Raw genomic sequence first — 72089 nt, forward strand, 5'->3', positions numbered from 1 at the left:
AAAGCTGTAACTCTGTGAGATGATTTCACAGAACACAAAGAAGTTTCTCAGAAAGCTTCTTTCTCTTTGTTATCGGAGCATATTTCCTTTGGCACTATAGTCTCCAAAGGGATCCGAAATATCTGTTCTCAGATTCCACAGAAATAAGGCTAGCAAAGAGATCCACGAAATACAGACGTAACTCTGTGAGATGAATTAACAGAACACTAAGCAGTTTCTCAGAAAGCTTCTTTCCAGATTTCATCTGAGGATATTTCCTTTTTCACCATAGCCCTCTATGGGCTTCCAAATATCACTTTGCCAATTCCACAAGAACTGTCTTAGCGAAAGGCTTCTTGAGGGGAAAGCTGTAACTCTGTGAGATGATTTCAGAGAACACAAAGAAGTTTCTCAGAAAGCTTCTTTCTCTTTGTTATCGGAGGATATTTCCTTTGGCACTATAGTCTCCAAAGGGATCCGAAATATCTGTTCTCAGATTCCACAGAAATAAGGCTAGCAAAGAGATCCACGAAATACAGACGTAACTCTGTGAGATGAATTAACAGAACACTAAGCAGTTTCTCAGAAAGCTTCTTTCCAGATTTCATCTGAGGATATTTCCTTGTTCACCATAGCTCTCTATAGGCTTCCAAATATCACTTTGCCAATTCCACTAGAACTGTCTTAGCGAAAGGCTTCTTGAGGGGAAAGCTGTAACTCTGTGAGATGATTTCACAGAACACAAAGAAGTTTCTCAGAAAGCTTCTTTCTCTTTGTTATCGGAGGATATTTCCTTTGGCCCTATAGTCTCCAAAGCGATCCGAAATATCTGTTCTCAGATTCCACAGAAATAAGGCTAGCAAAGAGATCCACGAAATACAGATGTAACTCTGTGAGATGAATTAACAGAACACTAAGCAGTTTCTCAGAAAGCTTCTTTCCAGATTTCATCTGAGGATATTTCCTTTTTCACCATAGCCCTCTATGGGCTTCCAAATATCACTTTGCCAATTCCACAAGAACTGTCTTAGCGAAAGGCTTCTTGAGGGGAAAGCTGTAACTCTGTGAGATGATTTCACAGAACACAAAGAAGTTTCTCAGAAAGCTTCTTTCTCTTTGTTATCGGAGGATATTTCCTTTGGCCCTATAGTCTCCAAAGGGAACCGAAATATCTGTTCTCAGATTCCACAGAAATAAGGCTAGCAAAGAGATCCACGAAATACAGATGTAACTCTATGAGATGAATTAACAGAACACTAAGCAGTTTCTCAGAGAGCTTCTTTCCAGATTTCATCTGAGGATATTTCCTTTTTCACCATAGCCCTCTACGGGCTTCCAAATATCAATTTTCCAATTCCACAAGTACTGTCTTAGCGAAAGGCTTCTTGAGCGGAAATCTGTAACTCTGTGAGATGATTTCACAGAACACAAAGAAGTTTCTCAGAAAGCTTCTTTCTCTTTGTTATCGGAGGATATTTCCTTTGGCCCTATAGTCTCCAAAGGGAAACGAAATATCTGTTCTCACATTCCACTGAAATAAGGCTAGCAAAGAGATCGACGAAATACAGATGTAACTCTGTGAGATGAATTAACAGAACACTAAGCAGTTTCTCAGAAAGCTTCTTTCCAGATTTCATCTGAGGATATTTCCTTTTTCACCATAGCCCTCTAGGGGCTTCCAAATATCACTTTGCCAAATCCACAAGAACTGTCTTAGCGAAAGGCTTCTTGAGGGGAAAGCTGTAACTCTGTGAGATGATTTCACAGAACACAAAGAAGTTTCTCAGAAAGCTTCTTTCTCTTTGTTATCGGAGGATATTTCCTTTGGCCATATAGTCTCCACAGGGATCCGAAATATCTGTTCTCAGATTCCACGGAAATAAGGCTAGCAAAGAGATCCATGAAACACAGATGTAACTCTGTGAGATGAATTAACAGAACACTAAGCAGTTTCTGAGAAAGCTTCTTTCCAGATTTCATGTGAGGATATTTCCTTTTTCACCATAGCCCTCTATGGGCTTCCAAATATCACTTTGTCAATTCCACAAGAACTGTCTTAGGGAAAGGCTTCTTGAGGGGAAAGCTGTAACTCTGTGAGATGATTTCACAGAACACAAAGAAGTTTCTCAGAAAGCTTCTTTATCTTTGTTATCGGAGGATATTTCCTTTGGCCCTATAGTCTCCAAAGGGAACCGAAATATCTGTTCTCAGATTCCATAGAAATAAGGCTAGCAAAGAGATCCACGAAATACAGATGTAACTCTGTGAGATGAATTAACAGAACACTAAGCAGTTTCTCAGAAAGCTTCTTTCCAGATTTCATCTGAGGATATTTCCTTTTTCACCATAGCCCTCTATGGGCTTCCAAATATCACTTTGCAAATTCCACAAGAACTGTCTGAGCGAAAGGCTTCTTGAGGGGAAAGCTGTAACTCTGTGAGATGATTTCACTGAACACAAAGAAGTTTCTCAGAAAGCTTCTTTCTCTTTGTTATCGGAGGATATTTCCTTTGGCCCTATAGTCTCCAAAGGGAACCGAAATATCTGTTCTCACATTCCACAGAAATAAGGCTCGCAAAGAGATCGACGAAATAAAGATGTAACTCTGTGAGATGAATTAACAGAACACTAAGCAGTTTCTCAGAAAGCTTCTTTCCAGATTTCATCTGAGGATATTTCCTTTTTCACCATAGCCCTCTAAGGGCTTCCAAATATCACTTTGCCAAATCTACAAGAACTGTCTTAGCGAAAGACTTCTGGAGTGGAAAGCTGTAACTCTGTGAGATGATTTCACAGAACACAAAGAAGTTTCTCAGAAAGCTTCTTTCTCTTTGTTATCGGAGGATATTTCCTTTGGCCCTATAGTCTCCAAAGGGAACCGAAGTATCCGTTCTCAGATTCCACAGAAATAAGGCTAGCAAAGAGATCCACGAAATACAGATGTAACTCTGTGAGATGAATTAACAGAACACTAAGCAGTTTCTCAGAAAGCTTCTTTCCAGATTTCATCTGAGGATATTTCCTTTTTCACCATAGCCCTCTAGGGGCTTCCAAATATCTCTTTGCCAATTCCACAAGAACTGTCTTAGCGAAAGGCTTCTTGAGGGGAAAGCTGTAACTCTGTGAGATGATTTCACAGAACACAAAGAAGTTTCTCAGAAAGCTTCTTTCTCTTTGTTATCGGAGGATATTTCCTTTGGCCCTATAGTCTCCAAAGGGAACCGAAATATCTGTTCTCAGATTCCACAGAAATAAGGCTAGCAAAGACATCCACGAAATACAGATGTAACTCTGTGAGATGAATTAACAGAACACTAAGCAGTTTCTCAGAAAGCTTCTTTCCAGATTTCATCTGAGGATATTTCCTTTTTCACCATAGCCCTCTAAGGGCTTCCAAATATCACTTTGCCAAATCTACAAGAACTGTCTTAGCGAAAGACTTCTTGAGGGGAAAGCTGTAACTCTGTGAGATGATTTCACAGAACACAAAGAAGTTTCTCAGAAAGCTTCTTTCTCTTTGTTATTGAAGGATATTTCCTTTGGCCGTATAGTCTCCACAGGGATCCGAAATATCTGTTCTCAGATTCCACAGAAATAAGGCTAGCAAAGAGATCCACGAAATACAGATGTAACTCTGTGAGATGAATTAACAGAACACTAAGCAGTTTCTCAGAAAGCTTCTTTCCAGATTTCATCTGAAGATATTTCCTTTTTCACCATTGCCCTCTATGGGCTTCCAAATATCACTTTGCCAATTCCACAAGAACTGTCTTAGCGAAAGGCTTCTTGAGGGGAAATCTGTAACTCTGTTACATGATTTCACAGAACACAAAGAAGTTTCTCAGAAAGCTTCTTTCTCTTTGTTATCGGAGGATATTTCCTTTGGCCCTATAGTCTCCAAACGGATCAGAAATATCTGTTCTCAGATTCCACAGAAATAAGGCTAGCAAAGAGATCCACGAAATACAGATGTAACTCTGTGAGATGAATTAACAGAACACTAAGCAGTTTCTCAGAAAGCTTCTTTCCAGATTTCATCTCAGGATATTTCCTTTTTCACCATAGCCCTCTAGGGACTTCCAAATATCACTATTCCAAATCCACAAGAACTGTCTTAGCGAAAGGCTGCTTGAGGGGGAAGCTGTAACTCTGTGAGATGATTTCACAGAACACAAAGAAGTTTCTCAGAAAGCTTCTTTCTCTTTGTTATCGGAGGATATTTCCTTTGGCCATATAGTCTCCAGAGGGATCCGAAATATCTGTTCTCAGATTCCACAGAAATAAGGCTAGCAAAGAGATCCATGAAACACAGATGAAACTCTGTGAGATGAATTAACAGAACACTAAGCAGTTTCTCAGAAAGCTTCTTTCCAGATTTCATCTGAGGATATATCCTTTTTCACCATAGCCCTCTATGGGCTTCCAAATATCACTTTGCCAATTCCACAAGTACTGTCTTAGCGATAGGATTCCTGAGGGGAAATCTGTAGCTCTGTGAGATGATTTCACAGAACACACAGAAGTTTCTCAGAAAGCTTCTTTCTCTTTGTTATCGGAGGATATTTCCTTTGGCTCTATAGTCTCCAAAGGGATCCGAAATATCTGTTCTCAGATTCCACAGAAATAAGGCTAGCAAAGAGATCCACGAAATACAGATGTAACCCTGTGAGATGAATTAACAGAACACTAAGCAGTTTCTCAGAAAGGTTCTTTCCAGATTTCATCTCAGGATATTTCCTTTTTCACCATAGCCCTCTATGGGCTTCCAAATATCACCTTGCCCATTCCACAAGAACTGTCTTAGCGAAAGGCTTCTTGAGGGGAAAGCTGTAACTCTGTGAGATGATTTCACAGAACACAAAGAAGTTTCTCAGAAAGCTTCTTTCTCTTTGTTATCGGAGGATATTTCCTTTGGCCATATAGTCTCCACAGGGATCCGAAATATCTGTTCTCAGATTCCACAGAAATAAGGCTAGCAAAGAGATCCACGAAATACAGATGTAACTCTGTGAGATGAATTAACAGAACACTAAGCAGTTTCTCAGAAAGCTTCTTTCCAGATTTCATCTCAGGATATTTCCTTTTTCACCATAGCCCTCTATGGGCTTCCAAATATCACTTTGCCTATTCCACAAGAACTGTCTTAGCGAAAGGCTTCTTGAGGGAAAAGCTGTAACTCTGTAAGATGATTTCACAGAACACAAAGAAGTTTCTCAGAAAGCTTCTGTCTCTTTGTTTTCGGATGATATTTCCTTTGGCCCTATAGTCTCCAAAGGGAACGGAAATATCTGTTCTCAGATTCCACAGAAATAAGGCTAGCAAAGAGATCCACGAAATACAGATGTAACTCTGTGAGATGAATTAACAGAACACTAAGCAGTTTCTCAGAAAGCTTCTTTCCAGATTTCATCTGAGGATATTTCCTTTTTCACCATAGCCCTCTATGGGCTTCCAAATATCACTTTGCAAATTCCACAAGAACTGTCTGAGCGAAAGGCTTCTTGAGGGGAAAGCTGTAACTCTGTGAGATGATTTCACTGAACACAAAGAAGTTTCTCAGAAAGCTTCTTTCTCTTTGTTATCGGAGGATATTTCCTTTGGCCCTATAGTCTCCAAAGGGAACCGAAATATCTGTTCTCACATTCCACAGAAATAAAGCTAGCAAAGAGATCGACGAAATACAGATGTAACTCTGTGAGATGAATTAACAGAACACTAAGCAGTTTCTCAGAAAGCTTCTTTCCAGATTTCATCTGAGGATATTTCCTTTTTCACCACAGCCCTCTAGGGGCTTCCAAATATCACTTTGCCAAATCCACAAGAACTGTCTTAGAGAAAGGCTTCTTGAGGGGAAAGCTGTAAATCTGTGAGATGATTTCACAGAACACAAAGAAGTTTCTCAGAAAGCTTCTTTCTCTTTGTTATCGGAGGATATTTCCTTTGGCCATATAGTCTCCACAGGGATCCGAAATATCTGTTCTCAGAGTCCACAGAAATAAGGCTAGCAAAGAGATCCATGAAATACAGATGTAACTCTGTGAGATGAATTAACAGAACACTAAGCAGTTTCTCAGAAAGCTTCTTTCCAGATTTCATCTGAGGATATTTCCTTTTTCACCATAGCCCTCTATGGGCTTCCAAATATCACTTTGTCAATTCCACAAGAACTGTCTTAGCGAAAGACTTCTGGAGTGGAAAGCTGTAACTCTGTGAGATGATTTCACAGAACACAAAGAAGTTTCTCAGAAAGCTTCTTTCTCTTTGTTATCGGAGGATATTTCCTTTGGCCCTATAGTCTCCAAAGGGAACCGAAATATCTGTTCTCAGATTCCACAGAAATAAGGCTAGCAAAGAGATCCACGAAATACAGATGTAACTCTGTGAGATGAATTAACAGAACACTAAGCAGTTTCTCAGAAAGCTTCTTTCCAGATTTCATCTGATGATATTTCCTTTTTCACCATTGCCCTCTATGGGCTTCCAAATATCACTTTGCCAATTCCACAAGAACTGTCTTAGCGAAAGGCTTCTTGAGGGGAAATCTGTAACTCTGTTACATGATTTCACAGAACACAAAGAAGTTTCTCAGAAAGCTTCTTTCTCTTTGTTATCGGAGGATATTTCCTTTGGCCCTATAGTATCCAAAGGGAACCGAAATATCTGTTCTCAGATTCCACAGAAATAAGGCTAGCAAAGAGATCCACGAAATACAGATGTAACTCTGAGATGAATTAACAGAACACTAAGCAGTTTCTCAGAAAGCTTCTTTCCAGATTTCATCTGAGGATATTTCCTTTTTCACCATAGCCCTCTATGGGCTTCCAAATATCACTTTGCCAATTCCACAAGAACTGTCTTAGCGAAAGGCTTCTTGAGGGGAAAGCTGTAACTCTGTGAGATGATTTCACAGAACACAAAGAAGTTTCTCAGAAAGCTTCTTTCTCTTTGTTATCGGAGGATATTTCCTTTCGCCCTATAGGCTCCAAAGGGAACCGAAATATGTGTTCTCAGATTCCACAGAAATAGGGCTAGCAAAGAGATCCACGAAATACAGATGTAACTCTGTGAGATGAATTAACAGAACACTAAGCAGTTTCTCAGAAAGCTTCTTTCCAGATTTCATCTGAGGATATTTCCTTTTTCACCATAGCCCTCTATGGGCTTCCAAATATCACTTTGCCAATTCCACAAGAACTGTCTCAGCGAAAGGCTTCTTGAGGGGAAAGCTGTAACTCTGTGAGATGATTTCACAGAACACAAAGAAGTTTCTCAGAAAGCTTCTTTCTCTTTGTTATCGGAGGATATTTCCTTTGGCCCTGTAGTCTCCAAAGGGAACCGAAATATCTGTTCTCAGATTCCACAGAAATAAGGCTAGCAAAGAGATCCACGAAATACAGATGTAACTCTGTGAGATGAATTAACAGAACACTAAGCAGTTTCTCAGAAAGCTTCTTTCCAGATTTCATCTGAGGATATTTCCTTTTTCACCATAGCCCTCTATGGGCTTCCAAATATCACTTTGCCAATTCCACAAGAACTGTCTCAGCGAAAGGCTTCTTGAGGGGAAAGCTGTAACTCTGTGAGATGATTTCACAGAACACAAAGAAGTTTCTCAGAAAGCTTCTTTCTCTTTGTTATCGGAGGATATTTCCTTTGGCCCTATAGTCTCCAAAGGGAACCGAAATATCTGTTCTCAGATTCCACAGAAATAAGGCTAGCAAAGAGATCCACGAAATACAGATGTAACTCTGTGAGATGAATTAACAGAACACTAAGCAGTTTCTCAGAAAGCTTCTTTCCAGATTTCATCTCAGGATATTTCCTTTTCACCATAGCCCTCTACGGGCTTCCAAATATCACTTTGCCAAGTCCACAAGAACTGTATTAGCGAAAGGCTTCTTGAGGGGAAAGCTGTAACTCTGTGAGATGATTTCACAGAACACAAAGAAGTTTCTCAGAAAGCTTCTTTCTCTTTGTTATCGGAGGATATTTCCTTTGGCCCTATAGTCTCCAAAGGGATCCGAAATATCTGTTCTCAGATTCCACAGAAATAAGGCTAGCAAAGAGATCCACGAAATACAGATGTAACTCTGTGAGATGAATTAACAGAACACTAAGCATTTTCTCAGAAAGCTTCTTTCCAGATTTCATCTGAGGATATTTCCTTTTTCACCATAGCCCCCTAGGGGTTCCAAATATCACTTTGTCAATTCCACAAGAACTGTCTAGCGAAAGGCTTCTTGCGGGGAAAGCTGTAACTCTGTGAGATGATTTCACAGAACACAAAGAAGTTTCTCAGAAAGCTTCTTTCTCTTTGTTATCGGAGGATATTTCCTTTGGCCCTATAGTCTCCAAAGGGATCCGAAATATCTGTTCTCAGATTCCTCAGAAATAAGGCTAGCAAAGAGATCCACGAAATACAGATGTAACTCTGTGAGATGAATTAACAGAACACTAAGCAGTTACTCAGAAAGCTTCTTTCCAGATTTCATCTGAGGATATTTCCTTTTTCATCATAGCCCTCTATGGGCTTCCAAATATCACTTTGTCAATTCCACAAGAACTGTCTTAGCGAAAGGCTTCTTGAGGGGAAAGCTGTAACTCTGTGAGATGATTTCACAGAACACAAAGAAGTTTCTCAGAAAGCTTCTTTCTCTTTGTTATCGGAGGATATTTCCTTTGGCCCTATAGGCTCCAAAGGCAACCGAAATATCTGTTCTCAGATTCCACAGAAATAAGGCTAGCAAAGAGATCCACGAAATACAGATGAAACTCTGTGAGATGAATTAACAGAACACTAAGCAGTTTCTCAGAAAGCTTCTTTCCAGATTTCATCTCAGGATATTTCCTTTTTCACCATAGCCCTCCTGGGCTTCCAAATATCACTTTGCGAATTCTCAAGAACTGTCTTAGCGAAAGGCTTCTTGAGGGGAAATCTGTAACTCTGTGAGGTGATTTCACAGAACACAAAGAAGTTTCTCAGAAAGCTTCTTTCTCTTTGTTATCGGAGGATATTCCTTTGGCCCTGTAGTCTCCACAGAGATCCGAAATATCTGTTCTCAGATTCCACAGAAATAAGGCTAGCAAAGAGATCCACGAAATACAGATGTAACTCTGTGAGATGAATTAACAGAACACTAAGCAGTTTCTCAAAAAGCTTCTTTCCAGATTTCATCTGAGGATATTTCCTTTTTCACCATAGCCCTCTATGGGCTTCCAAATATCACTTTGCAATTCCACAAGAACTGTCTTAGCGAAAGGCTTCTTGAGGGGAAAGCTGTAACTCTGTGAGATGATTTCACAGAACACAAAGATGTTTCTCAGAAAGCTTCTTTCTCTTTGTTATCGGAGGATATTTCCTTTGGCCCTATAGTCTCCAAAGGGAACCGAAATATCTGTTCTCAGATTCCACAGAAATACGGCTAGCAAAGAGATCCACGAAATACAGATGTAACTCTATGAGATGAATTAACAGAACACTAAGCAGTTTCTCAGAAAGCTTCTTTCCAGATTTAATCTGAGGATATTTCCTTTTTCACCATAGCCCTCTATAGGCTTCCAAATATCACTTTGCCAATTCCACAAGAACTGTCCTAGCGAAAGGCTTCTTGAGGGGAAAGCTGTAACTCTGTGAGATGATTTCACAGAACACAAAGAAGTTTCTCAGAAAGCTTCTTTCTCTTTGTTATCGGAGGATATTTCCTTTGGCCCTATAGTCTCCAAAGGGATCCGAAATATCTGTTCTCAGATTCCTCAGAAATAAGGCTAGCAAAGAGATCCACGAAATACAGATGTAACTCTGTGAGATGAATTAACAGAACACTAAGCAGTTTCTCAGAAAGCTTCTTTCCAGATTTAATCTGAGGATATTTCCTTTTTCACCATAGCCCTCTATGGGCTTCCAAATATCACTTTGCCAATTCCACAAGAACTGTCCTAGCGAAAGGCTTCTTGAGGGGAAAGCTGTAACTCTGTGAGATGATTTCACAGAACACAAAGAAGTTTCTCAGACAGCTTCTTTCTCTTCGTTATCGGAGGATATTTCCTTTGGCCCTATAGTCTCCAAACGATTCCGAAATATCTGTTCTCAGATTCCTCAGAAATAAGGCTAGCAAAGAGATCCACGAAATACAGATGTAACTCTGTGAGATGAATTAACAGAACACTAAGCAGTTTCTCAGAAAGCTTCTTTCCAGATTTCATCTGAGGATATTTCCTTTTTCATCATAGCCCTCTATGGGCTTCCATATATCACTTTGTCAATTCCACAAGAAGTGTCTTAGCGAAAGGCTTCTTGAGGGGAAAGCTGTAACTCTGTGAGATGGTTTCACAGAACACAAAGAAGTTTCTCAGAAAGCTTCTTTCTCTTTGTTATCGAAGGATATTTCCTTTGGCCATGTAGTCTCCACAGGGATCCGAAATATCTGTTCTCAGATTCCACAGAAATAAGGCTAGCAAAGAGATCCACGAAATACAGATGTAACTCTGTGAGATGAATTAACAGAACATTAAGCAGTTTCTCAGAAAGCTTCTTTCCAGATTTAATCTGAGGATATTTCCTTTTTCAACATAGCCCTCTATGGGCTTCCAAATATCAATTTTCCAATTCCACAAGTACTGTCCTAGCGAAAGGCTTCTTGAGGGGAAAGCTGTAACTCTGTGAGATGATTTCACAGAACACAAAGAAGTTTCTCAGAAAGCTTCTTTCTCTTTGTTATCGGAGGATATTTCCTTTGGCCCTATAGTCTCCAAAGGGATACGAAATATCTGTTGTCAGATTCCACAGAAATAAGGCTAGCAAAGAGATCCACGAAATACAGATGTAACTCTGTGAGATGAATTAACAGAACACTAAGCAGTTTCTCAGAAAGCTTCTTTCCAGATTTCATCTCAGGATATTTCCTTTTTCACCATAGCCCTCTATGGGCTTCCAAATATCACTTTGCCAATTCCACAAGAAGTGTCTTAGCGAAAGGCTTCTTGAGGGGAAAGCTGTAACTCTGTGAGATGATTTCACAGAACACAAAGGAGTTTCTCAGAAAGCTTCTTTCTCTTTGTTATCGGAGGATATTTCCTTTCTCCATATAGTCTCCACAGGGATCCGAAATATCTGTTCTCAGATTCCACAGAAATAAGGCTAGCAAAGAGATCCATGAAATACAGATGTAACTCTGTGAGATGAATTAACAGAACACTAAGCAGTTTCTCAGAAAGCTTCTTTCCAGATTTCATCTGAGGATATATCCTTTTTCACCATAGCCCTCTATGGGCTTCCAAATATCACTTTGCCAATTCCACAAGTACTGTCTTAGCGAAAGGCTTCTTGAGGGGAAATCTGTAACTCTGTGAGATGATTTCACAGAACACAAAGAAGTTTCTCAGAAAGCTTTTTTCTCTTTGTTATCGGAGGATATTTCCTTTGGCCCTATAGTCTCCAAAGGGATCCGAAATATCTGTTCTCAGATTCCACAGAAACAAGGCTAGCAAAGAGATCGACGAAATACAGATGTAACTCTGTGAGATGAATTAACAGAACACTAAGCAGTTTCTCAGAAAGCTTCTTTCCAGATTTCATCTCAGGATATTTCCTTTTTCACCATAGCCCTCTATGGGCTTCCAAATATCACTTTGCCAAATCCACAAGAACTGTATTAGCGAAAGGCTTCTTGAGGGGAAAGCTGTAACTCTGTGAGATGATTTCACAGAACACAAAGAAGTTTCTCAGAAAGCTTCTTTCTCTTTGTTATCGGAGGATATTTCCTTTGGCCCTACAGTCTCCAAAGGGATCCGAAATATCTGTTCTCAGATTCCACAGAAATAAGGCTAGCAAAGAGATCCACGAAATAGAAATGTAACTCTGTGAGATGAATTAACAGAACACTAAGCAGTTTCTCAGAAAGCTTCTTTCCAGATTTCATCTGAGGATATTTCCTTTTTCACCATAGCCCTCTATGGGCTTCCAAATATCACTTTGCCAATTCCACAAGAACTGTCTTACCGAAAGGCTTCTTGAGGGGAAATCTGTAACTCTGTGAGATGATTTCACAGAACACAAAGAAGTTTCTCAGAAAGCTTCTTTCTCTTTGTTATCGGAGGATATTTCCTTTGGCCCTATAGTCTCCAAAGGGATCCGAAATATCTGTTCTCAGATTCCACAGAAATAAGGCTAGCAAAGAGATCCACGAAATACAGATGTAACTCTGTGAGATGAATTAACAGAACACTAAGCAGTTTCTCAGAATGCTTCTTTCCAGATTTCATCTGAGGATATTTCCTTTTTCACCATAGCCCCCTAGGGGTTCCAAATATCACTTTGTCAATTCCACAAGAACTGTCTTAGCAAAAGGCTTCTTGAGGGGAAAGCTGTAACTCTGTGAGATGATTTCACAGAACACAAAGAATTTTCTCAGAAAGCTTCTTTCTCTTTGTTATCGGAGGATATTTCCTTTGGCCCTATAGTCTCCAAAGGGAACCGAAATATCTGTTCTCAGATTCCACAAAAATAAGGCTACCAAAGAGATCCACGAAATACAGATGTAACTCTGTGAGATGAATTAACAGAACACTAAGCAGTTTCTCAGAAAGCTTCTTTCCAGATTTCATCTGAGGATATTTCCTTTTTCACCATAGTCCTCTATGGGCTTCCAAATATCACTTTGCCAAATCTACAAGAACTGTCTTAGCGAAAGGCTTCTTGAGGGGAAAGCTGTAACTCTGTGAGATGATTTCACAGAACACAAAGAAGTTTCTCAGAAAGCTTCTTTCTATTTGTTATCGGAGTATATTTCCTTTGGCCATATAGTCTCCACAGGGATCCGAAATATCTGTTCTCAGATTCCACAGAAATAAGGCTAGCATAGAGATCCACGAAATACAGATGTAACTCTGTGAGATGAATTAAGAGAACACTAAGCAGTTTCTCAGAAAGCTTCTTTCCAGATTTCATCTGAGGATATTTCCTTTTTCACCATAGCTCTCTATGGGGTTCCAAATATCACTTTGCCAATTCCACAAGAACTGTCTTAGCGAAAGGCTTCTTGAGGGGAAAGCTGTAACTCTGTGAGATGATTTCACAGAACACAAAGAAGTTTCTCAGAAAGCTTCTTTCTCTTTGTTATCGGAGGATATTTCCTTTGGCCCTGTAGTCTCCACAGGGATCCGAAATATCTGTTCTCAGATTCCACAGAAATAAGGCTAGCAAAGAGATCCACGAAATACAGATGTAACTCTGTGAGATGAATTAACAGAACACTAAGCAGTTTCTCAAAAAGCTTCTTTCCAGATTTCATCTGAGGATATTTCCTTTTTCACCATAGCCCTCTATGGGCTTCCAAATATCACTTTGCAATTCCACAAGAACTGTCTTAGCGAAAGGCTTCTTGAGGGGAAAGCTGTAACTCTGTGAGATGATTTCACAGAACACAAAGAAGTTTCTCAGAAAGCTTCTTTCTCTTTGTTATCGAAGGATATTTCCTTTGGCCATGTAGTCTCCACAGGGATCCGAAATATCTGTTCTCAAATTCCACAGAAATAAGGCTAGCAAAGAGATCCACGAAATACAGATGTAACTCTGTGAGATGAATTAACAGAACACTAAGCAGTATCTCAGAACCTTCTTTCCAGATTTCATCTGAGGATATTTCCTTTTTCACCGTAGGCCTCTATGGGCTTCCAAATATCACTTTGCCAATTCCACAAGAACTGTCTTAGCGAAAGACTTCTTGAGGGGAAAGCTGTAACTCTGTGAGATGATTTCACAGAACACAAAGAAGTTTCTCAGAAAGTTCTTTCTCTTTGTTATCGGAGGATATTTCCTTTGGCCCTGTAGTCTCCAAAGGGATCCGAAATATCTGTTCTCAGATTCCACAGAAATAAGGTTAGCAAAGAGATCCACGAAATACAGATGTAACTCTGTGAGATGAATTAACAGAACACTAAGCAGTTTCTCAGAAAGCTTCTTTCCAGATTTCATCTGAGGATATTTCCTTTTTCAACATAGCCCTCTATGGGCTTCCAAATATCAATTTTCCAATTCCACAAGTACTGTCTTAGCGAGAGGCTTCTTGAGGGGAAATCTGTAACTCTGTGAGATGATTTCACAGAACACAAAGAAGTTTCTCAGAAAGCTTCTTTCTCTTTGTTATCGGAGGATATTTCCTTTGGCCCTATAGTCTCCAAAGGGATACGAAATATCTGTTGTCAGATTCCACAGAAATAAGGCTAGCAAAGAGATCCACGAAATACAGATGTAACTCTGTGAGATGAATTAACAGAACACTAAGCAGTTTCTCAGAAAGCTTCTTTCCAGATTTCATCTCAGGATATTTCCTTTTTCACCATAGCCTTCTATGGGCTTCCAAATATCACTTTGCCAATTCCACAAGAAGTGTCTTAGCGATAGGCTTCTTGAGGGGAAAGCTGTAACTCTGTGAGATGATTTCACAGAACACAAAGGAGTTTCTCAGAAAGCTTCTTTCTCTTTGTTATCGGAGGATATTTCCTTTCTCCATATAGTCTCCACAGGGATCCGAAATATCTGTTCTCAGATTCCACAGAAATAAGGCTAGCAAAGAGATCCATGAAATACAGATGTAACTCTGTGAGATGAATTAACAGAACACTAAGCAGTTTCTCAGAAAGCTTCTTTCCAGATTTCATCTGAGGATATTTCCTTTTTCACCATAGCCCTCTATGGGCTTCCAAATATCACTTTGCCAATTCCACAAGTACTGTCTTAGCGAATGGCTTCTTGAGGGGAAATCTGTAACTCTGTGAGATGATTTCACAGAACACAAAGAAGTTTCTCAGAAAGCTTCTTTCTCTTTGTTATCGGAGGATATTTCCTTTGGCCCTATAGTCTCCAAAGGGATCCGAAATATCTGTTCTCAGATTCCACAGAAATAAGGCTAGCAAAGAGATCCACGAAATACAGATGTAACTCTGTGAGATGAATTAACAGAACACTAAGCAGTTTCTCAGAAAGCTTCTTTCCAGATTTCATCTCAGGATATTTCCTTTTTCACCATAGCCCTCTATGGGCTTCCAAATATCACTTTGCCAAGTCCACAAGAACTGTATTAGCGAAAGGCTTCTTGAGGGGAAAGCTGTAACTCTGTGAGATGATTTCACAGAACACAAAGAAGTTTCTCAGAAAGCTTCTTTCTCTTTGTTATCGGAGGATATTTCCTTTGGCCCTATAGTCTCCAAAGGGATCCGAAATATCTGTTCTCAGATACCACAGAAATAAGGCTAGCAAAGAGATCCACGAAATACAGATGTAACTCTGTGAGATGAATTAACAGAACACTAAGCAGTTTCTCAGAAAGCTTCTTTCCAGATTTCATCTGAGGATATTTCCTTTTTCACCATAGCCCCCTAGGGGATCCAAATATCACTTTGTCAATTCCACAAGAACTGTCTAGCGAAAGGCTTCTTGAGGGGAAAGCTGTAACTCTGTGAGATGATTTCACAGAACACAAAGAAGTTTCTCAGAAAGCTTCTTTCTCTTTGTCATCGGAGGATATTTCCTTTGGCTCTATAGTCTCCAAAGGGATCCGAAATATCTGTTCTCAGATTCCTCAGAAATAAGGCTAGCAAAGAGATCCACGAAATACAGATGTAACTCTGTGAGATGAATTAACAGAACACTAAGCAGTTACTCAGAAAGCTTCTTTCCAGATTTCATCTGAGGATATTTCCTTTTTCATCATAGCCCTCTATGGGCTTCCAAATATCACTTTGTCAATTCCACAAGAACTGTCTTAGCGAAAGGCTTCTTGAGGGGAAAGCTGTAACTCTGTGAGATGATTTCACAGAACACAAAGAAGTTTCTCAGAAAGCTTCTTTCTCTTTGTTATCGGAGGATATTTCCTTTGGCCCTATAGGCTCCAAAGGCAACCGAAATATCTGTTCTCAGATTCCACAGAAATAAGGCTAGCAAAGAGATCCACGAAATACAGATGTAACTCTGTGAGATGAATTAACAGAACACTAAGCAGTTTCTCAGAAAGCTTCTTTCCAGATTTCATCTGAGGATATTTCCTTTTTCACCATAGCCCTCTATGGGCTTCCAAATATCACTTTGCCAAATCTACAAGAACTGTCTTAGCGAAAGGCTTCTTGAGGGGAAAGCTGTAACTCTGTGAGATGATTTCACAGAACACAAAGAAGTTTCTCAGAAAGCTTCTTTCTCTTTGTTATCGGAGTATATTTCCTTTGGCCATATAGTCTCCACAGGGATCCGAAATATCTGTTCTCAGATTCCACAGAAATAAGGCTAGCATAGAGATCCACGAAATACAGATGTAACTCTGTGAGATGAATTAAGAGAACACTAAGCAGTTTCTCAGAAAGCTTCTTTCCAGATTTCATCTGAGGATATTTCCTTTTTCACCATAGCTCTCTATGGGGTTCCAAATATCACTTTGCCAATTCCACAAGAACTGTCTTAGCGAAAGGCTTCTTGAGGGGAAAGCTGTAACTCTGTGAGATGATTTCACAGAACACAAAGAAGTTTCTCAGAAAGCTTCTTTCTCTTTTTTATCGGAGGATATTTCCTTTGGCCCTATAGGCTCCAAAGGCAACCGAAATATCTGTTCTCAGATTCCACAGAAATAAGGCTAGCAAAGAGATCCACGAAATACAGATGTAACTCTGTGAGATGAATTAACAGAACACTAAGCAGTTTCTCAGAAAGCTTCTTTCCAGATTTCATCTGAGGATATTTCCTTTTTCACCATAGCCCTCTATGGGCTTCCAAATATCACTTTGCCAATTCCACAAGAACTGTCTTAGCGAAAGGCTTCTTGAGGGGAAATCTGTAACTCTGTGAGGTGATTTCACAGAACACAAAGAAGTTTCTCAGAAAGCTTCTTTCTCTTTGTTATCGGAGGATATTTCCTTTGGCCCTATAGTCTCCAAAGGGATCCGAAATATCTGTTCTCAGATTCCACAGAAATAAGGCTAGCAAAGAGATCGACGAAATACAGATGTAACGCTGTGAGATGAATTAACAGAACACTAAGCAGTTTCTCAGAATGCTTCTTTCCAGATTTCATCTCAGGATATTTCCTTTTTCACCATAACCCTCTAAGGGCTTCCAAATATCACTTTGCCAAATCCACAAGAACTGTATTAGCGAAAGGCTTCTTGAGGGGAAAGCTGTAAATCTGTGAGATGATTTCACAGAACACAAAGAAGTTTCTCAGAAAGCTTCTTTCTCTTTGTTATCGGAGGATATTTCCTTTGGCCCTACAGTCTCCAAAGGGATCCGAAATATCTGTTCTCAGATTCCACAGAAATAAGGCTAGCAAGGAGATCCACGAAATAGAAATGTAACTCTGTGAGATGAATTAACAGAACACTAAGCAGTTTCTCAGAAAGCTTCTTTCCAGATTTCATCTGAGGATATTTCCTTTTTCAGCATAGCCCTCTATGGGCTTCCAAATATCACTTTGCCTATTCCACAAGAACTGTCTTATCGAAAGGCTTCTTGAGGGGAAATCTGTAACTCTGTGAGATTATTTCACAGAACACAAAGAAGTTTCTCAGAAAGCTTCTTTCTCTTTGTTATCGGAGGATATTTCCTTTGGCCCTATAGTCTCCAAAGGGATCCGAAATATCTGTTCTCAGATTCCACAGAAATAAGGCTAGCAAAGAGATCCACGAAATACAGATGTAACTCTGTGAGATGAATTAACAGAACACTAAGCAGTTTCTCAGAAAGCTTCTTTCCAGATTTCATCTGAGGATATTTCCTTTTTCACCATAGCCCCCTAGGGGTTCCAAATATCACTTTGTCAATTCCACAAGAACTGTCTTAGCGAAAGGCTTCTTGAGGGGAAAGCTGTAACTCTGTGAGATGATTTCACAGAACACAAAGAAGTTTCTCAGAAAGCTTCTTTCTCTTTGTTATCGGAGGATATTTCCTTTGGCCCTATAGTCTCCAAAGGGAACCGAAATATCTGTTCTCAGATTCCACAAAAATAAGGCTACCAAAGAGATCCACGAAATACAGATGTAACTCTGTGAGATGAATGAACAGAACACTAAGCAGTTTCTCAGAAAGCTTCTTTCCAGATTTCATCTGAGGATATTTCCTTTTTCACCATAGCCCTCTATGGGCTTCCAAATATCACTTTGCCAAATCTACAAGAACTGTCTTAGCGAAAGGCTAATTGAGGGGAAAGCTGTAACTCTGTGAGATGATTTCACAGAACACAAAGAAGTTTCTCAGAAAGCTTCTTTCTCTTTGTTATCGGAGTATATTTCCTTTGGCCATATAGTCTCCACAGGGATCCGAAATATCTGTTCTCAGATTCCACAGAAATAAGGCTAGCATAGAGATCCACGAAATACTGATGTAACTCTGTGAGATGAATTAAGAGAACACTAAGCAGTTTCTCAGAAAGCTTCTTTCCAGATTTCATCTGAGGATATTTCCTTTTTCACCATAGCTCTCTATGGGCTTCCAAATATCACTTTGCCAATTCCACAAGAACTGTCTTAGCGAAAGGCTTCTTGAGGGGAAAGCTGTAACTCTGTGAGATGATTTCACAGAACACAAAGAAGTTTCTCAGAAAGCTTCTTTCTCTTTGTTATCGGAGGATATTCCTTTGGCCCTGTAGTCTCCACAGAGATCCGAAATATCTGTTCTCAGATTCCACAGAAATAAGGCTAGCAAAGAGATCCACGAAATACAGATGTAACTCTGTGAGATGAATTAACAGAACACTAAGCAGTTTCTCAAAAAGCTTCTTTCCAGATTTCATCTGAGGATATTTCCTTTTTCACCATAGCCCTCTATGGGCTTCCAAATATCACTTTGCAATTCCACAAGAACTGTCTTAGCGAAAGGCTTCTTGAGGGGAAAGCTGTAACTCTGTGAGATGATTTCACAGAACACAAAGAAGTTTCTCAGAAAGCTTCTTTCTCTTTGATATCGGAGGATATTTCCTTTGGCCCTATAGTATCCAAAGGGAACCGAAATATCTGTTCTCAGATTCCACAGAAATACGGCTAGCAAAGAGATCCACGAAATACAGATGTAACTCTGTGAGATGAATTAACAGAACACTAAGCAGTTTCTCAGAAAGCTTCTTTCCAGATTTAATCTGAGGATATTTCCTTTTTCACCATAGCCCTCTATAGGCTTCCAAATATCACTTTGCCAATTCCACAAGAACTGTCCTAGCGAAAGGCTTCTTGAGGGGAAAGCTGTAACTCTGGGAGATGATTTCACAGAACACAAAGAAGTTTCTCAGAAAGCTTCTTTCTCTTTGTTATCGGAGGATATTTCCTTTGGCCCTATAGTCTCCAAAGGGATCCGAAATATCTGTTCTCAGATTCCTCAGAAATAAGGCTAGCAAAGAGATCCACGAAATACAGATGTAACTCTGTGAGATGAATTAACAGAACACTAAGCAGTTACTCAGAAAGCTTCTTTCCAGATTTCATCTGAGGATATTTCCTTTTTCATCATAGCCCTCTATGGGCTTCCAAATATCACTTTGTCAATTCCACAAGAACTGTCTTAGCGAAAGGCTTCTTGAGGGGAAAGCTGTAACTCTGTGAGATGATTTCACAGAACACAAAGAAGTTTCTCAGAAAGCTTCTTTCTCTTTGTTATCGAAGGATATTTCCTTTGGCCATGTAGTCTCCACAGGGATCCGAAATATCTGTTCTCAGATTCCACAGAAATAAGGCTAGCAAAGAGATCCACGAAATACAGATGTAACTCTGTGAGATGAATTAACAGAACACTAAGCAGTATCACAGAACCTTCTTTCCAGATTTCATCTGAGGATATTTCCTTTTTCACCGTAGCCCTCTATGGGCTTCCAAATATCACTTTGCCAATTCCACAAGAACTGTCTTAGCGAAAGACTTCTTGAGGGGAAAGCTGTAACTCTGTGAGATGATTTCACAGAACACAAAGAAGTTTCTCAGAAAGTTCTTTCTCTTTGTTATCGGAGGATATTTCCTTTGGCCCTGTAGTCTCCAAAGGGATCCGAAATATCTGTTCTCAGATTCCACAGAAATAAGGTTAGCAAAGAGATCCACGAAATACAGATGTAACTCTGTGAGATGAATTAACAGAACACTAAGCAGTTTCTCAGAAAGCTTCTTTCCAGATTTAATCTGAGGATATTTCCTTTTTCAACATAGCCCTCTATGGGCTTCCAAATATCAATTTTCCAATTCCACAAGTACTGTCTTAGCGAGAGGCTACTTGAGGGGAAATCTGTAACTCTGTGAGATGATTTCACAGAACACAAAGAAGTTTCTCAGAAAGCTTCTTTCTCTTTGTTATCGGAGGATATTTCCTTTCTCCATATAGTCTCCACAGGGATCCGAAATATCTGTTCTCAGATTCCACAGAAATAAGGCTAGCAAAGAGATCCATGAAATACAGATGTAACTCTGTGAGATGAATTAACAGAACACTAAGCAGTTTCTCAGAAAGCTTCTTTCCAGATTTCATCTGAGGATATATCCTTTTTCACCATAGCCCTCTATGGGCTTCCAAATATCACTTTGCCAATTCCACAAGTACTGTCTTAGCGAAAGGCTTCTTGAGGGGAAATCTGTAACTCTGTGAGATGATTTCACAGAACACAAAGAAGTTTCTCAGAAAACTTCTTTCTCTTTGTTATCGGAGGATATTTCCTTTGGCCCTATAGTCTCCAAAGGGATCCGAAATATCTGTTCTCAGATTCCACAGAAATAAGGCTAGCAAAGAGATCGACGAAATACAGATGTAACTCTGTGAGATGAATTAACAGAACACTAAGCAGTTTCTCAGAAAGCTTCTTTCCAGATTTCATCTCAGGATATTTCCTTTTTCACCATAGCCCTCTATGGGCTTCCAAATATCACTTTGCCAAATCCACAAGAACTGTATTAGCGAAAGGCTTCTTGAGGGGAAAGCTGTAACTCTGTGAGATGATTTCACAGAACACAAAGAAGTTTCTCAGAAAGCTTCTTTCTCTTTGTTATCGGAGGATATTTCCTTTGGCCCTACAGTCTCCAAAGGGATCCGAAATATCTGTTCTCAGATTCCACAGAAATAAGGCTAGCAAAGAGATCCACGAAATAGAAATGTAACTCTGTGAGATGAATTAACAGAACACTAAGCAGTTTCTCAGAAAGCTTCTTTCCAGATTTCATCTGAGGATATTTCCTTTTTCACCATAGCCCTTTATGGGCTTCCAAATATCACTTTGCCAATTCCACAAGAACTGTCTTACCGAAAGGCTTCTTGAGGGGAAATCTGTAACTCTGTGAGATGATTTCACAGAACACAAAGAAGTTTCTCAGAAAGCTTCTTTCTCTTTGTTATCGGAGGATATTTCCTTTGGCCCTATAGTCTCCAAAGGGATCCGAAATATCTGTTCTCAGATTCCACAGAAATAAGGCTAGCAAAGAGATCGACGAAATACAGATGTAACTCTGTGAGATGAATTAACAGAACACTAAGCAGTTTCTCAGAAAGCTTCTTTCCAGATTTCATCTCAGGATATTTCCTTTTTCACCATAGCCCTCTATGGGCTTCCAAATATCACTTTGCCAAATCCACAAGAACTGTATTATCGAAAGGCTTCTTGAGGGGAAAGCTGTAACTCTGTGAGATGATTTCACAGAACACAAAGAAGTTTCTCAGAAAGCTTCTTTCTCTTTGTTATCGGAGGATATTTCCTTTGGCCCTACAGTCTCCAAAGGGATCCGAAATATCTGTTCTCAGATTCCACAGAAATAAGGCTAGCAAAGAGATCCACGAAATAGAAATGTAACTCTGTGAGATGAATTAACAGAACACTAAGCAGTTTCTCAGAAAGCTTCTTTCCAGATTTCATGTGAGGATATTTCCTTTTTCACCATAGCCCTCTATGGGCTTCCAAATATCACTTTGCCAATTCCACAAAACTGTCTTACCGAAAGCCTTCTTGAGGGGAAATCTGTAACTCTGTGAGATGATTTCACAGAACACAAAGAAGTTTCTCAGAAAGCTTCTTTCTCTTTGTTATCGGAAGATATTTCCTTTGGCCCTATAGTCTCCAAAGGGATCCGAAATATCTGTTCTCAGATTCCACAGAAATAAGGCTAGCAAAGAGATCCACGAAATACAGATGTAACTCTGTGAGATGAATTAACAGAACACTAAGCAGTTTCTCAGAATGCTTCTTTCCAGATTTCATCTGAGGATATTTCCTTTTTCACCATAGCCCGCTAGGGGTTCCAAATATCACTTTGTCAATTCCACAAGAACTGTCTTAGCGAAAGGCTTCTTGAGGGGAAAGCTGTAACTCTGTGAGATGATTTCACAGAACACAAAGAATTTTCTCAGAAAGCTTCTTTCTCTTTGTTATCGGAGGATATTTCCTTTGGCCCTATAGTCTCCAAAGGGAACCGAAATATCTGTTCTCAGATTCCACAAAAATAAGGCTACCAAAGAGATCCACGAAATACAGATGTAACTCTGTGAGATGAATTAACAGAACACTAAGCAGTTTCTCAGAAAGCTTCTTTCCAGATTTCATCTGAGGATATTTCCTTTTTCACCATAGCCCTCTATGGGCTTCCAAATATCACTTTGCCAAATCTACAAGAACTGTCTTAGCGAAAGGCTTCTTGAGGGGAAAGCTGTAACTCTGTGAGATGATTTCACAGAACACAAAGAAGTTTCTCAGAAAGCTTCTTTCTCTTTGTTATCGGAGGATATTTCCTTTGGCCATATAGTCTCCACAGGGATCCGAAATATCTGTTCTCAGATTCCACAGAAATAAGGCTTGCATAGAGATCCACGAAATACAGATGTAACTCTGTGAGATGAATTAAGAGAACACTAAGCAGTTTCTCAGAAAGCTTCTTTCCAGATTTCATCTGAGGATATTTCCTTTTTCAACATAGCTCTCTATGGGGTTCCAAATATCACTTTGCCAATTCCACAAGAACTGTCTTAGCGAAAGGCTTCTTGAGGGGAAAGCTGTAACTCTGTGAGATGATTTCACAGAACACAAAGAAGTTTCTCAGAAAGCTTCTTTCTCTTTTTTATCGGAGGATATTTCCTTTGGCCCTATAGTCTCCAAAGGGATCCGAAATATCTGTTCTCAGATTCCACAGAAATAAGGCTAGCATAGAGATCCACGAAATACTGATGTAACTCTGTGAGATGAATTAAGAGAACACTAAGCAGTTTCTCAGAAAGCTTCTTTCCAGATTTCATCTGAGGATATTTCCTTTTTCACCATAGCTCTCTATGGGCTTCCAAATATCACTTTGCCAATTCCACAAGAACTGTCTTAGCGAAAGGCTTCTTGAGGGGAAAGCTGTAACTCTGTGAGATGATTTCACAGAACACAAAGAAGTTTCTCAGAAAGCTTCTTTCTCTTTGTTATCGGAGGATATTCCTTTGGCCCTGTAGTCTCCACAGAGATCCGAAATATCTGTTCTCAGATTCCACAGAAATAAGGCTAGCAAAGAGATCCACGAAATACAGATGTAACTCTGTGAGATGAATTAACAGAACACTAAGCAGTTTCTCAAAAAGCTTCTTTCCAGATTTCATCTGAGGATATTTCCTTTTTCACCATAGCCCTCTATGGGCTTCCAAATATCACTTTGCAATTCCACAAGAACTGTCTTAGCGAAAGGCTTCTTGAGGGGAAAGCTGTAACTCTGTGAGATGATTTCACAGAACACAAAGAAGTTTCTCAGAAAGCTTCTTTCTCTTTGTTATCGGAGGATATTTCCTTTGGCCCTATAGTCTCCAAAGGGAACCGAAATATCTGTTCTCAGATTCCACAGAAATACGGCTAGCAAAGAGATCCACGAAATACAGATGTAACTCTGTGAGATGAATTAACAGAACACTAAGCAGTGTCTCAGAAAGCTTCTTTCCAGATTTAATCTGAGGATATTTCCTTTTTCACCATAGCCCTCTATAGGCTTCCAAATATCACTTTGCCAATTCCACAAGAACTGTCCTAGCGAAAGGCTTCTTGAGGGGAAAGCTGTAACTCTGTGAGATGATTTCACAGAACACAAAGAAGTTTCTCAGAAAGCTTCTTTCTCTTTGTTATCGGAGGATATTTCCTTTGGCCCTATAGTCTCCAAAGGGATCCGAAATATCTGTTCTCAGATTCCTCAGAAATAAGGCTAGCAAAGAGATCCACGAAATACAGATGTAACTCTGTGAGATGAATTAACAGAACACTAAGCAGTTTCTCAGAAAGCTTCTTTCCAGATTTCATCTGAGGATATTTCCTTTTTCATCATAGCCCTCTATGGGCTTCCAAATATCACTTTGTCAATTCCACAAGAACTGTCTTAGCGAAAGGCTTCTTGAGGGGAAAGCTGTAACTCTGTGAGATGATTTCACAGAACACAAAGAAGTTTCTCAGAAAGCTTCTTTCTCTTTGTTATCGAAGGATATTTCCTTTGGCCATGTAGTCTCCACAGGGATCCGAAATATCTGTTCTCAGATTCCACAGAAATAAGGCTAGCAAAGAGATCCACGAAATACAGATGTAACTCTGTGAGATGAATTAACAGAACACTAAGCAGTATCTCAGAACCTTCTTTCCAGATTTCATCTGAGGATATTTCCTTTTTCACCGTAGCCCTCTATGGGCTTCCAAATATCACTTTGCCAATTCCACAAGAACTGTCTTAGCGAAAGACTTCTTGAGGGGAAAGCTGTAACTCTGTGAGATGATTTCACAGAACACAAAGAAGTTTCTCAGAAAGTTCTTTCTCTTTGTTATCGGAGGATATTTCCTTTGGCCCTGTAGTCTCCAAAGGGATCCGAAATATCTGTTCTCAGATTCCACAGAAATAAGGTTAGCAAAGAGATCCACGAAATACAGATGTAACTCTGTGAGATGAATTAACAGAACACTAAGCAGTTTCTCAGAAAGCTTCTTTCCAGATTTAATCTGAGGATATTTCCTTTTTCAACATAGCCCTCTATGGGCTTCCAAATATCAATTTTCCAATTCCACAAGTACTGTCTTAGCGAGAGGCTTCTTGAGGCGAAATCTGTAACTCTGTGAGATGATTTCACAGAACACAAAGAAGTTTCTCAGAAGGCTTCTTTCTCTTTGTTATCGGAGGATATTTCCTTTGGCCCTATAGTCTCCAAAGGGATACGAAATATCTGTTGTCAGATTCCACAGAAATAAGGCTAGCAAAGAGATCCACGAAATACAGATGTAACTCTGTGAGATGAATTAACAGAACACTAAGCAGTTTCTCAGAAAGCTTCTTTCCAGATTTCATCTCAGGATATTTCCTTTTTCACCATAGCCCTCTATGGGCTTCCAAATATCACTTTGCCAATTCCACAAGAAGTGTCTTAGCGAAAGGCTTCTTGAGGGGAAAGCTGTAACTCTGTGAGATGATTTCACAGAACACAAAGGAGTTTCTCAGAAAGCTTCTTTCTCTTTGTTATCGGAGGATATTTCCTTTCTCCATATAGTCTCCACAGGGATCCGAAATATCTGTTCTCAGATTCCACAGAAATAAGGCTAGCAAAGAGATCCATGAAATACAGATGTAACTCTGTGAGATGAATTAACAGAACACTAAGCAGTTTCTCAGAAAGCTTCTTTCCAGATTTCATCTGAGGATATATCCTTTTTCACCATAGCCCTCTATGGGCTTCCAAATATCACTTTGCCAATTCCACAAGTACTGTCTTAGCGAAAGGCTTCTTGAGGGGAAATCTGTAACTCTGTGAGATGATTTCACAGAACACAAAGAAGTTTCTCAGAAAGCTTCTTTCTCTTTGTTATCGGAGGATATTTCCTTTGGCCCTATAGACTCCAAAGGGATCCGAAATATCTGTTCTCAGATTCCACAGAAATAAGGCTAGCAAAGAGATCGACGAAATACAGATGTAACTCTGTGAGATGAATTAACAGAACACTAAGCAGTTTCTCAGAAAGCTTCTTTCCAGATTTCATCTCAGGATATTTCCTTTTTCACCATAGCCCTCTATGGGCTTCCAAATATCACTTTGCCAAATCCACAAGAACTGTATTAGCGAAAGGCTTCTTGAGGGGAAAGCTGTAACTCTGTGAGATGATTTCACAGAACACAAAGAAGTTTCTCAGAAAGCTTCTTTCTCTTTGTTATCGGAGGATATTTCCTTTGGCCCTACAGTCTCCAAAGGGATCCGAAATATCTGTTCTCAGATTCCACAGAAATAAGGCTAGCAAAGAGATCCACGAAATAGAAATGTAACTCTGTGAGATGAATTAACAGAACACTAAGCAGTTTCTCAGAAAGCTTCTTTCCAGATTTCATCTGAGGATATTTCCTTTTTCACCATAGCCCTCTATGGGCTTCCAAATATCACTTTGCAAATTCCACAAGAACTGTCTTACCGAAAGGCTTCTTGAGGGGAAATCTGTAACTCTGTGAGATGATTTCACAGAACACAAAGAAGTTTCTCAGAAAGCTTCTTTCTCTTTGTTATCGGAGGATATTTCCTTTGGCCCTATAGTCTCCAAAGGGATCCGAAATATCTGTTCTCAGATTCCACAGAAATAAGGCTAGCAAAGAGATCCACGAAATACAGATGTAACTCTGTGAGACGAATTAACAGAACACTAAGCAGTTTCTCAGAATGCTTCTTTCCAGATTTCATCTGAGGATATTTCCTTTTTCACCATAGCCCCCTAGGGGTTCCAAATATCACTTTGTCAATTCCACAAGAACTGTCTTAGCGAAAGGCTTCTTGAGGGGAAAGCTGTAACTCTGTGAGATGATTTCACAGAACACAAAGAATTTTCTCAGAAAGCTTCTTTCTCTTTGTTATCGGAGGATATTTCCTTTGGCCCTATAGTCTCCAAAGGGAACCGAAATATCTGTTCTCAGATTCCACAAAAATAAGGCTACCAAAGAGATCCACGAAATACAGATGTAACTCTGTGAGATGAATTAACAGAACACTAAGCAGTTTCTCAGAAAGCTTCTTTCCAGATTTCATCTGAGGATATTTCCTTTTTCACCATAGCCCTCTATGGGCTTCCAAATATCACTTTGCCAAATCTACAAGAACTGTCTTAGCGAAAGGCTTCTTGAGGGGAAAGCTGTAACTCTGTGAGATGATTTCACAGAACACAAAGAAGTTTCTCAGAAAGCTTCTTTCTCTTTGTTATCGGAGTATATTTCCTTTGGCCATATAGTCTCCACAGGGATCCGAAATATCTGTTCTCAAATTCCACAGAAATAAGGCTAGCATAGAGATCCACGAAATACAGATGTAACTCTGTGAGATGAATTAAGAGAACACTAAGCAGTTTCTCAGAAAGCTTCTTTCCAGATTTCATCTGAGGATATTTCCTTTTTCACCATAGCTCTCTATGGGGTTCCAAATATCACTTTGCCAATTCCACAAGAACTGTCTTAGCGAAAGGCTTCTTGAGGGGAAAGCTGTAACTCTGTGAGATGATTTCACAGAACACAAAGAAGCTTCTCAGAAAGCTTCTTTCTCTTTGTTATCGGAGGATATTTCCTTTGGCCCTGTAGTCTCCACAGGGATCCGAAATATCTGTTCTCAGATTCCACAGAAATAAGGCTGGCAAAGAGATCCACGAAATACAGATGTAACTCTGTGAGATGAATTAACAGAACACTAAGCAGTTTCTCAAAAAGCTTCTTTCCAGATTTCCTCTGAGGATATTTCCTTTTTCACCATAGCCCTCTATGGGCTTCCAAATATCACTTTGCAATTCCACAAGAACTGTCTTAGCGAAAGGCTTCTTGAGGGGAAAGCTGTAACTCTGTGAGATGATTTCACAGAACACAAAGAAGTTTCTCAGAAAGCTTCTTTCTCTTTTTTATCGGAGGATATTTCCTTTGGCCCTATAGTCTCCAATGGGAACCGAAATATCTGTTCTCAGATTCCACAGAAATAAGGCTAGCAAAGAGATCCACGAAATACAGATGTAACTCTGTGAGATGAATTAACAGAACACTAAGCAGTTTCTCAGAAAGCTTCTTTCCAGATTTAATCTGAGGATATTTCCTTTTTCACCATAGCCCTCTATGGGCTTCCAAATATCACTTTGCCAATTCCACAAGAACTGTCCTAGCGAAAGGCTTCTTGAGGGGAAAGCTGTAACTCTGTGAGATGATTTCACAGAACACAAAGAAGTTTCTCAGAAAGCTTCTTTCTCTTTGTTATCGGAGGATATTTCCTTTGGCCCTATAGTCTCCAAAGGGATCCGAAATATCTGTTCTCAGATTCCTCAGAAATAAGGCTAGCAAAGAGATCCACGAAATACAGATGTAACTCTGTGAGATGAATTAACAGAACACTAAGCAGTTTCTCAGAAAGCTTCTTTCCAGATTTCATCTGAGGATATTTCCTTTTTCATCATAGCCCTCTATGGGCTTCCAAATATCACTTTGTCAATTCCACAAGAACTGTCTTAGCGAAAGGCTTCTTGAGGGGAAAGCTGTAACTCTGTGAGATGATTTCACAGAACACAAAGAAGTTTCTCAGAAAGCTTCTTTCTCTTTGTTATCGAAGGATATTTCCTTTGGCCATGTAGTCTCCACAGGGATCCGAAATATCTGTTCTCAGATTCCACAGAAATAAGGCTAGCAAAGAGATCCACGAAATACAGATGTAACTGTGTGAGATGAATGAACAGAACACTAAGCAGTATCTCAGAAAGCTTCTTTCCAGATTTCATCTGTGGATATTTCCTTTTTCACCGTAGCCCTCTATGGGCTTCCAAATATCACTTTGCCAATTCCACAAGAACTGTCTTAGCGAAAGGCTTCTTGAGGGGAAAGCTGTAACTCTGTGAGATGATTTCACAGAACACAAAGAAGTTTCTCAGAAAGCTTCTTTCCTTTTGTTATCGGAGGATATTTCCTTTGGCCCTATAGTCTCCAAAGGGAACCGAAATATCTGTTCTCAGATTCCACAGAAATAAGGCTAGCAAAGAGATCGACGAAATACAAATGTAACTCTGTGAGATGAATTAACAGAACACTAAGCAGTTTCTCAGAAAGCTTCTTTCCAGATTTCATCTGAGGATATTTCCTTTTTCACCATAGCCCTCTATGGGCTTCCAAATATCACTTTGCCAATTCCACAAGAACTGTCTTAGCGAAAGGCTTCTTGAGGGGAAAGCTGTAACTCTGTGAGATGATTTCACAGAACACAAAGAAGTTTCTCAGAAAGCTTCTTTCTCTTTGTTATCGGAGGATATTTCTTTGGCCCTAAAGTCTCCAAAGGGATCCGAAATATCTGTTCTCAGATTCCACAGAAATAAGGCTAGCAAAGAGATCCACGAAATACAGATGTAACTCTGTGAGATGAATTAACAGAACACTAAGCAGTTTCTCAGAAAGCTTCTTTCCAGATTTCATCTGAGGATATTTCCTTTTTCAGCATAGCCCTCTATTGGCTTCCAAATATCACTTTGCCAATTCCACAAGAACTGTCTTAGAGAAAGGCTTCTTGAGGGGAAAGCTGTAACTCTGTGAGATGATTTCACAGAACACAAAGAAGTTTCTCAGAAAGCTTCTTTCTCTTTGTTATCGGTGTATATTTCCTTTGGCCATATAGTCTCCACAGGGATCCGAAATATCTGTTCTCAGATTCCACAGAAATAAGGCTAGCATAGAGATCCACGAAATACAGATGTAACTCTGTGAGATGAATTAAGAGAACACTAAGCAGTTTCTCAGAAAGCTTCTTTCCAGATTTCATCTGAGGATATTTCCTTTTTCACCATAGCTCTCTATGGGGTTCCAAATATCACTTTGCCAATTCCACAAGAACTGTCTTAGCGAAAGGCTTCTTGAGGGGAAAGCTGTAACTCTGTGAGATGATTTCACAGAACACAAAGAAGTTTCTCAGAAAGCTTCTTTCTCTTTGTTATCGGAGGATATTTCCTTTGGTCCTGTAGTCTCCACAGGGATCCGAAATATCTGTTCTCAGATTCCACAGAAATAAGGCTAGCAAAGAGATCCACGAAATACAGATGTAACTCTGTGAGATGAATTAACAGAACACTAAGCAGTTTCTCAAAAAGCTTCTTTCCAGATTTCATCTGAGGATATTTCCTTTTTCACCATAGCCCTCTATGGGCTTCCAAATATCACTTTGCAATTCCACAAGAACTGTCTTAGCGAAAGGCTTCTTGAGGGGAAAGCTGTAACTCTGTGAGATGATTTCACAGAACACAAAGAAGTTTCTCAGAAAGCTTCTTTCTCTTTGTTATCGGAGGATATTTCCTTTGGCCCTATTGTCTCCAAAGGGAACCGAAATATCTGTTCTCAGATTCCACAGAAATAAGGCTAGCAAAGAGATCCACGAAATACAGATGTAACTCTGTGAGATGAATTAACAGAACACTAAGCAGTTTCTCAGAAAGCTTCTTTCCAGATTTAATCTGAGGATATTTCCTTTTTCACCATAGCCCTCTATGGGCTTCCAAATATCACTTTGCCAATTCCACAAGAACTGTCCTAGCGAAAGGCTTCTTGAGGGGAAAGCTGTAACTCTGTGAGATGATTTCACAGAACACAAAGAAGTTTCTCAGAAAGCTTCTTTCTCTTTGTTATCGGAGAATATTTTGTTTGACCCTATAGTCTCCAAAGAGATCCGAAATATCTGTTCTCAGATTCCACAGACATAAGGCTAGCAAAGAGATCCACAAAATACAGATGTAACTCTGTGAGATGAATTAACAGAACACTAAGCAGTTTCTCAGAAAGCTTCTTTCCAGATTTCATCTGAGGATATTTCCTTTTTCACCGTAGCCCTCTATGGGATTCCAAATATCACTTCGCCAATTCCACAAGAACTGTCTTAGCGAAAGGCTTCCTGAGGGGAAAGCTGTAACTCTGTGAGATGATTTCACAGAACACAAAGAATTTTCTCAGAAAGCTTCTTTCTCTTTGTTATCGGAGGATATTTCCTTTGGCCCTATAGTCTCCAAAGGGATCCGAAATATCTGTTCTCAGATTCCACAGAAATAAGGCTAGCAAAGAGATCCACGAAATACAGATGTAACTCTGTGAGATGAATTAACAGAACACTAAGCAGTTACTCAGAAAGCTTCTTTCCAGATTTCATCTGAGGATATTTCCTTTTTCATCATAGCCCTCTATGGGCTTCCAAATATCACTTTGTCAATTCCACAAGAACTGTCTTAGCGAAAGGCTTCTTGAGGGGAAAGCTGTAACTCTGTGAGATGATTTCACAGAACACAAAGAAGTTTCTCAGAAAGCTTCTTTCTCTTTGTTATCGAAGGATATTTCCTTTGGCCATGTAGTCTCCACAGGGATCCGAAATATCTGTTCTCAGATTCCACAGAAATAAGGCTAGCAAAGAGATCCACGAAATACAGATGTAACTCTGTGAGATGAATTAACAGAACACTAAGCAGTATCTCAGAAAGCTTCTTTCCATATTTCATCTGAGGATATTTCCTTTTTCACCGTAGCCCTCTATGGGCTTCCAAATATCACTTTGCCAATTCCACAAGAACTGTCTTAGCGACAGGCTTCTTGAGGGGAAAGCTGTAACTCTGTGAGATGATTTCACAGAACACAAAGAAGTTTCTCAGAAAGCTTCTTTCCTTTTGTTATCGGAGGATATTTCCTTTGGCCCTATAGTCTCCAAAGGGAACCGAAATATCTGTTCTCAGATTCCACAGAAATAAGGCTAGCAAAGAGATCCACGAAATACAGATGTAACTCTGTGAGATGAATTAACAGAACACTAAGCAGTTTCTCAGAAAGCTTCTTTCCAGATTTCATCTGAGGATATTTCCTTTTTCACCATAGCCCTCTATGGGCTTCCAAATATCACTTTGCCAATTCCACAAGAACTGTCTTAGCGAAAGGCTTCTTGAGGGGAAAGCTGTAACTCTGTGAGATGATTTCACAGAACACAAAGAATTTTCGCAGAAAGCTTCTTTCTCTTTGTTATCGGAGGATATTTCCTTTGGCCCTATAGTCTCCAAAGGGATCCGAAGTATCTGTTCTCAGATTCCACAGAAATAAGGCTAGCAAAGAGATCCACGAAATACAGATGTAACTCTGTGAGATGAATTAACAGAACACTAAGCAGTTTCTCAGAAAGCTTCTTTCCAGATTTCATCTGAGGATATTTCCTTTTTCACCATAGCCCTCTATGGGCTTCCAAATATCACTTTGCCAATTCCACAAGAACTGTCTTAGCGAAAGGCTTCTTGAGGGGAAAGCTGTAACTCTGTGAGAGAATTTCACAGAACACAAAGAAGTTTCTCAGAAGGCTTCTTTCTCTTTGTTATCGAAGGATATTTCCTTTGGCCATGTAGTCTCCACAGGGATCCGAAATATCTGTTCTCAGATTCCACAGAAATAAGGCTAGCAAAGAGATCCACGAAATACAGATGTAACTCTGTGAGATGAATTAACAGAACACGAAGCAGTATCTCAGAAAGTTTCTTTCCAGATTTCATCTGAGGATATTTCCTTTTTCACCGTAGCCCTCTATGGGCTTCCAAATATCACTTTGCCAATTCCACAAGAACTGTCTTAGCGACAGGCTTCTTGAGGGGAAAGCTGTAACTCTGTGAGATGATTTCACAGAACACAAAGAATTTTCTCAGAAAGCTTCTTTCTCTTTGTTATCGGAGGATATTTCCTTTGGCCCTATAGACTCCAAAGGGATCCGAAATATCTGTTCTCAGATTCCACAGAAATAAGGCTAGCAAAGAGATCCACGAAATACAGATGTAACTCTGTGAGATGAATTAACAGACAACTAAGCAGTTTCTCAGAAAGCTTCTTTCCAGATTTCATCTGAGGATATTTCCTTTTTCACCATAGCCCTCTATGGGCTTCCAAATATCACTTTGCCAATTCCACAAGAACTGTCTTAGCGAAAGGCTTCTTGAGGGGAAAGCTGTAACTCTGTGAGATGATTTCACAGAACACAAAGAAGTTTCTCAGAAAGCTTCTTTCTCTTTGTTATCGAAGGATATTTCCTTTGGCCCTATAGTCTCCAAAGGGAACCGAAATATCTGTTCTCAGATTCCACAGAAATAAGGCTAGCAAAGAGATCCAAGAAATACAGATGTAACTCTGTGAGATGAATTAACAGAACACTAAGCAGTTTCTCAGAAAGCTTCTTTCCAGATTTCATCTGAGGATATTTCCTTTTTCACCGTAGCCCTCTATGGGCTTCCAAATATCACTTTGCCAATTCCACAAGAACTGTCTTAGCGAAAGGCTTCTTGAGGGGAAAGCTGTAACTCTGTGAGATGATTTCACAGAACACAAAGAAGTTTCTCAGAAAGCTTCTTTCTCTTTGTTATCGGAGGATATTTCTTTGGCCCTATACTCTCCAAAGTTATCCGAAATATCTGTTCTCAGATTCCACAGAAATAAGGCTAGCAAAGAGATTCACGAAATACAGATGTAACTCTGTGAGATGAATTAACAGAACACTAAGCAGTTTCTCAGAAAGCTTCTTTCCAGATTTCATCTGAGGATATTTCCTTTTTCAGCATAGCCCTCTATGGGCTTCCAAATATCCCTTTGCCATTTCCAGAAGAACTGTCTTAGCGAAAGGCTTCTTGAGGGGAAAGCTGTAACTCTGTGAGATGATTTCACAGAACACAAAGAAGTTTCTCAGAAAGCTTCTTTCTCTTTGTTATCGGAGTATATTTCCTTTGGCCCTATAGTCTCCAAAGGGAACCGAAATATCTGTTCTCAGATTCCACAGAAATAAGGCTAGCAAAGAGATCCACGAAATACAGATGTAACTCTGTGAGATGAATGAACAGAACACTAAGCAGTTTCTCAGAAAGCTTCTTTCCAGATTTCATCTGAGGATATTTCCTTTTTCACCATAGCCCTCTATGGGCCTCCTAATATCACTTTGCCAATTCCACAAGAACTGTCTTAGCGAAAGGCTTCTTGAGGGGAAAGCTGTAACTCTGTGAGATGATTTCACAGAACACAAAGAAGTTTCTCAGAAAGCTTCTTTCTCTTTGTTATCGGAGAATATTTTCTTTGACCCTATAGTCTCCAAAGGGATCCGAAATATCTGTTCTTAGATTCCACAGAAATAAGGCAAGCAAACAGATCGACGAAATACAGATGTAACTCTGTGAGATGAATTAACAGAACACTAAGCAGTTTCTCAGAAAGCTTCTTTCCAGATTTCATCTGAGGATATTTCCTTTTTCACCATAGCCCTCTATGGGCTTCCAAATATCACTTTGCCAATTCCACAAGAACTGTCTTAGCGAAAGGCTTATTGAGGGGAAAGCTGTAACTCTGTGAGATGATTTCACAGAACACAAAGAATTTCTCAGAAAGCTTCTTTCTCTTTGTTATCGGAGGATATTTCCTTTGGCCCTATAGTCTCCAAAGGGATCCGAAATATCTGTTCTCAGATTCCACAGAAATAAGGCTAGCAAAGAGATCCACGAAATACAGATGTAACTCTGTGAGATGAATTAACAGAACACTAAGCAGTTTCTCAGAAAGCTTCTTTACAGATTTCATCTGAGGATATTTCCTTTTTCACCATAGCCCTCTATGGGCTTCCAAATATCACTTTGCCAATTCCACAAGAACTGTCTTAGCGAAAGCCTTCTTGAGGGGAAAGCTGTAACTCTGTGAGATGATTTCACAGAACACAAAGAAGTTTCTCAGAAAGCTTCTTTCTCTTTGTTATCGGAGGATATTTCCTTTGGCCCTATAGTCTCCAAAGGGAACCGAAATATCTGTTCTCAGATTCCACAGAAATAAGGCTAGCAAAGAGATCCACGAAATACAGATGTAACTCTGTGAGATGAATTAACAGAACACTAAGCAGTATCTCAGAAAGCTTCTTTCCAGATTTCATCTGAGGATATTTCCTTTTTCACCATAGTCCTCTATGGGCTTCCAAATATCACTTTGCCAATTCCACAAGAACTGTCTTAGCGAAAGGCTTCTTGAGGGGAAAGCTGTAACTCTGTGAGATGATTTCACAGAACACAAAGAAGTTTCTCAGAAAGCTTCTTTCTCCTTGTTATCGGAGGATATTTCCTTTGGCCCTATAGTCTCCAAAGGGATCCGAAATATCTGTTCTCAGATTCCACAGAAATAAGGCTAGCAAAGAGATCCAGTAAATACAGATGTAACTCTGTGACATGAATTAACAGAACACTAAGCAGTTTCTCAGAAAGCTTCTTTCCAGATTTCATCTGAGGATATTTCCTTTTTCACCATAGCCCTCTATGGGCTTCCAAATATCACTTTGCCAATTCCACAAGAACTGTCTTAGCGAAAGGCTTCTTGAGGGGAAAGCTGTAACTCTGTGAGATGATTTCACAGAACACAAAGAAGTTTCTCAGAAAGCTTCTTTCTCTTTGATATCGGAGGATATTTCCTTTGGCCCTATAGTCTCCAAAGGGAACCGAAATATCTGTTCTCACATTCCACAGAAATAAGGCTAGCAAAGAGATCCACGAAATACAGATGTAACTCTGTGAGATGAATTAACAGAACACTAAGCAGTTTCTCAGAAAGCTTCTTTCCAGATTTCATCTGAGGATATTTCCTTTTTCACCATAGCCCTCTATGGGCTTCCAAATATCACTTTGCCAAATCTACAAGAACGGTCTTAGCGAAAGGCTTCTTGAGGGGAAAGCTGTAACTCTGTGAGATGATTTCACAGAACACAAAGAAGTTTCTCAGAAAGCTTCTTTCTCTTTGTTATCGGAGTATATTTCCTTTGGCCATATGGTCTCCACAGGGATCCGAAATTTCTGTTCTCAGATTCCACAGAAATAAGGCTAGCAAAGAGATCCACGAAATACAGATGTAACTCTGTGAGATGAATTAACAGAACACTAAGCAGTTTCTCAGAAAGCTTCTTTCCAGATTTCATCTGAGGATATTTCCTTTTTCACCATAGCCCTCTATGGGCTTCCAAATATCCCTTTGCCATTTCCAGAAGAACTGTCTTAGCGAAAGGCTTCTTGAGGGGAAAGCTGTAACTCTGTGAGATGATTTCACAGAACACAAAGAAGTTTCTCAGAAAGCTTCTTTCTCTTTGTTATGGGAGTATATTTCCTTTGGCCCTATAGTCTCCAAAGGGAACCGAAATATCTGTTCTCAGATTCCACAGAAATAAGGCTAGCAAAGAGATCCACGAAATACAGATGTAACTCTGTGAGATGAATGAACAGAACACTAAGCAGTTTCTCAGAAAGCTTCTTTCCAGATTTCATCTGAGGATATTTCCTTTTTCACCATAGCCCTCTATGGGCCTCCTAATATCACTTTGCCAATTCCACAAGACCTGTCATAGCGAAAGGCTTCTTGAGGGGAAAGCTGTAACTCTGTGAGATGATTTCACAGAACACAAAGAAGTTTCTCAGAAAGCTTCTTTCTCTTTGTTATCGGAGAATATTTTCTTTGACCCTATAGTCTCCAAAGGGATCCGAAATATCTGTTCTTAGATTCCACAGAAATAAGGCAAGCAAACAGATCGACGAAATACAGATGTAACTCTGTGAGATGAATTAACAGAACACTAAGCAGTTTCTCAGAAAGCTTCTTTCCAGATTTCATCTGAGGATATTTCCTTTTTCACCATAGCCCTCTATGGGCTTCCAAATATCACTTTGCCAATTCCACAAGAACTGTCTTAGCGAAAGGCTTATTGAGGGGAAAGCTGTAACTCTGTGAGATGATTTCACAGAACACAAAGAATTTCTCAGAAAGCTTCTTTCTCTTTGTTATCGGAGGATATTTCCTTTGGCCCTATAGTCTCCAAAGGGATCCGAAATATCTGTTCTCAGATTCCACAGAAATAAGGCTAGCAAAGAGATCCACGAAATACAGATGTAACTCTGTGAGATGAATTAACAGAACACTAAGCAGTTTCTCAGAAAGCTTCTTTACAGATTTCATCTGAGGATATTTCCTTTTTCACCATAGCCCTCTATGGGCTTCCAAATATCACTTTGCCAATTCCACAAGAACTGTCTTAGCGAAAGGATTCTTGAGGGGAAAGCTGTAACTCTGTGAGATGATTTCACAGAACACAAAGAAGTTTCTCAGAAAGCTTCTTTCTCTTTGTTATCGGAGGATATTTCCTTTGGCCCTATAGTCTCCAAAGGGAACCGAAATATCTGTTCTCAGATTCCACAGAAATAAGGCTAGCAAAGAGATCCACGAAATAGAGATGTAACTCTGTGAGATGAATTAACAGAACACTAAGCAGTATCTCAGAAAGCTTCTTTCCAGATTTCATCTGAGGATATTTCCTTTTTCACCATAGTCCTCTATGGGCTTCCAAATATCACTTTGCCAATTCCACAAGAACTGTCTTAGCGAAAGGCTTCTTGAGGGGAAAGCTGTAAATCTGTGAGATGATTTCACAGAACACAAAGAAGTTTCTCAGAAAGCTTCTTTCTCCTTGTTATCGGAGGATATTTCCTTTGGCCCTATAGTCTCCAAAGGGATCCGAAATATCTGTTCTCAGATTCCACAGAAATAAGGCTAGCAAAGAGATCCAGTAAATACAGATGTAACTCGGTGACATGAATTAACAGAACACTAAGCAGTTTCTCAGAAAGCTTCTTTCCAGATTTCATCTGAGGATATTTCCTTTTTCACCATAGCCCTCTATGGGCTTCCAAATATCACTTTGCCAATTCCACAAGAACTGTCTTAGCGAAAGGCTTCTTGAGGGGAAAGCTGTAACTCTGTGAGATGATTTCACAGAACACAAAGAAGTTTCTCAGAAAGCTTCTTTCTCTTTGATATCGGAGGATATTTCCTTTGGCCCTATAGTCTCCAAAGGGAACCGAAATATCTGTTCTCACATTCCACAGAAATAAGGCTAGCAAAGAGATCCACGAAATACAGATGTAACTCTGTGAGATGAATTAACAGAACACTAAGCAGTTTCTCAGAAAGCTTCTTTCCAGATTTCATCTGAGAATATTTCCTTTTTCACCATAGCCCTCTATGGGCTTCCAAATATCACTTTGCCAAATCTACAAGAACGGTCTTAGCGAAAGGCTTCTTGAGGGGAAAGCTGTAACTCTGTGAGATGATTTCACAGAACACAAAGAAGTTTCTCAGAAAGCTTCTTTCTCTTTGTTATCGGAGTATATTTCCTTTGGCCATATGGTCTCCACAGGGATCCGAAATTTCTGTTCTCAGATTCCACAGAAATAAGGCTAGCAAAGAGATCCACGAAATACAGATGTAACTCTGTTAGATGAATTAACAGAACACTAAGCAGTTTCTCAGAAAGCTTCTTTCCAGATTTCATCTGAGGATATTTCCTTTTTCACCATAGCCCTCTATGGGCTTCCAAATATCACTTTGCCAATTCCACAAGAACTGTCTTAGCGAAAGGCTTCTTGAGGGGAAAGCTGTAACTCTGTGAGATGATTTCACACAACACAAAGAAGTTTCTCAGAAAGCTTCTTTCTCCTTGTTATCGGAGGATATTTCCTTTGGCCCTATAGTCTCCAAAGGGATCCGAAATATCTGTTCTCAGATTCCACAGAAATAAGGCTAGCAAAGAGATCCACGAAATACAGATGTAACTCTGTGAGATGAATTAACAGAACACTAAGCAGTTTCTCAGAAAGCTTCTTTCCAGATTTCATCTGAGGATATTTCCTTTTTCACCATAGCCCTCTATGGGCTTCGAAATATCACTTTGTCAATTCCACAAGAACTGTCTTAGCGAAAGGCTTCTTGAGGGGAAGGCTGTAACTCTGTGAGATGATTTCACAGAACACAAAGAAGTTTCTCAGAAAGCTTCTTTCTCTTTGTTATCGGAGGATATTTCCTTTGGCCCTATAGTCTCCAAAGGGAACCGAAATATCTGTTTTCAGATTCCACAGAAATTAGGCTAGCAAAGAGATCCACGAAATACAGATGTAACTCTGTGAGATGAACTAACAGAACACTAAGCAGTTTCTCAGAAAGCTTCTTTCCAGATTTCATCTGAGGATATTTCCTTTTTCACCATAGCCCTCTAAGGGCTTCCAAATATCAGTTTGCCAATTCCACCAGAACTGTCTTAGCGAAAGGCTTCTTGAGGGGAAAGCTGTAACTCTGTGAGATGATTTCACTGAACACAAAGAAGTTTCTCAGAAAGCTTCTTTCTCTTTGTTATCGAACGATATTTCCTTTGGCCATGTAGTCTCCACAGAGATCCGAAATATCTGTTCTCAGATTCCACAGAAATAAGGCTAGCAAAGAGATCCACGAAATACAGATGTAACTCTGTGAGATGAATTAACAGAAAACTAAGCAGTATCTCAGAAAGCTTCTTTCCAGATTTCATCTGAGGATATATCCTTTTTCACCGCAGCCCTATATCGGCTTCCAAATATCACTTTGCCAATTCCACAAGAACTGTCTAGCGACAGGCTTCTTGAGGGGAAAGCTGTAACTCTGTGAGATGATTTCACAGAACACAAAGAAGTTTCTCAGAAAGCTTCTTTCTCTTTGTTATCGGAGGATATTTCCTTTGGCCCTATAGTCTCCCAAGGGAACCGAAATATCTGTTCTCAGATTCCACAGAAATAAGGCTAGCAAAGAGATCCACGAAATACAGATGTAACTCTGTGAGATGAATTAACAGAACACTAAGCAGTTTCTCAGAAAGCTTCTTTCCAGATTTCATCTGAGGATATTTCCTTTTTCACCATAGCCCTCTAAGGGCTTCCAAATATCAGTTTGCCAATTCCACAAGAACTGTCTTAGTGAAAGGCTTCTTGAGGGGAAAGCTGTAACTCTGTGAGATGATTTCACTGAACACAAAGAAGTTTCTCAGAAAGCTTCTTTCTCTTTGTTATCGAAGGATATTTCCTTTGGCCATGTAGTCTCCACAGGGATCCGAAATATCTGTTCTCAGATTCCACAGAAATAAGGCTAGCAAGGAGATCCACGAAATACAGATGTAACTCTGTGAGATGAATTAACAGAACACTAAGCAGTATCTCAGAAAGCTTCTTTCCAGATTTCATCTGAGGATATTTCCTTTTTCACCATAGCCCTCTATGGGCTTCCAAATATCACTTTGCCAATTCCACAAGAACTGTCTTAGCGAAAGGATTCTTGAGGGGAAAGCTGTAACTCTGTGAGATGATTTCACAGAACACAAAGAAGTTTCTCAGAAAGCTTCTTTCTCTTTGTTATCGGAGGATGTTTCCTTTGGCCCTATAGTCTCCAAAGGGAACCGAAATATCTGTTCTCAGATTCCACAGAAATAAGGCTGGCAAAGAGATCCACGAAATACAGATGTAACTCTGTGAGATGAATTAACAGAACACTAAGCAGTTTCTCAGAAAGCTTCTTTCCAGATTTCATCTGAGGATATTTCCTTTCTCACCATAGCCCTGTATGGGCTTCCAAATATCACTTTGCAATTCCACAAGAACTGTCTGAGCGAAAGGCTTCTTGAGGGGAAAGCTGTAACTCTTTGAGATTATTTCACAGAACACAAAGAAGTTTCTCAGAAAGCTTCTTTCTCTTTGTTATCGGAGGATATTTCCTTTGACCCTATAGTCTCCAAAGGGAACCGAAATATCTGTTCTCAGATTCCACAGAAATAAGGCTAGCAAAGAGATCCACGAAATACAGATTTAACTCTGTGAGATGAATTAACAGAACACTAAGCAGTATCTCAGAAAGCTTCTTTTCAGATTTCATCTGAGGATATTTCCTTTTTCACCGTAGCCCTCTATGGGCTTCCAAATATCACTTTGCCAATTCCACAAGAACTGTCTTAGCGACAGGCTTCTTGAGGGGAAAGCTGTAACTCTGTGAGATGATTTCACAGAACACAAAGAAGTTTCTCAGAAAGCTTCTTTCTCTTTGTTATCGGAGGATATTTCCTTTGGCCCTATAGTCTCCAAAGGGAACCGAAATATCTGTTCTCAGATTCCACAGAAATAAGGCTAGCAAAGAGATCCACGAAATACAGATGTAAATCTGTGAGATGAATTAACAGAACACTAGGCAGTTTCTCAGAAAGCTTCTTTCCAGATTTCATCTGAGGATATTTCCTTTTTCACCATAGCCCTCTATGGGCTTCCAAATATCACTTTGCCAATTCCACAAGAACTGTCTTAGCGAAAGGCTTCTTGAGGGGAAAGCTGTAACTCTGTGAGATGATTTCAAAGAACACAAAGAAGTTTCTCAGAAAGCTTCTTTCTCTTTGTTATAGGAGGATATTTCTTTGGCCCTAAAGTCTCCAAAGTGATCCGAAATATCTGTTCTCAGATTCCACAGAAATAAGGCTAGCAAAGAGATCCACGAAATACAGCTGTAACTCTGTGAGATGAATTAACAGAACACTAAGCAGTTTCTCAGAAAGCTTCTTTCCAGATTTCATATGAGGATATTTCCTGTTTCAGCATAGCCCTCTATGGGCTGCCAAATATCACTTTGCCAATTCCACAAGAACTGTCTTAGCGAAAGGCTTCCTGAGGGGAAAGCTGTAACTCTGTGAGATGATTTCACAGAACACAAAGAATTTTCTCAGAAAGCTTCTTTCTCTTTGTTATCGGAGGATATTTCCTTTGACCCTATAGTCTCCAAAGGGATCCGAAATATCTGTTCTCAGATTCCACAGAAATAAGGCTAGCAAAGAGATCCACGAAATACAGATGTAACTCTGTGAGATGAATTAACAGAACACTAAGCAGTTTCTCAGAAAGCTTCTTTCCAGATTTCATCTGAGGATATTTCCTTTTTCACCATAGCCCTCCATGGGCTTCCAAATATCACTTTGCCAATTCCACAAGAACTGTCTTAGCGAAAGGCTTCTTGAGGGGAAAGCTGTAACTCTGTGAGATGATTTCACAGAACACAAAGAAGTTTCTCAGAAAGCTTCTTTCTCTTTGTTATCGAAGCATATTTCCGTTGGCCATGTAGACTCCACAGGGATCCGAAATATCTGTTCTCAGATTCCACAGAAATAAGGCTAGCAAAGAGATCCACGAAATACAGATGTAACTCTGTGAGACGAATTAACAGAACACTAAGCAGTTTCTCAGAAAGCTTCTTTCCAGAATTCATCTGAGGATATTTCCTTTTTCACCATAGCCCTCTATGGGCTTCCAAATATCACTTTGCCAATTTCACAAGAACGGTCTTAGCGAAAGGCTTCTTGAGGGGAAAGCTGTAACTCTCTGAGATGATTTCACAGAACACAAAGAAGTTTCTCAGAAAGCTTCTTTCTCTTTGTTATCGGAGTATATTTCCTTTGGCCATATGGTCTCCACAGGGATCCGAAAATTCTGTTCTCAGATTCCACGGAAATAAGGCTAGCAAAGAGATCCACGAAATACAGATGTAACTCTGTTAGATGAATTAACAGAACACTATGCAGTTTCTCAGAAAGCTTCTTTCCAGATTTCATATGAGGATATTTCCTTTTTCACCATAGCACTCTATGTGCTTCCAAATATCACTTTGCCAATTCCACAAGAACTGTCTTAGCGAAAGGCTTCTTGAGGGGAAAGCTGTAACTCTGTGAGATGATTTCACAGAACACAAAGAAGTTTCTCAGAAAGCTTCTTTCTCTTTGTTATCGGAGGATATTTCCTTTGGCCCTATAGTCTCCAAAGGGATCCGAAATATCTGTTCTCAGATTCCACAGAAATAAGGCTAGCAAAGAGATCCACGAAATACAGATGTAACTCTGTGAGATGAATTAACAGAACACTAAGCAGTTTCTCAGAAAGCTTCTTTCCAGATTTCATCAGAGGATATTTCCTTTTTCACCATAGCCCCCTATGGGCTTCCAAATATCACTTTGTCAATTCCACAAGAACTGTCTTAGTGAAAGGCTTCTTGAGGGCAAGGCTGTAACTCTGTGAGATGATTTCACAGAACACAAAGAAGTTTCTCAGAAAGCTTCTTTCTCTTTGTTATCGGAGGATATTTCCTTTGGCCCTATAGTCTCCAAAGGGAACCGAGATATCTGTTCTCAGATTCCACAAAAATAAGGCTAGCAAAGAGATCCACGAAATACAGATGTAACTCTGTGAGATGAATTAACAGAACACTAAGCAGTTTCTCAGAAAGCTTCTTTCCAGATTTCATCTGAGGATATTTCCTTTTTCACCATAGCCCTCTAAGGGCTTCCAAATATCAGTTTGCCAATTCCACAAGAACTGTCTTAGCGAAAGGCTTCTTGAGGGGAAATCTGTAACTCTGTGAGATGATTTCACAGAACACAAAGAAGTTTCTCAGAAAGCTTCTTTCTCTTTGTTATCGAAGGATATTTCCTTTGGCCATGTAGTCTCCACAGGGATCCGAAATATCTGTTCTCAGATTCCACAGAAATAAGGCTAGCAAAGAGATCCACGAAATACAGATGTAACTCTGTGAGATGAATTAACAGAACACTAAGCAGTTTCTCAGAAAGCTTCTTTCCAGATTTCATCTGAGGATATTTCCTTTCTCACCATAGCCCTGTATGGGCTTCCAAATATCACTTTGCAATTCCACAAGAACTGTCTGAGCGAAAGGCTTCTTGAGGGGAAAGCTGTAACTCTTTGAGATTATTTCACAGAACACAAAGAAGTTTCTCAGAAAGCTTCTTTCTCTTTGTTATCGGAGGATATTTCCTTTGACCCTATAGTCTCCAAAGGGAACCGAAATATCTGTTCTCAGATTCCACAGAAATAAGGCTAGCAAAGAGATCCACGAAATACAGATTTAACTCTGTGAGATGAATTAACAGAACACTAAGCAGTATCTCAGAAAGCTTCTTTTCAGATTTCATCTGAGGATATTTCCTTTTTCACCGTAGCCCTCTATGGGCTTCCAAATATCACTTTGCCAATTCCACAAGAACTGTCTTAGCGACAGGCTTCTTGAGGGGAAAGCTGTAACTCTGTGAGATGATTTCACAGAACACAAAGAAGTTTCTCAGAAAGCTTCTTTCTCTTTGTTATCGGAGGATATTTCCTTTGGCCCTATAGTCTCCAAAGGGAACCGAAATATCTGTTCTCAGATTCCACAGAAATAAGGCTAGCAAAGAGATCCACGAAATACAGATGTAAATCTGTGAGATGAATTAACAGAACACTAGGCAGTTTCTCAGAAAGCTTCTTTCCAGATTTCATCTGAGGATATTTCCTTTTTCACCATAGCCCTCTATGGGCTTCCAAATATCACTTTGCCAATTCCACAAGAACTGTCTTAGCGAAAGGCTTCTTGAGGGGAAAGCTGTAACTCTGTGAGATGATTTCACAGAACACAAAGAAGTTTCTCAGAAAGCTTCTTTCTCTTTGTTATAGGAGGATATTTCTTTGGCCCTAAAGTCTCCAAAGTGATCCGAAATATCTGTTCTCAGATTCCACAGAAATAAGGCTAGCAAAGAGATCCACGAAATACAGCTGTAACTCTGTGAGATGAATTAACAGAACACTAAGCAGTTTCTCAGAAAGCTTCTTTCCAGATTTCATATGAGGATATTTCCTGTTTCAGCATAGCCCTCTATGGGCTGCCAAATATCACTTTGCCAATTCCACAAGAACTGTCTTAGCGAAAGGCTTCCTGAGGGGAAAGCTGTAACTCTGTGAGATGATTTCACAGAACACAAAGAATTTTCTCAGAAAGCTTCTTTCTCTTTGTTATCGGAGGATATTTCCTTTGACCCTATAGTCTCCAAAGGGATCCGAAATATCTGTTCTCAGATTCCACAGAAATAAGGCTAGCAAAGAGATCCACGAAATACAGATGTAACTCTGTGAGATGAATTAACAGAACACTAAGCAGTTTCTCAGAAAGCTTCTTTCCAGATTTCATCTGAGGATATTTCCTTTTTCACCATAGCCCTCCATGGGCTTCCAAATATCACTTTGCCAATTCCACAAGAACTGTCTTAGCGAAAGGCTTCTTGAGGGGAAAGCTGTAACTCTGTGAGATGATTTCACAGAACACAAAGAAGTTTCTCAGAAAGCTTCTTTCTCTTTGTTATCGAAGCATATTTCCGTTGGCCATGTAGACTCCACAGGGATCCGAAATATCTGTTCTCAGATTCCACAGAAATAAGGCTAGCAAAGAGATCCACGAAATACAGATGTAACTCTGTGAGACGAATTAACAGAACACTAAGCAGTTTCTCAGAAAGCTTCTTTCCAGAATTCATCTGAGGATATTTCCTTTTTCACCATAGCCCTCTATGGGCTTCCAAATATCACTTTGCCAATTTCACAAGAACGGTCTTAGCGAAAGGCTTCTTGAGGGGAAAGCTGTAACTCTCTGAGATGATTTCACAGAACACAAAGAAGTTTCTCAGAAAGCTTCTTTCTCTTTGTTATCGGAGTATATTTCCTTTGGCCATATGGTCTCCACAGGGATCCGAAAATTCTGTTCTCAGATTCCACGGAAATAAGGCTAGCAAAGAGATCCACGAAATACAGATGTAACTCTGTTAGATGAATTAACAGAACACTATGCAGTTTCTCAGAAAGCTTCTTTCCAGATTTCATATGAGGATATTTCCTTTTTCACCATAGCACTCTATGTGCTTCCAAATATCACTTTGCCAATTCCACAAGAACTGTCTTAGCGAAAGGCTTCTTGAGGGGAAAGCTGTAACTCTGTGAGATGATTTCACAGAACACAAAGAAGTTTCTCAGAAAGCTTCTTTCTCTTTGTTATCGGAGGATATTTCCTTTGGCCCTATAGTCTCCAAAGGGATCCGAAATATCTGTTCTCAGATTCCACAGAAATAAGGCTAGCAAAGAGATCCACGAAATACAGATGTAACTCTGTGAGATGAATTAACAGAACACTAAGCAGTTTCTCAGAAAGCTTCTTTCCAGATTTCATCTGAGGATATTTCCTTTTTCACCATAGCCCCCTATGGGCTTCCAAATATCACTTTGTCAATTCCACAAGAACTGTCTTAGTGAAAGGCTTCTTGAGGGCAAGGCTGTAACTCTGTGAGATGATTTCACAGAACACAAAGAAGTTTCTCAGAAAGCTTCTTTCTCTTTGTTATCGGAGGATATTTCCTTTGGCCCTATAGTCTCCAAAGGGAACCGAGATATCTGTTCTCAGATTCCACAAAAATAAGGCTAGCAAAGAGATCCACGAAATACAGATGTAACTCTGTGAGATGAATTAACAGAACACTAAGCAGTTTCTCAGAAAGCTTCTTTCCAGATTTCATCTGAGGATATTTCCTTTTTCACCATAGCCCTCTAAGGGCTTCCAAATATCAGTTTGCCAATTCCACAAGAACTGTCTTAGCGAAAGGCTTCTTGAGGGGAAATCTGTAACTCTGTGAGATGATTTCACAGAACACAAAGAAGTTTCTCAGAAAGCTTCTTTCTCTTTGTTATCGAAGGATATTTCCTTTGGCCATGTAGTCTCCACAGGGATCCGAAATATCTGTTCTCAGATTCCACAGAAATAAGGCTAGCAAAGAGATCCACGAAATACAGATGTAATTCTGTGAGATGAATTAACAGAACACTAAGCAGTTTCTCAGAAAGCTTCTTTCCAGATTTCATCTGAGGATATTTCCTTTTTCACCATAGCCCTCTATGGGCTTCCAAATATCACTTTGCCAATTCCACAAGAACTGTCTTAGCGAAAGGCTTCTTGAGGGGAAAGCTGTAACTCTGTGAGATGATTTCACAGAACACAAAGAAGTTTCTCAGAAAGCTTCTTTCTCTTTGTTATCGAAGCATATTTCCGTTGGCCATGTAGACTCCACAGGGATCCGAAATATCTGTTCTCAGATTCCACAGAAATAAGGCTAGCAAAGAGATCCACGAAATACAGATGTAACTCTGTGAGACGAATTAACAGAACACTAAGCAGTTTCTCAGAAAGCTTCTTTCCAGAATTCATCTGAGGATATTTCCTTTTTCACCATAGCCCTCTATGGGCTTCCAAATATCACTTTGCCAATTTCACAAGAACGGTCTTAGCGAAAGGCTTCTTGAGGGGAAAGCTGTAACTCTCTGAGATGATTTCACAGAACACAAAGAAGTTTCTCAGAAAGCTTCTTTCTCTTTGTTATCGGAGTATATTTCCTTTGGCCATATGGTCTCCACAGGGATCCGAAAATTCTGTTCTCAGATTCCACGGAAATAAGGCTAGCAAAGAGATCCACGAAATACAGATGTAACTCTGTTAGATGAATTAACAGAACACTATGCAGTTTCTCAGAAAGCTTCTTTCCAGATTTCATATGAGGATATTTCCTTTTTCACCATAGCACTCTATGTGCTTCCAAATATCACTTTGCCAATTCCACAAGAACTGTCTTAGCGAAAGGCTTCTTGAGGGGAAAGCTGTAACTCTGTGAGATGATTTCACAGAACACAAAGAAGTTTCTCAGAAAGCTTCTTTCTCTTTGTTATCGGAGGATATTTCCTTTGGCCCTATAGTCTCCAAAGGGATCCGAAATATCTGTTCTCAGATTCCACAGAAATAAGGCTAGCAAAGAGATCCACGAAATACAGATGTAACTCTGTGAGATGAATTAACAGAACACTAAGCAGTTTCTCAGAAAGCTTCTTTCCAGATTTCATCTGAGGATATTTCCTTTTTCACCATAGCCCCCTATGGGCTTCCAAATATCACTTTGTCAATTCCACAAGAACTGTCTTAGTGAAAGGCTTCTTGAGGGCAAGGCTGTAACTCTGTGAGATGATTTCACAGAACACAAAGAAGTTTCTCAGAAAGCTTCTTTCTCTTTGTTATCGGAGGATATTTCCTTTGGCCCTATAGTCTCCAAAGGGAACCGAGATATCTGTTCTCAGATTCCACAAAAATAAGGCTAGCAAAGAGATCCACGAAATACAGATGTAACTCTGTGAGATGAATTAACAGAACACTAAGCAGTTTCTCAGAAAGCTTCTTTCCAGATTTCATCTGAGGATATTTCCTTTTTCACCATAGCCCTCTAAGGGCTTCCAAATATCAGTTTGCCAATTCCACAAGAACTGTCTTAGCGAAAGGCTTCTTGAGGGGAAATCTGTAACTCTGTGAGATGATTTCACAGAACACAAAGAAGTTTCTCAGAAAGCTTCTTTCTCTTTGTTATCGAAGGATATTTCCTTTGGCCATGTAGTCTCCACAGGGATCCGAAATATCTGTTCTCAGATTCCACAGAAATAAGGCTAGCAAAGAGATCCACGAAATACAGATGTAATTCTGTGAGATGAATTAACAGAACACTAAGCAGTTTCTCAGAAAGCTTCTTTCCAGATTTCATCTGAGGATATTTCCTTTTTCACCATAGCCCTCTATGGGCTTCCAAATATCACTTTGCCAATTCCACAAGAACTGTCTTAGCGAAAGGCTTCTTGAGGGGAAAGCTGTAACTCTGTGAGATGATTTCACAGAACACAAAGAAGTTTCTCAGAAAGCTTCTTTCTCTTTGTTATCGGAGGATATTTCCTTTGGCCCTATAGTCTCCAAAGGGAACCGAGATATCTGTTCTCAGATTCCACAGAAATAAGGCTAGCAAAGAGATCCACGAAATACAGATGTAACTCTGTGAGATGAATTAACAGAACACTAAGCAGTTTCTCAGAAAGCTTCTTTGCAGAATTCATCTGAGGATATTTCCTTTTTCACCATAGCCCTCTATGGGCTTCCAAATATCACTTTGCCAATTCCACAAGAACTGTCTTAGCGAAAGGCTTCTTGATTGGAAAGCTGTAACTCTGTGAGATGATTTCACAGAACACAAAGGAGTTTCTCAGAAAGCTTCTTTCTCTTTGTTATCGGAGGATATTTCCTTTGGCCCTATAGTCTCCAAAGGGATCCGAAATATCTGTTCTCAGATTCCACAGAAATAAGGCTAGCAAAAAGATCCACGAAATACAGATGTAACTCTGTGAGATGAATTAACAGAACACTAAGCAGTTTCTCAGAAAGCTTCTTTCCAGATTTCATCTCGGGATATTTCCTTTTTCACCATAGCCCTCTATGGGCTTCCAAATATCACTTTGCCAAATCTACAAGAACTCTCTTAGCGAAAGGCGTCTTGAGGGGAAAGCTGTAACTCTGTGAGATGATTTCACAGAACACAAAGAAGTTTCTCAGAAAGCTTCTTTCTCTTTGTTATCGGAGTATATTTCCTTTGGCCATATGGTCTCCACAGGGATCCGAAATTTCTGTTCTCAGATTCCACAGAAATAAGGCTAGCAAAGAGATCCACGAAATACAGATGTAACTCTGTGAGATGAATTAACGGAACACTAAGCAGTTTCTCAGAAAGCTTCTTTCCATATTTCATCTGAGGATATTTCCTTTTTCACCATAGCCCTCTATGGGCTTCCAAATATCAGTTTGCCAATTCCACAAGAACTGTCTTAGCGAAAGGCTTCTTGAGGGGAAAGCTGTAACTCTGTGAGATGATTTCACAGAACACAAAGAAGTTTCTCAGAAAGCTTCTTTCTCTTTGTTATCGGAGGATATTTCCTTTGGCCATGTAGTCTCCACAGGGATCCGAAATATCTGTTCTCAGATTCCACAGAAATAAGGCTAGCAAAGAGATCCACGAAATACAGATGTAACTCTGTGAGATGAATTAACAGAACACTAAGCAGTATCTCAGAAAGCTTCTTTCCAGATTTCATCTGAGGATATTTCCTTTTTCACCATAGCCCTCTATGGGCTTCCAAATATCACTTTGCCAATTCCACAAGAACTGTCTTAGCGAAAGGCTTCTTGAGGGGAAAGCTGTAACTCTGTGAGATGATTTCACAGAACACAAAGAAGTTTCTCAGAAAGCTTCTTTCTCTTTGTTATCGGAGGATATTTCCTTTGGCCCTATAGTCTCCAAAGGGAACCGAAATACCTGTTCTCAGATTCCACAGAAATAAGGCTAGCAAAGAGATCCACGAAATACAGATGTAACTCTGTGAGATGAATTAACAGAACACTAAGCAGTTTCTCAGAAAGCTTCTTTCCAGATTTCATCTGAGGATATTTCCTTTTTCACCATAGCCCTCTATGGGCTTCCAAATATCACTTTGCCAATTCCACAAGAACTGTCTTAGCGAAAGGCTTCTTGAGGGGAAAGCTGTAACTCTGTGAGATGATTTCACAGAACACAAAGGAGTTTCTCAGAAAGCTTCTTTCTCTTTGTTATCGGAGGATATTTCCTTTGGCCCTATAGTCTCCAAAGGGATCCGAAATATCTGTTCTCAGATTCCACAGAAATAAGGCTAGCAAAGAGATCCACGAAATACAGATGTAACTCTGTGAGATGAATTAACAGAACACTAAGCAGTTTCTCAGAAAGCTTCTTTCCAGATTTCATCTGAGGATATTTCCTTTTTCACCATAGCCCTCTATGGGCTTCCAAATATCACTTTGCCAATTCCACAAGAACTCTCTTAGCGAAAGGCTTCTTGAGGGGAAAGCTGTAACTCTGTGAGATGATTTCACAGAACACAAAGAAGTTTCTCAGAAAGCTTCTTTCTCTTTGTTATCGGAGGATATTTCCTTTGGCCCTATAGTCTCCAAAGGGAACCGAAATATCTGTTCTCAGATTCCACAGAAATAAGGCTAGCAAAGAGATCCACGAAATACAGATGTAACTCTGTGAGATGAATTAACAGAACACTAAGCAGTTTCTCAGAAAGCTTCTTTCCAGATTTCATCTGAGGATATTTCCTTTTTCACCATAGCCCTCAATGGGCTTCCAAATATCACTTTGCCAATTCCACAAGAACTGTCTTAGCGAAAGGCTTCTTGAGGGGAAAGCTGTAACTCTGTGAGATGATTTCACAGAACACAAAGAAGTTTCTCAGAAAGCTTCTTTCTCTTTGTTATCGGAGGATATTTCCTTTGGCCCTATAGTCTCCAAAGGGATCCGAAATATCTGTTCTCAGATTCCACAGAAATAAGGCTAACAAAGAGATCCACGAAATACAGATGTAACTCTGTGAGATGAATTAACAGAACACTAAGCAGTTTCTCAGAAAGCTTCTTTCCAGATTTCATCTAAGGATATTTCCTTTTTCACCATAGCCCTCTAAGGGCTTCCAAATATCACTTTGCCAATTCCACAAGAATTGTCTTAGCGAAAGGCTTCTTGAGGGGAAAGCTGTAACTCTGTGAGATGATTTCACAGAACACAAAGCAGTTTCTCAGAAAGCTTCTTTCTCTTTGTTATCCGAGGATATTTTCTTTGACACTATAGTCTCCAAAGGGATCCGAAATATCTGTTCTCAGATTCCACAGAAATAAGGCTAGCAAAGAGATCCTCGAAATACAGATGTAACTCTGTGAGATGAATTAACAGAACACTAAGCAGTTTCTCAGAAAGCTTCTTTCCAGATTTCATCTGAGGATATTTCCTTTTTCACCATAGCCCTCTATGGGCTTCCAAATATCACTTTGCCAATTCCACAAGAACTGTCTTAGCGAAAGGCTTCCTGAGGGGAAAGCTGTAACTCTGTGAGATGATTTCACAGAACACAAAGAAGTTTCTCAGAAAGCTTCTTTCTCCTTGTTATTGGAGGATATTTCCTTTGGCGTATAGTCCCAAAAGGGATCCGAAATATCTGTTCTCAGATTCCACAGAAATAAGGCTAGCAAAGATATCCAGTAAATACAGATGTAACTCTGTGAGATGAATTAACAGAACACTAAGCAGTTTCTCAGAAAGCTTCTTTCCAGATTTCATCTGAGGATATTTCCTTTTTCATCATAGCCCTCTATGGGCTTCCAAATATCACTTTGCCAAATCTACAAGAACTGTCTTAGCGAAAGGCTTATTGAGGGGAAAGCTGTAACTCTTTGAGATGATTTCACAGAACATAAAGAAGTTTCTCAGAAAACTTCTTTCTCTTTGTTATCGGAGTATATTTCCTTTGGCCATATGGTCTCCACAGGGATCCGAAATTTCTGTTCTCAGATTCCACAGAAATAAGGCTAGCAAAGAAATCCACGAAATACAGATGTAACTCTGTGAGATGAATTAACAGAACACTAAGCAGTTTCTCAGAAAGCTTCTTTCCAGATTTCATCTGAGGATATTTCCTTTTTCACCATAGCCCTCTATGGGCTTCCAAATATCACTTTGCCAATTCCACAAGAACTGTCTTAGCGAAAGGCTTCTTGAGGGGAAAGCTGTAACTCTTTGAGATGATTTCACAGAACACAAAGAAGTTTCTCAGAAAGATTCTTTCTCTTTGTTATCGGAGGATATTTCCTTTGGCCCTTAGTCTCCAAAGGGATCCGAAATATCTGTTCTCAGATTCCACAGAAATAAGGCTAGCAAAGAGATCCACGAAATACAGATGTAACTCTGTGAGATGAATTAACAGAACACTAAGCAGTTTCTCAGAAAGCTTCTTTCCAGATTTCATCTGAGGATATTTCCTTTTTCACCATAGCCCTCTATGGGCTTCCAAATATCACTTTGTCAATTCCACAAGAACTGTCTTAGCGAAAGGCTTCTTGAGGGGAAGGCTGTAACTCTGTGAGATGATTTCACAGAACACAAAGAAGTTTCTCAGAAAGCTTCTTTCTCTTTGTTATCGGAGGATATTTCCTTTGGCCCTATAGTCTCCAAAGGGAACCGAAATATCTGTTCTCAGATTCCACAGAAATTAGGCTAGCAAAGAGATCCACGAAATACAGATGTAACTCTGTGAGGTGAATTAACAGAACACTAAGCAGTTTCTCAGAAAGCTTCTTTCCAGATTTCATCTGAGGATATTTCCTTTTTCACCATAGCCCTCTAAGGGCTTCCAAATATCACTTTGCCAATTCCACAAGAACTGTCTTAGCGAAAGGCTTCTTGAGGGGAAAGCTGTAACTCTGTGAGATGATTTCAAAGAACACAAAGAACTTTCTCAGAAAGCTTCTTTCTCTTTGTTATCGAAGGATATTTCCTTTGGCCATGTAGTCTCCACAGGGATTCGAAATATCTGTTCTCAGATTCCACAGAAATAAGGCTAGCAAAGAGATCCACGAAATACAGATGTAACTCTGTGAGATGAATTAACAGAACACTAAGCAGTGTCTCAGAAAGCTTCTTTCCAGATTTCATCTGAGGATATTTCCTTTTTCACAATAGCCCTCTATGGGCTTCCAAATATCACTTTGCCAATTCCACAAGAACTGTCTTAGCGAAAGGCTTCTTGAGAGGAAAGCTGTAACTCTGTGAGATGATTTCACAGAACACAAAGAAGTTTCTCAGAAAGCTTCTTTCTCTTTGTTATCGGAGGATATTTCCTTTGGCCCTATAGTCTCCAAAGGGAACCGAAATATCTGTTCTCACATTCCACAGAAATAAGGCTAGCAAAGAGATCCACGAAATACAGATGTAACTCTGTGAGATGAATTAACAGAACACTAAGCAGTTTCTCAGAAAGCTTCTTTCCAGATTTCATCTGAGGATATTTCCTTTTTCACCATAGCCCTCTATGGGCTTCCAAATATCACTTTGCCAATTCCACAAGAACTGTCTTAGCGAAAGGCTTCTTGAGGGGAAAGCTGTAACTCTGTGAGATGATTTCACAGAACACAAAGAAGTTTCTCAGAAAGCTTCTTTCTCTTTGTTATCGGAGGATATTTTCTTTGGCCCTATAGTCTCCAAAGGGATCCGAAATATCTGTTCTCAGATTCCACAGAAATAAGGCTAGCAAAGAGATCCACGAAATACAGATGTAACTCTGTGAGATGAATTAACAGAACACTAAGCATTTTCTCAGAAAGCTTCTTTCCAGATTTCATCTGAGGATATTTCCTTTTTCACCATAGCCCTCTATGGGCTTCTAAATATCACTTTGCCAAATCTACAAGAACTGTCTTAGCGAAAGGCTTCTTGAGGGGAAAGCTGTAACTCTGTGAGATGATTTCACAGAACACAAAGAAGTTTCTTAGAAAGCTTCTTTCTCTTTGTTATCGAAGGATATTTCCTTTGGCCATATAGTCTCCACAGGGATCCGAAATATCTGTTCTCAGATTCCACAGAAATAAGGCTAGCAAAGAGATCCACGAAATACAGATTTAACTCTGTGAGATGAATTAACAGAACACTAAGCAGTTTCTCAGAAAGCTTCTTTCCAGATTTCATCTGAGGATATTTCCTTTTTCACCGTAGCCCTCTATGGGCTTCCAAATATCACTTTGCCAATTCCACAAGAACTGTCTTAGCGAAAGGCTTCTTGAGGGGAAAGCTGTAACTCTGTGAGATGATTTCACAGAACACAAAGAAGTTTCTCAGAAAGCTTCTTTCTCTTTGTTATCGGAGGATATTTCCTTTGGCCCTATAGTCTCCAAAGGGAACCGAAATATCTGTTCTCAGATTCCACAGAAATAAGGCTAGCAAAGAGATCCACGAAATAAAGATGTAACTCTGTGAGATGAATTAACAGAACACTAAGCAGTTTCTCAGAAAGCTTCTTTCCAGATTTCATCTGAGGATATTTCCTTTTTCACCATAGCCCTCTATGGGCTTCCAAATATCACTTTGCCAATTCCACAAGAACTGTCTTAGCGAAAGGTTTCTTGAGGGGAAAGCTGTAACTCTGTGAGATGATTTCACAGAACACAAAGAAGTTTCTCAGAAAGCTTCTTTCTCTTTGTTATCGGAGGATATTTCCTTTGGCCCTATAGTCTCCAAAGGGAACCGAAATATTCGTTCTCATTCCACAGAAATAAGGCTAGCAAAGAGATCCACGAAATACAGATGTAACTCTGTGAGATGAATTAACAGAACACTGAGCAGTTTCTCAGAAAGCTTCTTTCCAGATTTCATCTGAGGATATTTGCTTTTTCACCATAGTCCTCTATGGGCTTCCAAATATCACTTTGCCAATTCCACAAGAACTGTCTTAGCGAAAGGCTTCTTGAGGGGAAAGCTGTAACTCTGTGAGATGATTTCACAGAACACAAAGAAGTTTCTCAGAAAGCTTCTTTCTCCTTGTTATCGGAGGATATTTCCTTTGGCCCTATAGTCTCCAAAGGGATCCGAAATATCTGTTCTCAGATTCCACAGAAATAAGGCTGGCAAAGAGATCCAGTAAATACAGATGTAACTGTGTGACATGAATTAACAGAACACTAAGCAGTTTCTCAGAAAGCTTCTTTCCAGATTTCATCTGAGGATATTTCCTTTTTCACCATAGCCCTCTATGGGCTTCCAAATATCACTTTGCCAATTCCAAAAGAACTGTCTTAGCGAAAGGCTTCTTGAGGGGAAAGCTGTAACTCTGTGAGATGATTTCACAGAACACAAAGAAGTTTCTCAGAAAGCTTCTTTCTCTTTGTTATCGGAGAATATTTCCTTTGGCCCTATAGTCTCCAAAGGGAACCGAAATATCTGTTCTCAGATTCCACAGAAATAAGGCTAGCAAAGAGATCCACGAAATACAGATGTAACTCTGTGAGATGAATTAACAGAACACTAAGCAGTTTCTAAGAAAGCTTCTTTCCAGATTTCATCTGAGGATATTTCCTTTTACACCATAGCCCTCTATGGGCTTCCAAATATCACTTTGCCAATTCCTCAAGAACTGTCTTAGCGAAAGGCTTCTTGAGGGGAAAGCTGTAACTCTGTGAGATGATTTCACAGAACACAAAGAAGTTTCTCAGAAATCTTCTTTCTCTTTGTTATCGGAGGATATTTCCTTTGGCCCTATAGTCTCCAAAGGGATCCGAAATATCTGTTCTCAGATTCCACAGAAATAAGGCTAGCAAAGAGATCCACGAAATACAGACGTAACTCTGTGAGATGAATTAACAGAACACTAAGCAGTTTCTCAGAAAGCTTCTTTCCAGATTTCATCTGAGGATATTTCCTTTTTCACCATAGCCCTCTATGGGCATCCAAATATCACTTTGCCAATTCCACAAGAACTGTCTTAGCGAAAGGCTTCTTGAGAGGAAAGCTGTAACTCTGTGAGATGATTTCACAGAACACAAAGAAGTTTCTCAGAAAGCTTCTTTCTCTTTGTTATCGGAGGATATTTCCTTTGGCCCTGTAGTCTCCAAAGGGAACCGAAATATCTGTTCTCACATTCCACAGAAATAAGGCTAGCAAAGAGATACACGAAATACAGATGTAACTCTGTGAGATGAATTAACAGAACACTAAGCAGTTTCTCAGAAAGCTTCTTTCCAGATTTCATCTGAGGATATTTCCTTTTTCACCATAGCCCTCTATGGGCTTCCAAATATCACTTTGCCAATTCCACAAGAACTGTCTTAGCGAAAGGCTTCTTGAGGGGAAAGCTGTAACTCTGTGAGATGATTTCACAGAACACAAAGAAGTTTCTCAGAAAGCTTCTTTCTCTTTGTTATCGAAGGATATTTCCTTTGGCCATATAGTCTCCACAGGGATACGAAATACCTGTTCTCAGATTAAACAGAAATAAGGCTAGCAAAGAGATCCACGAAATACAGATTTAACTCTGTGAGATGAATTAACAGAACACTAAGCAGTTTCTCTGAAAGCTTCTTTCCAGATTTCATCTGAGGATATTTCCTTTTTAACCATAGCCCTCTATGGGCTTCCAAATATCACTTTGCCAATTCCACAAGAACTGTCTTAGTGAAAGGCTTCTTGAGGAGAAAGCTGTAACTCTGTGAGATGATTTCACAGAACACAAAGAAGTTTCTCAGAAAGCTTCTTTCTCTTTGTTATCGGAGGATATTTCCTTTGGCCCTATAGTCTCCAAAGGGATACGAAATATCTGTTCTCAGATTCCACAGAAATAAGGCTAGCAAAGAGATCCACGAAATACAGATGTAACTCTGTGAGATGAATTAACAGAACACTAAGCAGTTTCTCAGAAAGCTTCTTTCCAGATTTCATCTGAGGATATTTCCTTTTTCACCATAGCCCTCTATGGGCTTCCAAATATCACTTTGCCAATTCCACAAGAACTGTCTTAGCGAAAGGCTTCTTGAGGGGAAAGCTGTAACTCTGTGAGATGATTTCACAGAAAACAAAGAAGTTTCTCAGAAAGCTTCTTTCTCTTTGTTATCGGAGGATATTTCCTTTGGCCCTATAGTCTCCAAAGGGTACCGAAATATCTGTTCTCAGATTCCACAGAAATAAGGCTAGCAAAGAGATCCACGAAATACAGATGTAACTCTGTGAGATGAATTAACAGAACACTAAGCAGTTTCTCACAAAGCTTCTTTCCAGATTTCATCTGAGGATATTTCCTTTTTCACCATAGCCCTCTATGGGTTTCCAAATATCACTTTGCCAATTCCACAAGAACTGTCTTAGCGAAAAGTTTCTTGAGGGGAAAGCTGTAACTCTGTGAGATAATTTCACAGAACACAAAGAAGTTTCTCAGAAAGCTTCTTTCTCTTTGTTATCGGAGGATATTTCCTTTGGCCCTATAGTCTCCAAAGGGAACCGAAATATCTGTTTTCAGATTCCACAGAAATAACGCTAGCAAAGAGATCCACGAAATACAGATGTAACTCTGTGAGATGAATTGACAGAACACTGAGCAGTTTCTCAGAAAGCTTCTTTCCAGATTTCATCTGAGGATATTTGCTTTTTCACCATAGTCCTCTATGGGCTTCCAAATATCACTTTGCCAATTCCACAAGAACTGTCTTAGCGAAAGGCTTCTTGAGGGGAAAGCTGTAACTCTGTGAGATGATTTCACAGAACACAAAGAAGTTTCTCAGAAAGCTTCTTTCTCCTTGTTATCGGAGGATATTTCCTTTGGCCCTATAGTCTCCAAAGGGATCCGAAATATCTGTTCTCAGATTCCACAGAAATAAGGCTGGCAAAGAGATCCAGTAAATACAGATGTAACTGTGTGACATGAATTAACAGAACACTAAGCAGTTTCTCAGAAAGCTTCTTTCCAGATTTCATCTGAGGATATTTCCTTTTTCACCATAGCCCTCTATGGGCTTCCAAATATCACTTTGCCAATTCCAAAAGAACTGTCTTAGCGAAAGGCTTCTTGAGGGGAAAGCTGTAACTCTGTGAGATGATTTCACAGAACACAAAGAAGTTTCTCAGAAAGCTTCTTTCTCTTTGTTATCGGAGAATATTTCCTTTGGCCCTATAGTCTCCAAAGGGAACCGAAATATCTGTTCTCAGATTCCACAGAAATAAGGCTAGCAAAGAGATCCACGAAATACAGATGTAACTCTGTGAGATGAATTAACAGAACACTAAGCAGTTTCTAAGAAAGCTTCTTTCCAGATTTCATCTGAGGATATTTCCTTTTACACCATAGCCCTCTATGGGCTTCCAAATATCACTTTGCCAATTCCTCAAGAACTGTCTTAGCGAAAGGCTTCTTGAGGGGAAAGCTGTAACTCTGTGAGATGATTTCACAGAACACAAAGAAGTTTCTCAGAAATCTTCTTTCTCTTTGTTATCGGAGGATATTTCCTTTGGCCCTATAGTCTCCAAAGGGATCCGAAATATCTGTTCTCAGATTCCACAGAAATAAGGCTAGCAAAGAGATCCACGAAATACAGACGTAACTCTGTGAGATGAATTAACAGAACACTAAGCAGTTTCTCAGAAAGCTTCTTTCCAGATTTCATCTGAGGATATTTCCTTTTTCACCATAGCCCTCTATGGGCATCCAAATATCACTTTGCCAATTCCACAAGAACTGTCTTAGCGAAAGGCTTCTTGAGAGGAAAGCTGTAACTCTGTGAGATGATTTCACAGAACACAAAGAAGTTTCTCAGAAAGCTTCTTTCTCTTTGTTATCGGAGGATATTTCCTTTGGCCCTGTAGTCTCCAAAGGGAACCGAAATATCTGTTCTCACATTCCACAGAAATAAGGCTAGCAAAGAGATACACGAAATACAGATGTAACTCTGTGAGATGAATTAACAGAACACTAAGCAGTTTCTCAGAAAGCTTCTTTCCAGATTTCATCTGAGGATATTTCCTTTTTCACCATAGCCCTCTATGGGCTTCCAAATATCACTTTGCCAATTCCACAAGAACTGTCTTAGCGAAAGGCTTCTTGAGGGGAAAGCTGTAACTCTGTGAGATGATTTCACAGAACACAAAGAAGTTTCTCAGAAAGCTTCTTTCTCTTTGTTATCGAAGGATATTTCCTTTGGCCATATAGTCTCCACAGGGATACGAAATACCTGTTCTCAGATTAAACAGAAATAAGGCTAGCAAAGAGATCCACGAAATACAGATTTAACTCTGTGAGATGAATTAACAGAACACTAAGCAGTTTCTCTGAAAGCTTCTTTCCAGATTTCATCTGAGGATATTTCCTTTTTAACCATAGCCCTCTATGGGCTTCCAAATATCACTTTGCCAATTCCACAAGAACTGTCTTAGTGAAAGGCTTCTTGAGGAGAAAGCTGTAACTCTGTGAGATGATTTCACAGAACACAAAGAAGTTTCTCAGAAAGCTTCTTTCTCTTTGTTATCGGAGGATATTTCCTTTGGCCCTATAGTCTCCAAAGGGATACGAAATATCTGTTCTCAGATTCCACAGAAATAAGGCTAGCAAAGAGATCCACGAAATACAGATGTAACTCTGTGAGATGAATTAACAGAACACTAAGCAGTTTCTCAGAAAGCTTCTTTCCAGATTTCATCTGAGGATATTTCCTTTTTCACCATAGCCCTCTATGGGCTTCCAAATATCACTTTGCCAATTCCACAAGAACTGTCTTAGCGAAAGGCTTCTTGAGGGGAAAGCTGTAACTCTGTGAGATGATTTCACAGAAAACAAAGAAGTTTCTCAGAAAGCTTCTTTCTCTTTGTTATCGGAGGATATTTCCTTTGGCCCTATAGTCTCCAAAGGGTACCGAAATATCTGTTCTCAGATTCCACAGAAATAAGGCTAGCAAAGAGATCCACGAAATACAGATGTAACTCTGTGAGATGAATTAACAGAACACTAAGCAGTTTCTCACAAAGCTTCTTTCCAGATTTCATCTGAGGATATTTCCTTTTTCACCATAGCCCTCTATGGGTTTCCAAATATCACTTTGCCAATTCCACAAGAACTGTCTTAGCGAAAAGTTTCTTGAGGGGAAAGCTGTAACTCTGTGAGATAATTTCACAGAACACAAAGAAGTTTCTCAGAAAGCTTCTTTCTCTTTGTTATCGGAGGATATTTCCTTTGGCCCTATAGTCTCCAAAGGGAACCGAAATATCTGTTTTCAGATTCCACAGAAATAACGCTAGCAAAGAGATCCACGAAATACAGATGTAACTCTGTGAGATGAATTGACAGAACACTGAGCAGTTTCTCAGAAAGCTTCTTTCCAGATTTCATCTGAGGATATTTGCTTTTTCACCATAGTCCTCTATGGGCTTCCAAATATCACTTTGCCAATTCCACAAGAACTGTCTTAGCGAAAGGCTTCTTGAGGGGAAAGCTGTAACTCTGTGAGATGATTTCACAGAACACAAAGAAGTTTCACAGAAAGCTTCTTTCTCTCTGTTATCGGAGGATATTTCCTTTGGCCCTATAGTCTCCAAAGGGATCCGAAATATCTGTTCTCAGATTCCACAGAAATAAGGCTAGCAAAGAGATCCAGTAAATACAGATGTAACTGTGTGACATGAATTAACAGAACACTAAGCAGTTTCTCAGAAAGCTTCTTTCCAGATTTCATCTGAGGATATTTGCTTTTTCACCATAGTCCTCTATGGGCTTCCAAATATCACTTTGCCAATTCCACAAGAACTGTCTTAGCGAAAGGCTTCTTGAGAGGAAAGCTGTAACTCTGTGAGATGATTTCACAGAACACAAAGAAGTTTCTCAGAAAGCTTCTTTCTCTCTGTTATCGGAGGATATTTCCTTTGGCCCTATAGTCTCCAAAGGGATCCGAAATATCTGTTCTCAGATTCCACAGAAATAAGGCTAGCAAAGAGATCCAGTAAATACAGATGTAACTGTGTGACATGAATTAACAGAACACTAAGCAGTTTCTCAGAAAGCTTCTTTCCAGATTTCATCTGAGGATATTTCCTTTTTCACCATAGCCCTCTATGGGCTTCCAAATATCACTTTGCCAATTCCACAAGAACTGTCTTAGCGAAAGGCTTCTTGAGGGGAAAGCTGTAACTCTGTGAGATGATTTCACAGAACACAAAGAAGTTTCTCAGAAAGCTTCTTTCTCTTTGTTATCGGAGAATATTTCCTTTGGACCTATAGTCTCCAAAGGGAACCGCAATATGTGTTCTCAGATTCCACAGAAATAAGGCTAGCAAAGAGATCCAAGAAATACAGATGTAACACTGTGAGATGAATTAACAGAACACTAAGCAGTTTCTCAGAAAGCTTCTTTCCAGATTTCATCTGAGGATATTTCCTTTTTCACCATAGCCCTCTATGGGCTTCCAAATATCACTTTGCCAATTCCACAAGAACTGTCTTAGCGAAAGGCTTCTTGAGGGGAAAGCTGTAACTCTGTGAGATGATTTCACAGAACACAAAGAAGTTTCTCAGAAAGCTTCTTTCTCTTTGTTATCGGAGGATATTTCCTTTGGCCCTGTAGTCTCCAAAGGGATCCGAAATATCTGTTCTCAGATTCCACAGAAATAAGGCTAGCAAAGAGATCCACGATATACAGATGTAACTCTGTGAGATGAATTAACAGAACACTAAGCAGTTTCTCAGAAAGCTTCTTTCCAGATTTCATCTGAGGATATTTCCTTTTTCAAAATAGCCCTCTATGGGCTTCCAAATATCACTTTGTCAATTCCACAAGAACTGTCTTAGCGAAAGGCTTCTTGAGGGGAAGGCTGTAACTCTGTGAGATGATTTCACAGAACACAAAGAAGTTTCTCAGAAAGCTTCTTTCTCCTTGTTATCGGAGGATATTTCCTTTGGCCCTATAGTCTCCAAAGGGATCCGAAATATCTGTTCTCAGATTCCACAGAAATAAGGCTAGCAAAGAGATCCAGTAAATACAGATGTAACTCTGTGACATGAATTAACAGAACACTAAGCAGTTTCTCAGAAAGCTTCTTTCCAGATTTCATCTGAGGATATTTCCTTTTTCACCATAGCCCTGTATGGGCTTCCAAATATCACTTTGCCAATTCCACAAGAACTGTCTTAGCGAAAGGCTTCTTGAGGGGAAATCTGTAACTCTGTGAGTAGATTTCACAGAACACAAAGAAGTTTCTCAGAAAGCTTCTTTCTCTTTGTTATCGGAGGATATTTCCTTTGGCCATATGGTCTCCACAGGGATCCGAAATTTCTGTTCTCAGATTCCACAGAAATAAGGCTAGCAAAGAGATCCCCGAAATACAGATGCAACTCTGTGAGATGAATTAACAGAACACTAAGCAGTATCTCAGAAAGCTTCTTTCCAGATTTAATCTGAGGATATTTCCTTTTCACCATAGCCCTCTATAGGCTTCCAAATATCACTTTGCAAATTCCACAAGAACTGTCTTAGCGAAAGGCTTCTTGAGGGGAAAGCTGTAACTCTGTGAGATGATTTCACAGAACACAAAGAAGTTTCTCAGAAAGCTTCTTTCTCTTTGTTATCGGAGGATATTTCCCTTGGCCCTATAGTCTCCAAAGGGATCCGAAATATCTGTTCTCAGATTCCACAGAAATAAGGCTAGCAAAGAGATCCACGAAATACAGATGTAACTCTGTGAGATGAATTAACAGAACACTAAGCAGTATCTCAGACAGCTTCTTTCCAGATTTCATCTGAGGATATTTCCTTTTTCACCATAGCCCTCTATGGGCTTCCAAATATCACTTTGCCAAATTTACAAGAACTGTCTTAGCGAAAGGCTTCTTGAGGGGAAAGCTGTAACTCTGTGAGATGATTTCACAGAACACAAAGAAGTTTCTCAGAAAGCTTCTTTCTCTTTGTTATCGGAGGATATTTCCTTTGGCCATATAGTCTCCACAGGGATCCGAAATATCTGTTCTCAGATTCCACAGAAATAAGGCTAGCAAAGAGATCCACGAAATACAGATGTAACTCTGTGAGATGAATTAACAGAACACTAAGCAGTTTCTCAGAAAGCTTCTTTCCAGATTTCATCTGAGGATATTTCCTTTTTCACCATAGCCCTTTATGGGCTTCCAAATATCACTTTGCCAATTCCACAAGTACTATCTTAGCGAAAGACTTCTTGAGGGGAAAGCTGTAACTCTGTGAGATGATTTCACAGAACACAAAGAAGTTTCTCAGAAAGCTTCTTTCTCTTTGTAATCGAAGGATATTTCCTTTGGCCCTATAGTCTCCAAAGGGAACCGAAATATCTGTTCTCAGATTCCACAGAAATAAGGCTAGCAAACAGATCCACGAAATACAGATGTAACTCTGTGAGATGAATTAACAGAACACTAAGCAGTTTCTCAGAAAGCTTCTTTCCAGATTTCATCTGAGGATATTTCCTTTTTCACCATAGCCCTCTATGGGCTTCCAAATATCACTTTGCAATTCCACAGGAACTGTCCTAGCGAAAGGCTTCCTGAGGGGAAAGCTGTAACTCTGTGAGATGATTTCACAGAACACAAAGAAGTTTCTCAGAAAGCTTCTTTCTCTTTGATATCGGAGGATATTTTCTTTGACCCTATAGTCTCCAAAGGGATCCGAAATATCTGTTCTCAGATTCCACAGAAATAAGGCTAGCAAAGAGATCCACGAAATACAGATGTAACTCTGTGAGATGAATTAACAGAACACTAAGCAGTATCTCAGAAAGCTTCTTTCCAGATTTCATCTGAGGATATTTCCTTTTTCACCATAGCCCTCTATGGGATTCCAAATATCACTTTGCCAATTCCACAAGAACTGTCTTAGCGAAAGGCTTCTTGAGGGGAAAGCTGTAACTCTGTGAGATGATTTCACAGAACACAAAGAAGTTTCTCAGAAAGCTTCTTTCTCTTTGTTATCGGAGGATATTTCCTTTGGCCATATAGTCTCCACAGGGATCCGAAATATCTGTTCTCAGATTCCACAGAAATAAGGCTAGCAAAGAGATCCAGGAAATACAGATGTAACTCTGTGAGATGAATTAACAGAACACTAAGCAGTTTCTCAGAAAGCTTCTTTCCAGATTTCATCTGAGGATATTTCCTTTTTCACCATAGCCCTCTATGGGCTTCCAAATATCACTTTGCCAATTCCACAAGAACTGTCTTAGTGAAAGGCTTCTTGAGGGGAAAGCTGTAACTCTGTGAGATGATTTCACAGAAAACAAAGAAGTTTCTCAGAAAGCTTCTTTCTCTTTGTTATCGGAGGATATTTCCTTTGGCCCTATAGTCTCCAAAGGGAACCGAAATATCTGTTCTCAGATTCCACAGAAATAAGGCTAGCAAAGAGATCCACGAAATACAGATGTAACTCTGTGAGATGAATTAACAGAACACTAAGCAGTTTCTCAGAAAGCTTCTTTCCAGATTTCATCTGAGGATATTTCCTTTTTCACCATAGCCCTCTATGGGCTTCCAAATATCACTTTGCCAATTCCACAAGAACTGTCTTAGCGAAAAGTTTCTTGAGGGGAAAGCTGTAACTCTGTGAGATGATTTCACAGAACACAAAGAAGTTTCTCAGAAAGCTTCTTTCTCTTTGTTATCGGAGGATATTTCCTTTGGCCCTATAGTCTCCAAAGGGAACCGAAATGTCTGTTTTCAGATTCCACAGAAATAAGGCTAGCAAAGAGATCCACGAAATACAGATGTAACTCTGTGAGATGAATTGACAGAACACTGAGCAGTTTCTCAGAAAGCTTCTTTCCAGATTTCATCTGAGGATATTTGCTTTTTCACCATAGTCCTCTATGGGCTTCCAAATATCACTTTGCCAATTCCACAAGAACTGTCTTAGCGAAAGGCTTCTTGAGGGGAAAGCTGTAACTCTGTGAGATGATTTCACAGAACACAAAGAAGTTTCACAGAAAGCTTCTTTCTCTCTGTTATCGGAGGATATTTCCTTTGGCCCTATAGTCTCCAAAGGGATCCGAAATATCTGTTCTCAGATTCCACAGAAATAAGGCTAGCAAAGAGATCCAGTAAATACAGATGTAACTGTGTGACATGAATTAACAGAACACTAAGCAGTTTCTCAGAAAGCTTCTTTCCAGATTTCATCTGAGGATATTTCCTTTTTCACCATAGCCCTCTATGGGCTTCCAAATATCACTTTGCCAATTCCACAAGAACTGTCTTAGCGAAAGGCTTCTTGAGGGGAAAGCTGTAACTCTGTGAGATGATTTCACAGAACACAAAGAAGTTTCTCAGAAAGCTTCTTTCTCTTTGTTATCGGAGAATATTTCCTTTGGCCCTATAGTCTCCAAAGGGAACCGCAATATGTGTTCTCAGATTCCTCAGAAATAAGGCTAGCAAAGAAATCCAAGAAATACAGATGTAACACTGTGAGATGAATTAACAGAACACTAAGCAGTTTCTCAGAAAGCTTCTTTCCAGATTTCATCTGAGGATATTTCCTTTCTCAACATAGCCCTCTATGGGCTTCCAAATATCACTTTGCCAATTCCACAAGAACTGTCTTAGCGAAAGGCTTCTTGAGGGGAAAGCTGTAACTCTGTGAGATGATTTCACAGAACACAAAGAAGTTTCTCAGAAAGCTTCTTTCTCTTTGTTATCGGAGGATATTTCCTTTGGCCCTGTAGTCTCCAAAGGGATCCGAAATATCTGTTCTCAGATTCCACAGAAATAAGGCTAGCAAAGAGATCCACGAAATACAGATGTAACTCTGTGAGATGAATTAACAGAACACTAAGCAGTTTCTCAGAAAGCTTCTTTCCAGATTTCATCTGAGGATATTTCCTTTTTCAAAATAGCCCTCTATGGGCCTCCAAATATCACTTTGTCAATTCCACAAGAACTTTCTTAGCGAAAGGCTTCTTGAGGGGAAGGCTGTAACTCTGTGAGATGATTTCACAGAACACAAAGAAGTTTCTCAGAAAGCTTCTTTCTCCTTGTTATCGGAGGATATTTCCTTTGGCCCTATAGTCTCCAAAGGGATCCGAAATATCTGTTCTCAGATTCCACAGAAATAAGGCTAGCAAAGAGATCCAGTAAATACAGATGTAACTCTGTGACATGAATTAACAGAACACTAAGCAGTTTCTCAGAAAGCTTCTTTCCAGATTTCATCTGAGGATATTTCCTTTTTCACCATAGCCCTGTATGGGCTTCCAAATATCACTTTGCCAATTCCACAAGAACTGTCTTAGCGAAAGGCTTCTTGAGGGGAAATCTGTAACTCTGTGAGTAGATTTCACAGAACACAAAGAAGTTTCTCAGAAAGCTTCTTTCTCTTTGTTATCGGAGGATATTTCCTTTGGCCATATGGTCTCCACAGGGATCCGAAATTTCTGTTCTCAGATTCCACAGAAATAAGGCTAGCAAAGAGATCCCCGAAATACAGATGCAACTCTGTGAGATGAATTAACAGAACACTAAGCAGTATCTCAGAAAGCTTCTTTCCAGATTTCATCTGAGGATATTTCCTTTTCACCATAGCCCTCTATGGGCTTCCAAATATCACTTTGCAAATTCCACAAGAACTGTCTTAGCGAAAGGCTTCTTGAGGGGAAAGCTGTAACTCTGTGAGATGATTTCACAGAACACAAAGAAGTTTCTCAGAAAGCTTCTTTCTCTTTGTTATCGGAGGATATTTCCCTTGGCCCTATAGTCTCCAAAGGGATCCGAAATATCTGTTCTCAGATTCCACAGAAATAAGGCTAGCAAAGAGATCCACGAAATACAGATGTAACTCTGTGAGATGAATTAACAGAACACTAAGCAGTATCTCAGAAAGCTTCTTTCCAGATTTCATCTGAGGATATTTCCTTTTTCACCATAGCCCTCTATGGGCTTCCAAATATCACTTTGCCAAATTTACAAGAACTGTCTTAGCGAAAGGCTTCTTGAGGGGAAAGCTGTAACTCTGTGAGATGATTTCACAGAACACAAAGAAGTTTCTCAGAAAGCTTCTTTCTCTTTGTTATCGGAGGATATTTCCTTTGGCCATATAGTCTCCACAGGGATCCGAAATATCTGTTCTCAGATTCCACAGAAATAAGGCTAGCAAAGAGATCCACGAAATACAGATGTAACTCTGTGAGATGAATTAACAGAACACTAAGCAGTTTCTCAGAAAGCTTCTTTCCAGATTTCATCTGAGGATATTTCCTTTTTCACCATAGCCCTTTATGGGCTTCCAAATATCACTTTGCCAATTCCACAAGTACTATCTTAGCGAAAGACTTCTTGAGGGGAAAGCTGTAAGTCTGTGAGATGATTTCACAGAACACAAAGAAGTTTCTCAGAAAGCTTCTTTCTCTTTGTTATCGAAGGATATTTCCTTTGGCCCTATAGTCTCCAAAGGGAACCGAAATATCTGTTCTCAGATTCCACAGAAATAAGGCTAGCAAACAGATCCACGAAATACAGATGTAACTCTGTGAGATGAATTAACAGAACACTAAGCAGTTTCTCAGAAAGCTTCTTTCCAGATTTCATCTGAGGATATTTCCTTTTTCACCATAGCCCTCTATGGGCTTCCAAATATCACTTTGCAATTCCACAGGAATTGTCCTAGCGAAAGGCTTCCTGAGGGGAAAGCTGTAACTCTGTGAGATGATTTCACAGAACACAAAGAAGTTTCTCAGAAAGCTTCTTTCTCTTTGATATCGGAGGATATTTTCTTTGACCCTATAGTCTCCAAAGGGATCCGAAATATCTGTTCTCAGATTCCACAGAAATAAGGCTAGCAAAGAGATCCACGAAATACAGATGTAACTCTGTGAGATGAATTAACAGAACACTAAGCAGTATCTCAGAAAGCTTCTTTCCAGATTTCATCTGAGGATATTTCCTTTTTCACCATAGCCCTCTATGGGATTCCAAATATCACTTTGCCAATTCCACAAGAACTGTCTTAGCGAAAGGCTTCTTGAGGGGAAAGCTGTAACTCTGTGAGATGATTTCACAGAACACAAAGAAGTTTCTCAGAAAGCTTCTTTCTCTTTGTTATCGGAGGATATTTCCTTTGGCCATATAGTCTCCACAGGGATCCGAAATATCTGTTCTCAGATTCCACAGAAATAAGGCTAGCAAAGAGATCCACGAAATACAGATGTAACTCTGTGAGATGAATTAACAGAACACTAAGCAGTTTCTCAGAAAGCTTCTTTCCAGATTTCATCTGAGGATATTTCCTTTTTCACCATAGCCCTCTATGGGCTTCCAAATATCACTTTGCCAATTCCACAAGAACTGTCTTAGCGAAAGGCTTCCTGAGGGGAAAGCTTTAACTCTGTGAGATGATTTCACAGAAAACAAAGAAGTTTCTCAGAAAGCTTCTTTCTCTTTGTTATCGGAGGATATTTCCTTTGGCCCTATAGTCTCCAAAGAGAACCGAAATATCTGTTCTCAGATTCCACAGAAATAAGGCTAGCAAAGAGATCCACGAAATACAGATGTAACTCTGTGAGATGAATTAACAGAACACTAAGCAGTTTCTCAGAAAGCTTCTTTCCAGATTTCATCTGAGGATATTTCCTTTTTCACCATAGCCCTCTATGGGCTTCCAAATATCACTTTGCCAATTCCACAAGAACTGTCTTAGCGAAAAGTTTCTTGAGGGGAAAGCTGTAACTCTGTGAGATGATTTCACAGAACACAAAGAAGTTTCTCAGAAAGCTTCTTTCTCTTTGTTATCGGAGGATATTTCCTTTGGCCCTATAGTCTCCAAAGGGAACCGAAATGTCTGTTTTCAGATTCCACAGAAATAAGGCTAGCAAAGAGATCCACGAAATACAGATGTAACTCTGTGAGATGAATTGACAGAACACTGAGCAGTTTCTCAGAAAGCTTCTTTCCAGATTTCATCTGAGGATATTTGCTTTTTCACCATAGTCCTCTATGGGCTTCCAAATATCATTTGCCAATTCCACAAGAACTGTCTTAGCGAAAGGCTTCTTGAGGGGAAAGCTGTAACTCTGTGAGATGATTTCACAGAACACAAAGAAGTTTCACAGAAAGCTTCTTTCTCTCTGTTATCGGAGGATATTTCCTTTGGCCCTATAGTCTCCAAAGGGATCCGAAATATCTGTTCTCAGATTCCACAGAAATAAGGCTAGCAAAGAGATCCAGTAAATACAGATGTAACTGTGTGACATGAATTAACAGAACACTAAGCAGTTTCTCAGAAAGCTTCTTTCCAGATTTCATCTGAGGATATTTCCTTTTTCACCATAGCCCTCTATGGGCTTCCAAATATCACTTTGCCAATTCCACAAGAACTGTCTTAGCGAAAGGCTTCTTGAGGGGAAAGCTGTAACTCTGTGAGATGATTTCACAGAACACAAAGAAGTTTCTCAGAAAGCTTCTTTCTCTTTGTTATCGGAGAATATTTCCTTTGGCCCTATAGTCTCCAAAGGGAACCGCAATATGTGTTCTCAGATTCCTCAGAAATAAGGCTAGCAAAGAGATCCAAGAAATACAGATGTAACACTGTGAGATGAATTAACAGAACACTAAGCAGTTTCTCAGAAAGCTTCTTTCCAGATTTCATCTGAGGATATTTCCTTTTTCACCATAGCCCTCTATGGGCTTCCAAATATCACTTTGCCAATTCCACAAGAACTGTCTTAGCGAAAGGCTTCTTGAGGGGAAAGCTGTAACTCTGTGACATGATTTCACAGAACACAAAGAAGTTTCTCAGAAAGCTTCTTTCTCTTTGTTATCGGAGGATATTTCCTTTGGCCCTGTAGTCTCCAAAGGGATCCGAAATATCTGTTCTCAGATTCCACAGAAATAAGGCTAGCAAAGAGATCCACGATATACAGATGTAACTCTGTGAGATGAATTAACAGAACACTAAGCAGTTTCTCAGAAAGCTTCTTTCCAGATTTCATCTGAGGATATTTCCTTTTTCAAAATAGCCCTCTATGGGCTTCCAAATATCACTTTGTCAATTCCACAAGAACTGTCTTAGCGAAAGGCTTCTTGAGGGGAAGGCTGTAACTCTGTGAGATGATTTCACAGAACACAAAGAAGTTTCTCAGAAAGCTTCTTTCTCCTTGTTATCGGAGGATATTTCCTTTGGCCCTATAGTCTCCAAAGGGATCCGAAATATCTGTTCTCAGATTCCACAGAAATAAGGCTAGCAAAGAGATCCAGTAAATACAGATGTAACTCTGTGACATGAATTAACAGAACACTAAGCAGTTTCTCAGAAAGCTTCTTTCCAGATTTCATCTGAGGATATTTCCTTTTTCACCATAGCCCTGTATGGGCTTCCAAATATCACTTTGCCAATTCCACAAGAACTGTCTTAGCGAAAGGCTTCTTGAGGGGAAATCTGTAACTCTGTGAGTTGATTTCACAGAACACAAAGAAGTTTCTCAGAAAGCTTCTTTCTCTTTGTTATCGGAGGATATTTCCTTTGGCCATATGGTCTCCACAGGGATCCGAAATTTCTGTTCTCAGATTCCACAGAAATAAGGCTAGCAAAGAGATCCCCGAAATACAGATGCAACTCTGTGAGATGAATTAACAGAACACTAAGCAGTATCTCAGAAAGCTTCTTTCCAGATTTAATCTGAGGATATTTCCTTTTCACCATAGCCCTCTATGGGCTTCCAAATATCACTTTGCAAATTCCACAAGAACTGTCTTAGTGAAAGGCTTCTTGCGGGGAAAGCTGTACCTCTGTGAGATGATTTCACAGAACACAAAGAAGTTTCTCAGAAAGCTTCTTTCTCTTTGTTATCGGAGGATATTTCCCTTGGCCCTATAGTCTCCAAAGGGATCCGAAATATCTGTTCTCAGATTCCACAGAAATAAGGCTAGCAAAGAGATCCACGAAATACAGATGTAACTCTGTGAGATGAATTAACAGAACACTAAGCAGTATCTCAGAAAGCTTCTTTCCAGATTTCATCTGAGGATATTTCCTTTTTCACCATAGCCCTCTATGGGCTTCCAAATATCACTTTGCCAAATTTACAAGAACTGTCTTAGCGAAAGGCTTCTTGAGGGGAAAGCTGTAACTCTGTGAGATGATTTCACAGAACACAAAGAAGTTTCTCAGAAAGCTTCTTTCTCTTTGTTATCGGAGGATATTTACTTTGGCCATATAGTCTCCACAGGGATCCGAAATATCTGTTCTCAGATTCCACAGAAATAAGGCTAGCAAAGAGATCCACGAAATACAGATGTAACTCTGTGAGATGAATTAACAGAACACTAAGCAGTTTCTCAGAAAGCTTCTTTCCAGATTTCATCTGAGGATATTTCCTTTTTCACCATAGCCCTTTATGGGCTTCCAAATATCACTTTGCCAATTCCACAAGTACTATCTTAGCGAAAGGCTTCTTGAGGGGAAAGCTGTAACTCTGTGAGATGATTTCACAGAACACAAAGAAGTTTCTCAGAAAGCTTCTTTCTCTTTGTTATCGGAGGATATTTCCTTTGGCCCTATAGTCTCCAAAGGGAACCGAAATATCTGTTCTCAGATTCCACAGAAATAAGGCTAGCAAACAGATCCACGAAATACAGATGTAACTGTGTGAGATGAATTAACAGAACACTAAGCAGTTTCTCAGAAAGCTTCTTTCCAGATTTCTTCTGAGGATATTTCCTTTTTCACCATAGCCCTCTATGGGCTTCCAAATATCACTTTGCAATTCCACAGGAACTGTCCTAGCGAAAGGCTTCCTGAGGGGAAAGCTGTAACTCTGTGAGATGATTTCACAGAACACAAAGAAGTTTCTCAGAAAGCTTCTTTCTCTTTGTTATCGGAGGATATTTCCTTTGGCCCTGTAGTCTCCAAAGGGATCCGAAATATCTGTTCTCAGATTCCACAGAAATAAGGCTAGCAAAGAGATCCACGAAATACAGATGTAACTCTGTGAGATGAATTAACAGAACACTAAGCAGTTTCTCAGAAAGCTTCTTTCCAGATTTCATCTGAGGATATTTCCTTTTTCAAAATAGCCCTCTATGGGCTTCCAAATATCACTTTGTCAATTCCACAAGAACTGTCTTAGCGAAAGGCTTCTTGAGGGGAAGGCTGTAACTCTGTGAGATGATTTCACAGAACACAAAGAAGTTTCTCAGAAAGCTTCTTTCTCCTTGTTATCGGAGGATATTTCCTTTGGCCCTATAGTCTCCAAA

The sequence above is a fragment of the Macaca fascicularis genome, chromosome 20 (assembly GCF_037993035.2).
Source record: "Macaca fascicularis isolate 582-1 chromosome 20, T2T-MFA8v1.1".
Taxonomy (NCBI): Eukaryota; Metazoa; Chordata; class Mammalia; order Primates; family Cercopithecidae; genus Macaca; species Macaca fascicularis.